At 34.1% G+C, this 63,355-nt stretch overlaps 1 protein-coding gene across 2 annotated transcripts; it reads left to right on the top strand.

Annotated features, from left to right (window-relative positions):
* The first annotated feature begins 15,462 nt into the window (after positions 1-15,462).
* LOC124367890 (heparan sulfate 2-O-sulfotransferase 1-like) lies at positions 15,463-62,964 on the top strand. 2 transcript variants are annotated; one of them, XM_046825080.1, is made up of 7 exons: positions 15,463-15,604; positions 40,294-40,582; positions 42,840-43,043; positions 47,971-48,128; positions 55,253-55,448; positions 57,834-58,000; positions 62,828-62,964. In XM_046825080.1, exons 2-6 carry the CDS (start codon positions 40,382-40,384, stop codon positions 57,918-57,920), a joined length of 846 nt encoding a protein of 281 aa, XP_046681036.1. In that variant the 5' UTR covers positions 15,463-15,604; positions 40,294-40,381; the 3' UTR covers positions 57,921-58,000; positions 62,828-62,964. The 2 variants fall into 2 exon arrangements, with proteins under 2 accessions (XP_046681036.1, XP_046681037.1); XM_046825081.1 differs by lacking the exon at positions 15,463-15,604 and adding an exon at positions 20,389-20,517.
* Positions 62,965-63,355: the final 391 nt, after the last annotated feature.

Here is a 63,355-nt window from a genome sequence, read left to right as displayed (position 1 = left end):
AGATACTATGTAGAAAATGTTTAAGCTTACTAATGTATGAAAAATAACAAACCGAATTCTAGTTTTTATATGATATGTAACAGCATACCACTCAATTAATATTCTTTGCTTATGTTGCATGCAAAATTTCAAAAACATGCATATATACCTTTCAAGTATTTGAATCAATGGTTTGTGGCGCAAACTCTCAGACAATTGAGCACATTGTAAACGACTGCCCTTTGCGATTGTTTTCTGGTGGTCTGGCTGGTCTGAGTGGTTTAGAGGATGGGTCTCTAAACTGGCTCAGTAATTTGGATTTAGCTTTGTGACGGGAGATTTTAATATTATTTTTAATTTATGACTCAAGAACTTTGTTCTTACGTACTTTTTAATAATTGTAATTTTTCATTTATTTATTTATGGATAGCTGCCTTTGTCCCCCATACGATATATATATATATATATATATATATATATATATATATTTGAATCAATTAGTGAAAATGGTAGGCTATACTTTATAACCATTGTAAGACAGGACTGAAAAGGAAATTCGGCCATAAATAACCTGGTATAAAATGTTGTTGATAATACAATGTAATGTACAATAATGTATTATGTATCCCCACAAAAAGTCTGCATGAAGTTAGAAAAGTAGTGACAAATTCTCAGTGTAAAATCATAACAATAACAACAAAATTGATAGAATACATCTTTTTTAGTTCTTCCATATAAATTAATGTATTATAAACTAGTTATTATCATTTTAGTTTTGAGAGTTGCAATAGGCACCTAACAAGTTCTACAGTTTGCCACGAGAATGCGCTGGCACTTCATGATTTGTAGTTATACGTTTTCCCGATAGGTAGCACTACTTATCTAGTTAAAAGTATGCTCATTCTAGATTAATCGCAAAATTTAGTATAAACTGAGTACAATCAAATATATTTATATCACTAAGTTTTGGACTAGTTAGAAAACTTTCGTTATGTACCATTTGGATAATTTACTCCGGAGTTTTTACTTAGTAAAAGGGCCATTAACATTTTGTTCTTGTTAGCAGTTGTGATTATTTTCGTTTAAATACAATACCTCAGAATCTATTGTTGACCACAGTATTTATCGACAGTACATACAGTAATATTATTTGAAGTTGTGCGGCTAACGCCATTACCTTGGTGTAGTCGGTGCAGCCATTATATTCTGTAATATTCACACAGATTAACTTTAAATTCAATTAAGTACATCAATAGACGCTATAATAAAACGCCACAGTAGTGTGAGACTGATAGTCATAAGCAATCGATGTCAGAATCTAGGTCGCTGTTATCGATTATTTTACTTGTTTCACAATCGTGTTTGTTATTTTTTCTCGATTGTTGCATTGCCGATGGCGAAATAATAACTGCATAATTATTCTTTAATTTAGCAAGGTTTTATTTTATAAATTTTATTTTAGTTATTATGAACCCATAATTTTATTTTTAGAGTATAATGACAATGAAAACAAAGTGATTGTTTCGGAAATAAGAGATTGTAGTGAAAATCATTCCGACCAAACTATAGAAACTGATATAAACGATAATAAATAATGTGTAGAAGTATTTATGGTTTTAATATTTAAAAGCCAGTGATCATTGTAATATTTATTGTTTATCTAGTATTATATAATTATTAATATGTAATGTAAAAAATATTTCAAAAATATGTATACAATTATATAACATAAAAAAGAGTATATAAATTAAAACAAAACTTTCAATGGAAAAACCCTTTACTTGTTTTTAAAGAATCAAAAGTTGTCAATTTTCTAAACGGTTTCATTTGAATATCCAATCTAATAGCGCCTTCATTTTGTTGTCAACATCATTTTTATAATACTGTTTGTATACTATCGTCCAATTCTTGCAGGCGTCATGAATGTTATCCCAATCAACTATACGTATTGTTGAAATTATAGCCTTTAATATTGTAATACCAAAATTAAAGTAAACTCAACTTTATAACATTCCCTAATTATTTAAACAGTTTTTAAAATGTATATTCGTTGTAAGAACCGCTGTAAATGTTGTGGTCTTATTCTATACCAGAGTTAAATAAACAATTTTGAACAGTAAATTCACAATTAAAAATGTATTGATTACACAGTTTGAAAATCACCAATAAAATTATATTATTCAAGCCTTCATTTCTTTGAATTGCCAAGGACGTAGCCAGCGAGGGGGTTCGTGGGGTCCGGCCCTTTATTTTTAATTTTCTCAATTACTGTTTTAGTAAACGATTATTATTATTTAAATAATTCAGTACTACTGACATATACTGCTGAACAATCGTTCTCAACAAAGAGACGGGTCAAAAACTGTTTAAGAAACAAAATGGGGCCTTACCCTCTGTCCACTACGGGAAAATATCAGTTGTCTGGACCTCCCTCCCCCCAAATGTTTTCCTGGCTGCGTTCTTGCTTTTTGCCTCAGATCTGTTTGTATGTTATCGAATTTTTGTGGAGCTAGGAATTTTACTTAAAAGTCGTAAATAATACATGTTTTGAACCCCGTAATGATCATAAAAGACCTATGCAGCTAAATAAATTATACACGAAACTGTGTTTAAAATTACGAAAGGGCTTGGATTATTTGTATGGTTCTGTTTTATAAAGAACCTCAAAATTTGTTGAAAGCATTTTGTTCAAACTCTCGGAATAAGAGTTTTTGGATCATAAATAAATGGAAATTTCCGGGATGTAGATAATAAGAGTATTTGAATCAGAAATAAATTTGAATTTCCGGGATGTGGATAAGTTCAAATGCATCAGAATACATCAGTAGACTTTTTCAGGATATAAATTTTTATCAATAAACACTCAGACCGATAGCAATAAAAATCAATAACACTATGTTGAAGACAAACGTTGCTATCAGCTATTATTTCATCATTCAACATCATTCATTCTCAGAATCTGAAATGTGTGGTAGAGGTGTTAGATAACCAACTGTATCCATCACGTTGACTCCAGTGGATAAGGAGGTTAGCTCGTGAACGAGATAAAAATATGTGTCACCAAAGAAAGTCAGTGTCATCAACATCAGAGTGGCTACACAAATGTTGCTACAAAAATATGTTGAGACAACTCACAACATTTACCGATTTTACTGTTCAAGCCGGAGATTTTTTATCTCTTCTAAAAACAGCAAAAGACATTTCGATCTTCAAAGGGCGATTCTTAACTCACCAGCAATTATCGACCAAATTCAGTTCTTGCAGTGTTCAGCAAAATTTTTTAAAATATTTCTTGACATTTTTTAGAATAGAACAATATGGATGAAGAAAAAATAAATTCTTAATTGACGCGTTTAACAATCTTTAGGTTGTCGTTGTTGTTGGGTTAGAAAGGCGAGAACATGTCAAGCATATTCCTCGGCCTGTCTGAAGCATTTGACTGTGTGCACCATGAGACACAAATGCACCAGTGGGAGACATGTGGTGTCAAGGATCTGCCACACTTTTGGTTCAATCATTAACTTCTTACTTAAAGTATCGAGAGCAGTGCGTGGAGATCTCAAAAATTGCCTCGATCTCAATAAGGATAGGACTCATGGTGTTCTCAAGGCTTTACTCTTTTGTTCGTGATTTGTGTCTGTGACTGAGGTTTGTTATCCAACATGGAGAAACCGATTCAAAGCTAACGACAAGCCACTCTGTTTTAAAAGCAAATCATTAAAGGATTTCAAAATTACTGTATTTGCATTTAGCATGTGATATGTGCACTGAAAACCGTGAACCTAGAAACACAGGGATTTAGTTTACGAGAAGCCCAAGTCACTTATCTTAGTTGCACGCAAAAATATATTGACTGATAAGTAACGAGTCGGGGAAACCCTACGTTCATCGTCCAGTCATGCCTAAGCTCTTTAAGAAGTACTGGTCTGTCAAAATTTACTCATGCTGCAGACCTTAGACAGAGTTTGCATTGACGTACGGGATAACAATATTAAATGTATTTACTAATTTTAGTTCTTAAACTTGCGCTTCAGCCCAGGTGTCATAAATAGCATTTAAGTTTTCAGTTCATACCACGTCGAAGAACAAAGGAAGATAGCATCAAATTATCATAAAGCTGGCAGTCTATGATAAGGAAGCCATATTGATCACAGTTTAGCATCAAATTATCATCAAGCTGGCAACCTATGATAAGGAGGCCACATTTTAATCACAGTTTAGCATCAAATTATCATAAAGCTGGCAGTTTATGATAAGGAAGCCGTATTGATCACCGTTCGTCTTATTGGTTGTTGGTTGGGCTCCATCCAACCGCCATATAACTCAACTGTAGAAGTGAATGATATTATTGGCAATTTCGGTCGTACATCACTGTTAACTGAATACAGAAATTCACAGTGAGGCAGAAATATTACATGAATTTAATTGTGTAACCTATTTCCCGACGTGGTGTGAACCGGAAAACTACGGTACTATTAATTACTAGCTACATTGTTACAAAAATTAAATATTGATTTAAATCTGTATATTTTAAAGTGGTTAGATAATCGAAAATTTATACACAGCGAAACAACTATGTAATCCACTTCAATTCGAATTAAAAATGGATTTAAATTACCAAATCATACAGCCACGTTGTTTCACATTTCTCCGAACAAGTCTGAAGGATCTGAGAGTTGAGCCAGTTGTTGGGTCTCGCCAATTCTGAAAGGGAACCTATCAAGACGGATCTGATCCTCGATCCTAGTTCCCACGGCGGCTTCTTGACTGTCGGTCGGTCCCTTGGCTAAACCAAGACGCCAATTTTCACTAAGCAGGTGGGTAAAGTCACACTGAAGTACTTTGGGATCACTATTGACATTTTTCGGAGGTGCAGTAGAAGGCCTTTGCCCAGTTGCTGCTCTATCATCCAAGATATTTTGTTGAGATCGTTCACTGCTTCCAAAAAGATATTCATGTCGGAAATGATTAACACCGAGGATTTCTTCATCACTTAATCCTCCAATTGGATCTAAACCCCTCCCCATTATCTTGAGAGTGTTCACCAGGTGGTCTCCGTGGGTAATGCTCTCCCTCTGCCCAATTTCCTGGTCCGCTACCGTAAATTGTTGAGATCTGAACGGGTGTACTGGACACGGAGGGGTGTATGCTGGACAATTAGGTAAGTGTAGCATGCTCAATTTCCCCACCAATCTCTCTTGTGTCTTCATCATCCTCTCGTTTTCAGCCCTCTCTTTTTGTAAAAGCTCCCTCTCTTCCGCCACCCTCCTCTTCAGCTCCTCGATGGTCTTCCACATCTCATTGATCTTTTCTTGGAGGTTTCCGCTCTGCTTTAGGTCAGTATCGGGTTGAATATCATTTGGCAGAAGTGTTTCTTCCATGGTACAGAAAAGAGAATTTTAAATTTCTACAACAATATTGTAACAATCTTACAAGTAAAATTTTAGTATTACTAAATATTCACGAGAAATTTTCAGTGACCAGTTTCGATTTTAACGTAGACGAAGTTATTTACTGCTACAGCTGATTAAATATTACTTTGAATAATGAAAACATCACTAATAATTATTTATGATCTCCATATGTGGTCAAGTTACTTTTGTTCTCAATATTACTGATTTTTATCAGCTATTATCGTGCATAGTGTAAACCCTTTCATATAAAGTAAAAAATAAAAATGATCTTTCATTATGTACCATTTTATGGAAAGTAAAAGGTACAATTTAGCCAAACTTCAAATAAGGATTTTGACTGAGTAAAGCTAACAAGATGTAACTGAGTGTATTGAAGACATCAATCATCGTGAATCCAATTTTAATTTTTTATTCAGGACTCTATATTTAAATACTGAAATATCATAAGAGGCCCTGGTATAATATTTTACGCCTAAAGCCATCAATATTTTTCTTGCCGTTAAAAATCACATCATTGACACATTAAAAAAGTGAGCAGGACTTTGTGCTAATTCATTCGTGTCAGTTAGCATCTTCACACTTCACAGCCTACAGGAAAATTATAATCAATGCAAAAGAGATTGATAAGGTTCATTATTGGCATGAATATGGAATACAACTTCCTGGGGTTTCTCGTTTCCAAATTGGTAGGACGATTTCGGCTGAACTCGCTAACTTTCCAGGTAGGCCTACTACTGAAGCTAACTGACATGTGGTTTTAAGAAAAGCTGTTGATGGAAGAGATAAAAATATCGGAGCTGAGAGTTTCTGTTAATGCCATTTCTCAGGACTTTCTTCAGGAAAGCGTGCGGTATAAGCTACTTGCATTATTTATATATGTAAACTTCCCACGCATTTCTAAACTGGGGAATGAAATTGCTCATGTAAATAATCAATCATTAGCATCAGGTCTTTCAAAAGGCAATTTAGTTCGATAATCTTTTACAATTTTCACCAGTAGTGGCAAACTTATTTATGAAAATCCTTAAAAAGATCCCACTAGAAGGAAGACGATTATGGGTTTGTCACATAGAAAACACATGGGCATGGTAAAGAAAGCTTAGATGTACTTCAAAACTTGTAAATGTAAGTAAAAAAGTTATGACAGAAGATGAAAACAACAGTCGTTTGCTATTTCAGTAGTTTTGACAGCGAGGAAGTATAGGACATTTGGCATACCAACACACACTACAGGCTACTGGCAAATACTTCTGAAGCTGGTTGAAAAGTTGTTTTGGATCAACACAGCATGCCAGTACATTTTCGTCACGAAAACTTACGGTGTAAGCTACTTACAATATTACCATTCCCAGGAATTTCCAGCCTGTTGAATGAAATTGCCCGTCTGTTAATCATCAGCATCAGGTCTTTAAAGAGACAACTTTGATCGCTGCTTTGTACCATTGTCACAGTAGTATAGAAATTATATATGGTGTATACAAATAGGGTATAAAAACGTATATATGGTAAAACCGACCAATAAATGTCTTAACGCCCAATCTAAACCCACAATACAGATCATTAAAACACCTGATACAAATTAAAAAAGTTGGGAGTTGGAGAGTGACATATTATAATATAAATCAAAGTTAAGTACATTTTGAAAATGATGCATCAGTTCTCTGTCTAACTCTCTTTTTGATATACGTAAGCAATCTGAACAGATATATCAAGGTGAATATTTTGTTCAGTATGTAGACGACACGACTCTCTGGTTAAGAGGAAAAATAAAAAAAACTGCTAAGAAACTGAAACCTTCAACACATGCATTCTATTCTTTGGTGAAAAATCTTTCGACCAACAAGCAGAAGTTTAGATCCATGAAGTTCAGTTTGAGACAGGAAGAGAGTCGGAATCTTCGCGCAGTGACGGTGGACAACTCTCTACTGGAGGAAGTAGATTCTACCACATTCCTGGAAATGCACGAGACTGACGGAATCTAATCCATATCGAGGATAGAGGCGGCTGATGTGGAGTGACTTGTCGATTCAGTTTTTTACAGAGTCACCAACAACGTCTTTACCTTCCGGAATTTGGCTAAGTTATGCTCATTAAACGTCTTGAAAATGGCCTATTTTAGTGTTGTACACACGTACTTTTCTTATGGAATAAGGTTGTGAGGCGGATGTACCATATACAAATTTGAAAGAGACTAGGTTCCAAAAAGAGATAGTATCATTGCCAAACTAAATTTCAGAGAGTCGTGTAGGTACACCTTCAGGAATTTGGGATTACTGACTACACTCTACATCTACATTCTGGAAGTAGCCCTGTGTTGATACAAATGGGTATTGCCACAGGGCAGTGGTTTCCACAGATACAATACTAGGGACAGAGACAACATGAAACCCCAAACTTACAGAACCGCTTTGAAACGACTTCCGTCTTACGTTGATGTCAAGTTAATCAAAAATTTGGCAAGTGTAGATCAAATTAAGTGATCTTCAAGTGTCAAAAGTTTTTTTTGCTAATGATGTCCTACCAAACCTTTGGGATCAGAAAGTTGAACTTAGGTTGTTACATAACTGTAAATTATTGTAAGATTTTGACCGAGTGCGTGATAAACCTATGGAATGAATGGAAGACCGAATGAAAATATTATAGTGTGAGTTTTATTTTGTTATTCATAGTATATATCTTTGTGGCGTCTGCCACTTTTATTTTGTTGGCCGGTGGTCGGGCCAGTAGCTGTGTCGACCTTTTTTCTGTTCTCGGCCACAGCTGGTCTTGTCTTCTGCGATGGCTAGGTTGTTAACCTCGTTGCTAGATCAGCTGTTTGTTTTACTGGTGATTACTTTTTGCTTCTGGAGTGATTAGCAAGAGGATTTTTAGCCCTCTCTTCTCGATCATCGGTCTCCGGGTGAATCCTTCCGTGGACAGAGATTTTGTTTGGTTCTTCAAAGCTGGCTGCCCCACTCCATATAGCTCCCAGCAGTGTGACTTTAAGTCCTTGCCTTGCAGAAAAGGTCCACGTACCTCGTAGTTTAGTATTAGGCCCAGTATACGCTTCCAAATTCTGTGAAACCAACGCTTAAAGCAACCCTTAATATTACATCTTTACCTGATTAATGCATGCAATACAATTGGGAAAATTGGTAAACTGCAATAAAGAACATTTTAATTTGAACACACAAATAGACTGAAACCCAACATGTTCAACCAAATTGTTAATCTTTATCGCTGGCTTCTAAAAACATAACCTGTGAACAGTTTATTGTATTAAACTTTTAAAACTTTCAATACACTCTCATTTCGACACTACTAAAACTAGCACAACTGAAGAGATTGTGTGCTTATAAAATGGAAATTAACACACTCGGATCTGGACTAAAGTTGGCTGAGCGTGAGCGAAGCCTGTCACTCGTGAGGCTGGAAGTATTTTATTTCTGTCTGTCTGTCTTTCCGCACGATATCTCGAAAACGAACGGGCATATATACTTGCAATTTTGCATGAAGCTTAAGAAGGCAAAACATGATAGTCCAATGTCACTCCATGTGATTTGGCTGAGCGTTAGCAAATACTTTTACATCACTTTTATGGGTATCCACGATGACTATGAGAAAATATTAGAATGAATAAATTTGTGAAGAAGCTGAAGACAATCCTATGATATTTGAAACATGTAGCATATTAACAGATGTAGCTTATTCATTGAGTAGAAAGAACAAAAATGATAATTGGAAAGTCAGTTGTTAGTCGAAGACAAGATATGCCTCTAGCGTAGGCCTACTATTGCATTGTAGTAACCTCCTTGCCTTGCCGAGACGTTTACTTTAAACACCGCCTTGTTTGTCATCCTCCGTTGACTAGTGGATATAGCCACTGCTCTCTAATTGAGAGATCACGGGTTCAAATCCCGGGGAGATCCCATCAGACAGAAATAACAGCCAAAGTGGCCTAGACAAGCCAGCATAGCCAAGAGCTGAGGCTTAAAAAAGATAAAGAATAAAACACTGCCGTGAAATATATCTCAACTAGCTTGTAATCGCGGCTTCGCGAATTAATATGATAACTATATTTTATTGCTTAGCTAGGATTATCAGTTCTCAAAAATTACTACACACAATGAAGTTTAAAAAACTTAAAATATGCTTTCTTAAAATTACAACAACATATGTTAAAATATATTTTCACTGCAACAAAAATAAATAATTTTGAATTCTAACAATTTAAAAAGAGTATCAATGTAGAATATTTTTGTAGACTATGGATTGGATTGGATTAGATGTTTACATGACCTTCGATAATACAGTGTTACGGTATTACAGTATTCAGCAGGGTTGGAACTTCAATACTGGAATGCTAGATGGCGTTGAAGTAGCTATATTTTGAGACGTTTTTGACAATAAATTCTGTATATTAATAAAAAGTATCCTATGGTACCTCTAATACCTAAGAATACGTGTACAAAGTTTCATGATGATCGGTTAAGTAGTTTTCACTTGGAAGCGTAACAAACAAACTTTTATTCGCATTTATAATACTATTAGGATTAGGATATCTCAATGAAGAAACATGTAATATGCTTGAAGGTTATTTTTGACGATGGAAGGATTGTGAAGGAAACAGGATTTTTCCGAACATTTGCCATCGTTCAGTGAAACAAGAAATCAGTAACACTACGTTTCGAGATCTGCATTTCCCTCTGGTCAGTCGCAGGTGGTTAGTAGAGGAATGAAGTGGTGGTTAGTAGAGGAATGAAGTGTGACCTGTATTCCGTAGTTCAGTTTTAATGATTAGTGTTTTGTATAGTTTGTTATTAAGTGCATGTTTATAGAGTTAGTGAAGTTGACAAACAACATGTATGTTGTGATTCCTGACTTAGGCGTGCCACAACGCTTTGGTAAGATTTGTTTATTTTAACCTAGTTTGTAATAAATTATGTATTGGGTTAGTTCTTTACCTGAAGAAGAGATCAGATTGCAGATCTCGAAACGTAGTGTTACTGATTTCTTGTTTCACTGAACGATGGCAAATGTCCGGAAAAATCCTGTTTCCTTCATGTAAATATGTTTTGTGGCAAGACTTATCGAGAGAGATCATCTGTAGATTTTAAATTGAGTGAAGAACATAGACAAAAATGAGTGAATGTCCAAGTATAGAATTTGGCTAAGCGTCATTACCCAGTAGGTTGACACAGTCTCTTTTTTGTCTGTCAAAGGGACGTAAAAATTTCTTTTCTGCATGACCGTCTAACTAACTGTATGCAGGACATCGAGAATAGAATTGAATTATACATTTGGAATTTTGCATGAAACATAAACGAAGCCTGTTAAGCGACACGGTATAGTGTACTTTGTAATACACAAGATGGAAGTCGGTGTGGTGTGATGCTGATGGTCTTAGGAAGGACGTTGTGTTGCAGCCGTTCACTGCGACCTTTGCGGTGTTGTACCCAACTCTGACATTCACGAGGTCCTTGTGTTGGGCAACTGACTCGCCCATCGACCACAGATTACTATTGAGGAATAATAATGGTATTCCGTGGTCGCCGGTCTCGTCCTGCTCCTTGTCCTGAGCGGTGGGGGCGGAGATTGAGAGGCAACCGTCGTCCTCGACCTTGGGGTCTTCGTCAGGAATGCGGCAGCAGCTGGTCTGTAGGAGCGTCTTCAGCGCTTGTACCGATTGTGGTTTTTGCTGCACATGGTAATTTTACGAGTAAAGAGCGGACAATGTTTCAACACTTCCTTAAAAACACCACAAGTACCTCTTAACACCGTGTCGTCTGTATGTCTGTCTGATAAAATTTGATGAAAGGTCCTAAAAACTTGAAATTCGGCACGTACAGTAGAGTCCTCGTAGCTTGAAGAAGAATTGTATAGATTTTGGAATCAAAAGTTTAAATGAAAGTCCGTCCGTCCGTCTGTCCATATGCGCGATAGCTGTTGATAAAAAAGTCCTAAAACTTGAAAATTGGCACATAGTTTCCTCTTTATCCATGGAAGATCACTAAAAAGATGGATGGATGGAAATATGTCCGTCTGTCTGTACGTTTGTATGATCACCCTTACGATAAAAATCCTTCTGTGAGGTCCTTCCACAATCCTTTGTGTCGGTTTATTCCTTGCACAAAAAAAACAAAAAAAAAAAAACAATAAAAAAACAATAATGATTCGTTATAATAATCTGTTGTAAGTATTTCATCTTAAAGATGTAATGGAAGAGTTCAGCTTGTAAAGTAGTAAGTTTGAATTAATATTAGGGATTGTTCACTTCGCTTACCATTCCAATCATTCGCTTTTCCCTCCTAACCCAGTGATGGGCAGGGAAGATGCCCCTGTAGAAGCACAAATAAAAATAACTAAATGGCAATAGAGATTACGGAACAATATTAGGTAGTTGGACAGCGAATATCTAGTTGTTTACCATACTGAAATGGTGTCAAATCTAAAAGTATCTAGAACCACTACAGACGAATAGAGGAATCTGTTTCAACCTGAACTACCATGATTTGCCTTCTCCCCCTTCTAGTTTTGATTTTGAGTATATACTTTGGTATGACGGCGTCTCAGTATGGTAGTGGTATGCTAGTCATTGTTAGTCGAGGAATCATCACAATTGAATGATAGACGAGGTGATGCTTGCCCCACCCCTGGAGGGGGTTTTATTTAAACCGTTTGCTTACAATTTCAATGTGCATTTAAAACCATCTTACAAGTCAGCTACAATGTTTTGTCTGGCTAATCTCTGCGCAAACAATAATAAATTACGGAAATGAAGTGCAAAACACATGGGTGTAATAAAATATTTCTCCATTTCCAAAATATTCACACATTTAAATAGTAAAACAATTAAAAGCCAAAGGAGTGGGACCCTATTTTGATTTATTACTCTAAATCGGCCTAACTGCTATTAACACAATTTAATAACAAAATTAAACTTGTCTCACCTTAACTGAAAAAGACTCCAAGCGAGGTTCAAATATTTAAAGAATTTATTGTGTCAACATTGTTCTGGCATCTGATAAATTGGAAAGCCTAGATGTTACCATGTATAATTATTCGTTTTATGCCAAAACGCGCTTTCTGTTGGCGATTCCCTTTTAATTGAGTTAATACTGTTATTTAAGGTGACTACTAAATTTAAATGCCCTTCCCGTGAATTGAACTCGTGACCTCTCATCTAGCGAGCCGTAGCGGTAACCACTAGGCCACGGAGACGGTGCTAAATGTAAGGTTATCTTCCCATGTATTGTAACTGTTGCCGCTGCTATGCGGCTATTATATCTACCATTGACCTACAGCCGGCAGGCTAGGCGGGATCGGCCAGTCCGGGTCGGACATTGTCGCATATATCGTAACATTGTACCTATAACAGTAGATTAACAATCCTTCCACCAAGAATGAGGACGCTCCTTGGATACGTTATATGTTATACAAATTGTTGTTAGAACTAAACCGAAATTACAAAATTGATGGTTGAATATAACAAAAATTACACATACTTCTCTCTTTTCTAAAACATAAATTCATATCTAGTATTTTCAACTTTATTTTATTTCCGTTACCTCTTATTTTATTAATATAATTTGTTGCTACCTATTTACTTATATACACTTGTATGAGATTGTGAAATAAACTTGTAAGTCAATAATTCCTCTTTATTATTGTTGTTACTTATTTATTCATACGCCCACGTATTTAAAAATATTTTCATTTGCACTGTCTGTAATTTTTGAATAACAAATGAAATCGGAGGAAAAATTCAAATTCGGAAATTATAAAAGCAGTTCATTTTGGTAGCGCTTAGTATTTTAGCAACCTATCGGTCTAGTAACTTGTGACCCCCCCCCTCCCAATGTGTCAAGCTATGACTTATTTCAGAACCATCGCAGACTGGAAATGCAGTTTAGAATAAATGGAAATTTCAGAAACTGTTTTAAACGGGAAAAAAGAGGTTCTATTTAAAACTAATAGAATGTAAAATACAAATTTATCAGCCAGATGTGTATTATTACGTCATAACACCATTACATCTATTATTTATTATAAGGGCTCACTTTTTTCGTTATTGTTAATTAAAAATTTTTTTTTTGTTCTATAACTTAGTTGCGTTTAAACTTCTTTATCATACTAAAATAATTATTAATGATAAGTAAAAATCTTTAGACATACAAACAAATTCTAAAAATAAATGTTTTTGAGATAAGCAAGCGAACAGATATTCCGAAATTGTTTGGTTTCTACTCAAATGAATTTTTGTGGACAAGCTTTAGAATGAGGTGGCGTAAGATATAGGATATTTCAAAATTTCCAGATGAAGGTTGAAGGGGAGCTCCAGAATAATAATTTACTTTTCCGGTGAGCTAAGATCGTCCAGAAAAAAAGTAAGTATCTGCACGAATACCAGATATTAAGAAAACTAGTCCAAGTATTGATCCATGTGGTATACCGTATCACAATCCAACACCTTTAATACATTTTCTACCAGTATGGTTAAGTCTGTCCGACAAGACGCGACGCAATCCCCGATGGAAATTCTGCGGTTTACCAGCGTACCTTACCATAATAACTCGACAAGAAGAATGTGGTAAACAAAATCAAATTAGTCTTCTAGGTTTGGAAATCGGCGATCAGATGGGATGTTGATACTACCTCCGAGTTAATCCTCAATAAGGAACAAATCGTTCTTCTTTCACTTTCCCACAGTCCGTGACTAGCATGGAGGGACAGTGCACCGGATCAGCTGTTCCGTACTTCTCACGATGCACCAGGCTAATGACGTATTCAGAGGAGGGCGCAGGTTGGACCTCCAAAAACTTTGGAGAAAAACAAATAAATTCCCTAATGCGTAACCTGATTTATGAACGGTACATTTGCATTGCTTACTTCTACCCAACCTGTGCAAATCTTCATTGCATTTTCAGAATCGTCTTATTTAAACCGCAAATTTAGCAATTTTGAAGTGTTTATGATTTCATCGGGCAAATGCTAGTTGTAATAATTCGCTAACGCTCAGCCTGCCAATGGAGAGGCTGAAATAAATTTATTTATGTTTGTCCACACGATCACGCGAAAACGAGCTGGCCTATAGGAGCGATATTGGAGTTAGTCATTCAGGAGGTTGTCACGGTTTCTCCTTTGTTTGCTGGGGGAAGGGAATGTACAAATTTCTTTTTTGTATGAACGTATGTAGGTCTGTCAGCAGGGGAATCCTAGGAATAAAATGAGATATAGGTTTGCAATTTTGCAAGCAACTCTATCAGGGCCTGTTACGCGAGACACATGGTGTGACGTTCTCCTACCTTGTCATTTAATAGAATATATGATATGATACACAATAACGTTAAGTGAAATCTTGTAAAGTTACTGCCCGATTGGATAAAATATCTCTTGGTTGTGGATAGTCACAAGAATTGTACAATACCGAGGTACAAATCCAAAAACATCATGATAACATCTCACTGCTGTTTTTGGATTTGACAGGGGTAATAGTACCGAAATAATCGTTAATTTAATCCATAAAGTGCAATAATAATGGAAGCATTTCTATAAGAATAATTAAAGTCAATATGTTAGTTCGATTTTAGCTAATACTGCTATGTGTATATAGAGGCATAGGGATGTCAGCACTATTCTAACATTTTAGGATGCATGTTCGTATAAATGACCCCCGCTCCCCCCCCCCCAAGAAGAATTCCTAACGTATATTTTTGCATAAGCCATACACGATTGAAAACATGATAAAATACTCCGTTATGTTATTTAAAATTTAATTTGTCAACCACTATAGAAAAATTCGATGATGATGGGGGGCCCTCTCCCCCAAAATTTAAATCCTAGATACGTCACTGCATCGGGCGACTGATCGCCCACACTAATCGCGGAACGAAAGAACAGAACCAGCAGAAGGAGCGGCGCGGCGGCTGTGGAGGAAGAAAGCAAAACGACCGCCGTTGGTTTTCACTTTCGTTGGGCGTTCTGTGTAGCTACAGTGTGATGTATCGTGGGCTGGGAGGGGGAGGGGGAGGGGGAGGAGTGAAAGTGACTTGACCCACGCTGACTGGAGTCAAGTCATAGTCACAGTCACGGTAGTAGTCGCGTCCGCGTCTCTGATACAGTGGGGTGGTACAGCCTGCTGCTGTGCTGTGGACAATCAACCGTTCCGGTAGCTTTACTAGGTGAAGGTGAACCACTCTTGAGGTCTATATTTGGGGACTACCTATTCATAGGTAAGTTCAGTTCGGTTTCTTATTGGTGATGGACTAATTTTTGACGTTGTTGATTATTTTGATTCAGTACGAAATATCCATTATCATATTCAACCAAGACGCGTTTTCTAGCATTCCGCCTGAGACAGGGTTTAACTCATTGTGCTCTCGAAGGAAGTGTCTTGGGATCTGAATACCATCTTTCATATTGTTATGGTCCTTGATTCAATCAATGCAGACCAGGGTAGAGACGTAAGCTAATTGGTGTTGTTCCCCAATGTGATATTGGCCTGAAAGAATTCTAAACCATTGGTGAAAATCAAGAGTTTAAACCGAAATCAGTATAATTTTGTCAAATAAAGAATGTGCTAATTAGCTTATATATGTTAGTTAGGGATGTTAGTAAGATAAATGTACAATACGTTTTCCAAACTGAAAAAAAACAGTCTTCCATAATTTGACAAATTACGAAAACAAGCACATTGTTGAAATTGGTCTATAATCTATCGGCTGTTTTGTCGCACCTTAGTCATAAGAAAGATCAGAATGGATGAAGAGCATTCTTATTTTTAAAGCAGATATTGTATGTTCAAAGAAAGAATAAATGGCACAATCAAATGCCTTTTTTGGCCATATGAGTTATTCTATGTAATTGGGTGTATTATATATATATTTTTCATCGATCTGTAATTGTTTGTTATATTTACAGGTAAATAGAAAGTCTTATTCTCAAGTTTAAAAAGTCATAAACTCAAAACAATTAACTGTAGGCTTTTTGAGACAAATAATACGATTTATAAAACGTCTTTTACCGATAAAAACACGAACTAAATAGTCCATCATATTGAGAATTAGTTGCGTCATATAACCTTATTTAATTTCATGTTACAAGGTCCCGCTTAAGCCCCAACACAGCGCCGCTGTTTTCTTAAATACAGTATTGTAAAAACAAATGCAAGAATTACTATTGACTATTTAAATACAGTAGCTTTTAAATGCTTTACATAGACTACATTAAGAATTTAATCAAATACAAAACCTTAAGTTTAAAAATATTGGCAATAAACAGCGAAACGGTAGGTAACCTTTGACTGTGTTAGTTACATAGAAGATAAATCATTCATACGAAAAATGTTCACTTCGCTTGATGAAACAGCTTCACGGTACTGGTTTCTACATTGTTCTCTTCTCGGACCGAATCCTTAGTATGAATGTATTCTGTTTTATTATTCTTTTTAAGTTGCGGGAGGGATGGAGTTAAATTTTTTGGATTTAAATTCGCACTTACATATATTCTTCAGTGTCACTATAATTGTGTCACTTACATTTAAACTAACTAAACACACACCCAAACACATACATTATGTACATACATGTTCACATGGACAGGCAAATAAGTGAATGATTGGGTAAAGGTTAGTTATATCAGCGGTCAACCAGATTTTGTTAAAAACTTGGAATGGATATAGTGTTGCATATTTATTATTATTGTTGTTTTTGTTTAATAGTTCATTGTTATTTAATATTGTTGTTAAATGTTCAGATATTTATTGCTTATATTTAACTATTTACAGAATGCTTTTTGTTGATGGGCGATATTTTATTCATTGTTATCCAGTTATATAATTTACTATTTATATAAAGTAAAGATGTCTTATTTTTACCAGCGACGTTATCTACTTATAATCGGGATAATGTGTGTATTATCCCCATAATGTTATATAAAATGCCAATATTTAAAAATCTGGATTTATAGAAGCACCACAGCCACACAAAGAGCAACATAATTTTTTTTGTAAAAGTATAGACTAAACTTAGCAAAGCAAACCAATTTATAAAACTGTAATGGAATTTTGTATCTTGCTTTTTTTAAGTTTCATTATGGACCTCACAGATAAGTCATGTTGACTTGGTGGGGCCATGATTCTGTAATATTACGTGTATAATAAATAAATAAAATTACAAGTAATTTTCCTAACCTTTTTAAGAGACAAACATAATTTTAGTTAATTAAAATTAAGTTCAGTGGAGGTGTTGACCAAAATGCGAGTACCATAGTATTAATTGATTTAAATTTTACAGTTAGCATTCAAAACTCAGTCACTGTGTAACTAATAACATGTAAAGAAATTGTAGATTTAATCTAGTAAGGACTATATAGTGCACTCTTGTAGTTGCGAAGCTCTTAGAGATTAAAAAGAGGTGCCAGACAGGAAGAGAGGCTCAGCCTCACTTCTGTTATCTAAACTAGGCACGTGATTATCTAATTATAGTCTGTCTGGAGAAAACTGGCCCCTAGTTCTTCTGGCACTACCACTCACTATACAGACCAACACTGTGGACCAGGCGAACTACTATATTAACCTGCTGTGTGCTTTATAATGGCATACGGACACTACCTTTATTACTTTTTATGTAGTAATAATTTACAGAAGTATGAAACCTGCACGAAAATAAGTCTAAAGACGACAGAAGTGTGATACGTTGCAGTAGTGGAATGATAATTTTAATTTAGCCCTATAAATTTAATTGTTAGCTTTACTACTATTTCATAAGTAGGCTACAGTTATTTTGCACATTTTATTTCTTTTGATTTTATATGTGTACGATATGTCTGAGTAGGTACTGAAATGAATGGAATTTAATGAAAATTAATAATATTTAGAGTCAATGATTGACAGGACAGTACGATCATTAGGGCTGTGTGTTCGCGTGCGTGAAAGCTTAGACCGGCGAAGGTCCTTAATCCTTCAGAGGCCATCGCTCTTCGGACAGAGTATAGTGCTCAATGAGACATTGAATTAGAGTTTTTAATATTGCTTTATTTCTTTGTAGCAGTGGCGTAACTAAGCGGAGGATGAGGGGGGTAGAACCCCCCTCAAAGCCGTAATTATTTTTCAAATATATGTATAGCAGCAAGCCAAATTTTTTGAAATGCAATAGTTAAATGTTTTACTTTGAATTAGGCAAACATAACGTATTTTAAGTCGGATTAAGTCCAAGTTACTTACAGTATAGAACAGATTTACCCCCAAAAGCCAAGTCCTAGTATGTCAATGCTCTTTGGTGGTAGTAAATATGTGTATCGCAGCATTATGCAACTTTTTACATGTCGTGCGAGGACTGGAACAAAAGTCCGTCAAAAAGGGGGGGGGGGATGAACCGATACAACAAAGTTTCACAGACAGAACGTAACAATAGATGTTGTGCATAAGAAAGATGAACTGTCCTGTTATTTTCTTACTCTAAATCAATAAAGCTTTTTCCTTGGACTAAGAGGAAACTATGTATCAAGTTACAAATCTCTAGGACTTTTCTATCTTAATAGGAACGACTCCATCCATAGTAGTATAAAATTACTCTTAAGTTGTTGCACAGACGTCACAATCATAGCGGTATTGTTTGCAATTTTATTGTTTTATTTCGTAATACATTGAAAGAATCTTATGATCTTTATCAATTAACTTATGACTCTCAATGGCAATACTATTATTGAATAAACATTGCAAAAATGTACAATAATAGCATTTACCAGCGGCTTTGCGCGCAATTTTATAGGCTTTGCAGCACTTCTGGTTGACGTGAATTATATTTCCGACGCCAATATTGAGTTTGCTTTGTTGCCACGATCAAGAAGTATATATAGGGCCTGCATACACGGATCTGAGAAGCCTACTTCTGTAAAAAGATAACTTAGATGGGTTTTATAAAAGTCTTTAAATTAATTTTAAAAGTTAGATGGTAAATTTGTCTTTCATATCTGCATCACAGTACTGACAAAGCACTGCATACTTAATATTTGCTAAAATGTACAGTTAAAAGTTATTTGTACAAAACCGTTTTACTTTCTTCCCTGGGTATTTTTTTACTATGTGATCAACACCGGTTGCAGAAAAGGTTGAAATAAGAAGTTTTGTTACTTTGAAGCTTACTCTATGCTTTCGAGGCTATAACCTGTAAACAAACTGAAAATAGTGGTTAATTAATTGCACATATTATGATTTTGCTCTGTCATTTACACAGAACAGTGTATTACCTTTAACAGACTCTTTCAATTAATAAAATTTGTTAGCTGTAATGCAAAAATGAAATTTTTTGCAGCCGTAGTGACCAGTGGGGCGTAGTCCGGAGGGTTTTAGAGATAAGAATAGTCATATAAATGTTAACCAAAGACCCAAGAATGTCCATGTGAAATTTCAATATAGTCGGTCGGTCTAGTAGTTTTTACATGATTGAATAACATATAAATATACACCATTAGGTGTTTATATAATAGAATAAATTATATATACTAAAATACAATAGGCTACTAAGAATAATTACACCAAAATTATAAATGACCCCTCTCCCCCCCAAGAAGAATTCCTAACGTATAGTTTTGCATAAGCCATACACGATTGAAAACATGATAAAAATACTCCCTTATGTTATTTAAAATTTTTTAATTTGTCAACCACTATAGAAAAAATTCGATGATGATGGGGGGCCCTCTCCCCCAAAATTTAAATCCTAGATACGTCACTGAATCGGGCGACTGATCGCCCACACTAATCGCGGAACGAAGAGAACAGAGCCAGCAGAAGGGAGCGGCGCGGCGGCTGTGAAGGAAGAAAGCAAAACGACCGCCGTTGGTTTTCACTTTCGTTGGGCGTTTCTGTGTAGCTACAGTGTGATGTATCGTGGGCAGGGAGGGGTGAGGGGGAGGGGAGGGGGGCGGAGGGGGCTGAGGGGGGCGAGTGAAAGTGACTTGACCCACGCTGACTGGAGTCAAGTCATAGTCACAGTCACGGTAGTAGTCGCGGTTCCCGCGTCTCTGATACAGTGGGGTGGTACAGCCTGCTGCTGTGCTGTGGACAATCAACCGTTCCGGTAGCTTTACTAGGTGAAGGTGAACCACTCTTGAGGTCTATAATTTGGGGACTACCTATTCATAGGTAAGTTCAGTTCGGCTTCTTATTGGTCATGGACTAATTTTTGACGTTGTTGATTATTTTGATTCAGTACGAAATATCCCATTATCATATTCAACCAAGACGCGTTTTCTAGCATTCCGCCTGAGACAGTGAGACAGGGTTTAACTCATTGTGCTCTCGAAGGAAGTGTCTTGGGATCTGGAATACCATCTTTCATATTGTTATGGTCCTTGATTCAATCAATGCAGACGAGGGTAGGAGGACGTAAAGCTAATTGGTGTTGTTCCCCAATGGGATATGGCCTGAAAGAATTCTAAACCATTGGTGAAAAATCAAGAGTTTAATAACCGAAATCAGTACAATTTTGTCAAATAAAGAATGTGCTAATTAGCTTATATGGTATGTTAGTAAGATAAATGTACAATACGTTTTCCAAACTGAAAAAAAAAAACAGTCTTCCATAATTTGACAAAATTTGAAAACAAGCACATTGTTGAAATTGGTCTATATTCTATCGGCTGTTTTGTCGCACCTTAGTCATAAGAAAGATCAGAATGGATGAAGAGCATTCTTATTTTAAAGCAGATATTGTATGTTCAAAATAGAAAAAATAAATGGCACAATCAAAATGATTTTTTTTTGGCCATATGAGTTATTCTATGTAATTAGGTGTATTATATATTTTTCATCGGTCTGTAATTGGTTTGTTATATTTACAGGTAAATAGAAAGTCTTATTCTCAAGTTTAAAAAGCCATAAACTCAAAAACAATTAACTGTAGGCTTTTTGAGACAAATAATTCGATTTATAAAAACGTTCTTTTTACCGATAAAAACACGAACTAAATAGTCCAATCATATTGAGAATTAGTAGTTGCGTCGTATAACCTTATTTTAAATTTCATGTTACAAGGTCCCGCTTAAGCCCCAACACAGCGCCGCTGTTTTCTTAAATACGTATTGTTAAAAACAAAGCGAGAAATACTATTGACTATTTAAATACAGTAGCTTTTAAATGCTTTACATAGACTACATTAAGAATTTAATAATCAAATACAAAACCTTAAGTTTAAAAATATTGGCAATAAACAATGAAAACGGGAGGTAACCTTTCACTGTGTTGGTTAAAGGAGATAAACCATTCATACGAAAAATATTCATTTAACGGTACTGGTTTCTACATTGTTCTCTGTTCGGACCGAATCCTTGTATCAAATGTATTCTGTTTTATTGTTCTTTTTATCTGTTCAAGTTGCGAGAGGGTTAGAGTTAAATTCGCATTGATTTTCTTCAGTGTCACTATAATTGTGTTACTTACATTTAAAACTAAACTAAACACACACCCAAACATATGCATTATGTACATACATGTACACATGGACAGGCAAAATAAGTGAATGATTGGGTAAAGGCTAGTCATATCAGCGGTCAACCAGATTTTGTTAAAAACTAGAGTGGATATAGTGTTACATATTTATTATTATTGTTGTTTTTTGTTTAATAGTTCATTGTTATTTAATATTGTTGTTAAATAATCATAAAAATGTTCAGATATTTATTGCTTATATTTAACTATTTACAGAATGCTATTTGTTTAATGGGCGATATTTTATTCATTGTTATCTAGTTATGTAATGTTATCTTATCTTACTTACAATCTGGATAAAGTGTGTATTATCCCCATAATTATATATAAAATGCCAATAATATTTAAAAATCTGGATTTATAGAAGCACCACAGCCACATAAAGAGCAACATAAAGATTTTTGTAAAAGTATAAACTAAACTAACCAAAGCAAACAATTTATAAAAGTGTAATGGAATTTTTGTATCTTGCTTTTTTAAGTTTCATTATGGACTTTACCGATAAGTCATGTTAACTTGGTGGGGCCCATGATTCTGTAATTATTACGTGTATAATAAATAAATAAAATTACAAGTAATTTTCCTAACCTTTTTTTAAGAGACAAACATAATTTTAGTTAATTAAAATTTAAGTTCAGTGGAGGTTGTTGACCAAAAATGCCGAGTACCATAGTATTAATTGATTTAAATGTAACAGTTTAGTATTCAAACTCAGTCACTGTGTAACTAAATAACATGTAAAGAAGAAATTGTAGATTTAATCTAGTAAGGACTATATAGTGCACTCTTGTAGTTCCGAAGCTCTTAGAGATTAAAAAGAGGTGCCAGACAGGGGAAAGAGAGGCTCAGCCCTCACTTCTGTTATCTAAACCTAGGCACGTGATTATCTAATTTATAGTCTGTCTGGAGAAAAAACTGGGCCCCTGGTTCTTCTGGCACTACACTATACAGACCAACACTGTGGACCAGGCAAACTACTTTATTTTAAACCTGTTGTGTGCTTTATAATTGGCATACGGACACTACTTTTATTAATTTTTTTTATGTAGTAATAATTTAAAGAAGTATGAAACCTGCCTGCACGAAAAAAATAAGTCTAAAGACGACAGAAGTTGTGATACGTTTGCAGTAGTGGAATGATAATTTTTAATTTAGCCCTATAAATTTAATAGTTAGCTTTACTACTATTTCATAAGTACAGTTATTTTGCACATTTTATTTATCTTTGGCTTTATATGTGTACTGAAATTAATCGAATTGAATGAAAATTAATAATATTTAGAGTCAATGATTTCACAGGACAGTAATGATCATTAGGGCTTGTGTGTTCGCGTGCGTGAACGCTTAGACCGGCGAGGGTCCATCCTTCAGAGGCCATCGCTCTTCGGACAGAGTATAGTGCTCAATGAGACATTGAATTAGAGTTTTTAATATTGCTTTATTTCTTTGTAGCAGTGGCGTAACTAAGCGGAGGATGAGGGGGTAGAACACCCTCAAAGCCGTAATTATTTTTTCAAATATATGTATAGCAGCAAAACCGAATTTTTTGAAATGCAATAGTTAAATGTTTTACTTTGAAATTTAGGCATACATAACGTATTTAAAGTCGGATTAAGTCCAAGCCAGATTTAAGAAAAGACAGTATATGAACAGATTTACCCCCCAAAAGCCAAGTCTAGTATGTCAATGCTCTTTGGTGGTAGTAAATATGTGTATCGCAGCATTATGCAACTTTTTACATGTCGTGCGATGGACTGGAACAAAAGTCCGTCAAAAAAGGGGGGGGCGGTGAAGGGATGACCGATACAACAAAGTTTCACCAGACAGAACGTAACAATAGATGTTGTGCATAAGAAAGATGAACTCCTGTTATTTTCTTACTCTAAATCAATAAAGCTTTTTCTTGGACTAAGAGGGAATATGTATCAAGTTACAAATGTTTAGGACTTTTCTATCTTAATAGGAACGGCTCCATAGTAGTATAAAATTACTCTTAAGTTGTTGCACAGACGTCACAATCCTAGCGGTATTGTTTGCAATTTTATTGTTTTCTTTCGTAATACATTGAAAGAATCTTATGATCTTTATCAATTAAACTTATGACTCTCAAGGCAAAAAAAAAGTTAACAATAATAGTATTTACCAGCGGCTTTGCACGCAATTTTATAGGCTTTGCAGCACTTCTGGTTGACGTGAATTATATTTCCGACGCCAACATTGGGTTTGCCTTGTTGCCAACGATCAAGAAGTATATAGAGCCTGCATACACACGTATGAGAAGTCCAGTTCAGGGAAAAATACATCTAAGATGGGTTTGTTATAACAGTCTTTAAATTTATTGTAAAAGTCGGATAGTAAATTTTCCTTCCATATCTGCATTACAATAATGATCAAGCACTGCATACTTAATATTTGCTAAAATGTACCGTTTATTTTACAAAAACTTTAATTTTTCTTATCTGCAATTTTTTATTGCTCTGTGTTCATCATCCAGAAAAGGTTGAAATAAAAAGTGTTCTTATTATCAAGCTTCATAATATATACTAAAAAATACGGCGCAAAAGTCACTGGACAGTTGGTTAAAAGAAGAAAAAAATAACAGTAAGTACGTAGTTATAATAGTTTTCGTCCGTGATGTTGGTATTACTAAATGTTGGTAATTATGCCTTTTTAAGTTGGCAATACAATGCAATGAAACACACAACAATCGAAACTAGTGAGTTCATCTGTGACACGTGTTTAAAGCTGTAGTCCCCGAATTATTATTTTTCTAATAGAATTTTTGTTAAATAATGTGGACGAAAGAAGAAAGGGACTTTCGCGTTAAAAACATTTTATAAAAGTGGTTGCTACTGCACCTTCCTATGGGGAGTTGTCAAGGACTCTTGTTTATTCTCGAAAAAGCCTCTTACTATTGACGAACCTGAAAGACTACATACATGACGCATTTTATGATTTGGACAATGATCCCACACTATGCCGTAGAGTATTGTAACAGTATTCCAGAAAGACTTCAAAGATGTATTAAATGAAGACGGAAAACAATTGAATATAAAAAAAATAATTTTGTAAGTATTGTTTGTAATAAAAATAATTTCAAATAAATTCTAGTCTTGTTTTAACCAACTGTCCAGTGACTTTTGTGCCACACTGTATTGTATCAATGCTAAGAATAATTATACTAAAATAAGTGTAATAAAAATAAATCACGTATCTAATTTATCAATGTTTAAAAATAAACAGAACAAAAACAATACAGTAATAACAGCCCATCAATGGATGTGAAATAATAAGCGATCCTACATTATCTGAGGATCAATAACAACAAATAAACTACAAAAAAGAGCCTATTTTAATAATCAGATAATAAGAAGCGCCGAAATAACTATTAATGAATGCCAAGATACGTGATAATCATAGAGAAACTAAATTTTGTTATGTATAAAAATACTTTTAATATCGATTTCGGGATACTAGAATTGATAAAATCGCTACAGAATTTTACTTCCTAATATATGACACTATACAAATATTGTGAAAATTGGCAAATTTATCTCTGATAAATCCATTTAAACAATAATGTAATTTAATTATATAACACGAGATCTCAAGAGATATGCAGATTGAAACTGACATTTCATTAATTCAGTTCATATTCTTAAAATAATAACAAATGTTATATTATTGGCCTCTTATTGCCTAGGCGTTAGCGAAACTCGGGGACGAAAAAATTTATTTTTGTTTATTTTTCTATCCGCTCGATATCTAGACAGCTAATTGCAGGGTTACAGACTTGAAAAGTTTCGTGAAGTTTCAAAATGCAAGATCGATTTGGATATTAGTGAATGTCCCCGGTGAGATTTGGCTGAGCTTTAGCGAAGTTGAACTTTCCGCAAGAAATTTTGTTATCACTCAGTTTAGATTCACATTTCCTGTCAAACTTCTTGTTCCCTCTGTTTCTTTGTCTGTCTGTATGTATTCTGCAGGACAACTTTAGAACGAATCGAGCTATGGACTTGAAATTTTGCATAAAGCTTCATTTCTATACAGGCAACATCGACTTTGATAGTGATAAATGTCAGTCCATGGGATTAGGCTGAGCGTTAGCTAAGCACGATTATCTGCAGGACACTCGAGATCAGATTAAGCTATAGATTTGAAATTTTGAATGAATTTCCAGTGAAGTCTCTCCCTGAACACTTGGTCTGGCGTACTCCTGAGTTTTTTTATCACCCAATAAAAACTAGTAAAATCTGTTAGTTTCAAAACTTCTACAGTTTCCCATTTAATTTGCATACATTCCTAGCAATGATGTAATGTGAACTAACCAGTCTAATCTATAAGATGACAGCTTTCCAGTCAAGCAATGAACCAAACTTTGCGTGAAATTAGTCCTATAACTGGTTTCAAACTTTACATAACGTGCCGTGTGAAATTTATCCAAATGATCTAAACAGGCCAGGCGTTCATTAAAACCAGTTTGGAAGATAACTCTGGTAGAAAGTTAAGTGCTGGTGAGACATTTCCCTGCACAATTTCTGGACTGACATACCCGAAACCGGTTTGATGATCTTAACTAATAGTCTTGACTTATTTAGTTTGTTTTATTGAGACGCTAAAAATCCAAGTATTTTACTTGTAACACATTGCATGTACTGGTAACATGATAAGAGTAGATCTACTAATGAGTAAATTTTATAAGACCTGTAGCCTTCTTTTTGTAACATAATACTAAAATTTGGTAACTTGATATCGGACTTAGAGAATGGTTTCGGAAAGTAGCTCCAAACTTAGACCCACGGCCCCGAGAATGCACACAGATATTTTCTGAAACGGCGACCTTAATACAATCCAATATGAAAATTATCCCAGACAACGATGTTTTTTAACAAAGGTTAACATATATATATATATATATATATATATATATATATATATATATATATATATATATATATAAGGTTATAGGAAGAAAAATTAAAGTGCGCCGAAAAAAGACAAAAGTAAAAGAGTTAATACGAGTATAAAACTAAAGCTAAATTTTAAATTAAACTAAAAAAATATTGAGTTAAGCTCCATTTAGAATTCAGTTGCGTGGAGCGTCTGAAATTTCACACTGGAACTGAGTGACTCCTAGAATCAGGAGTCCACGTCTGTCTGTACAGATCCATAACAAAATCGGCGACGAAGATGTTGAAAACGAACTCCTTGCATCGTTTCGACATCAGAAGCACCTAGGCTACAAAGAAGCTCAGTCTGGTTTCCAATATAGCCTAGATAAATATGTATTCTCATTGTCTCATCAGGTGTACAATTAAGTGAACGACGATGTTTTAGACTCTATCCCATAGCATGGTGGGGCAGTTGAGTTTTCTACACATAACGTAGCTATGGTGGGAAAAGTTGACTGAATTATGCACCTGATGACACAATGAGAAAATACCTCTTCGTCTAGACTACATTGGATAGCGGCTGGATAACCAGACTAAGTTCCTTTTTAGTCTGGGTGTCTCTGATGTCGAAACGATGCAAGAGTTCGTTTTCAACATCTTCGTCGCCGGTTTTGTTATAAGGTAACCTTTTTCGATGATAACGTTACCTTCCATACTTAGATTTTAACGTCAAATGCAGAAAACCAATACTTACAACAAAAACTAGCAAGGGTTATCAAATCTCGAAATGCCTTCTTGGTTTCATCTAGATTACCTGTATGCAAGACCCAAATTCCAGTGAATAAGATTTTATGCAAAAATGTATGATTTCCATTGGTCACTAATGTCGTTAACCAATGATGACAACTTGATTGATAACATGATACTAAGAAAGTCGATCTTATCGTATAGCATGATTTATGGGTTATAACGTCATTCTAAATCGATATTAATCAATTAGTAATGTACATGTTGATTATCAGTAGGAAAGGTGGGCTCTGAATCGACATCGATGTGATCACCCACCGGTCGACAATGAAGTCGAGCACTGGCTAATTCCTGTCAAAAGTCAATTCTTTTGTTCGACAATCAATTAGGCAACCTTCGGCTCAATATCAATCTCTCATAAGTGAATTATTATTTGTAATGTCGAAATACCTAACGAAAAGGACCACAATTCTTAATTAATTTTTATTTATTATAATTCAATAAATATACTATTTAACCACATAGTTAGAATTGTGGGATGTTATAAAGCCCCAATGCTTCGTGAATGTTCTAATACCTGATCAGAACATTTGATCAAGATTGGTCGGCTGACATCAGGTATGTTTTGATTGAAGATTTTTATTTTGGAAATCGCCTTCTAGCAACAACAAAATCGATTCCGGTGCAATTGGGTCGGCGATGGGAAGAGCATGAAGATGAGCGAGGAAGTGTTGGCGGCAAGGGATGTTGTATGGTGAAGTGCATGATGGGAAATTTGCTCAGCGCAAGCGCAATCTAGAGCCAGTTATAAACACTACAGTAGGCTGATAACGTGTCGACTCAGTACGCATATACCAGTAATAAAGTCTAGTTGTATTATTGGTTTCCACAGCTAGTCTGACTGGTCCAGTGGTAATTGTTCAATGACAGGATGAATATTACAAAAGTTGATGATAAATATGTATTTTACTTAGCTTTATTTTTAAAAAGTCGAAGGAGAAATTCTTTTACGTAAATAGGTTTTACGAGAATGCTTCATGATTTTTAGGACTTACTTCTTCGAATGGATCTGATATAATGCTTGTACCTATATGTCTAAATAAGTTACCTAAAACTGGAGCTCTATACACGTAAATGAATCCACCACATACCTGCGAGAAGAGTGCTTTTCTGTTGACAGTGGATAAATGCAACTAAATGTAAAAAATTGAACTATTTCTGTTTTGTCTAAGGTTTAACCTTTGGTGCAATACTATTACCCCAATCATTAAAAGCGCATCCTTTAGTTATTTTCACTAACTAATTTTTTGGATCAAATACGAGCATGCGACTGAAAACCTAACCTTATTTTGGATTAATTTTGGGTAGATTAGCATAGAATTATACTAGGCTTACGCAGCCGGTATCAGAACAAATACCTCAGTTTTCCGGTCACACACCGTCGAAACATCGTTAACTCAATTCAATTCTTGAAAATATTGACCTGACTGTCAAAAGTCACCTTGAGCCTAAATGTCAATCTGCAACTGACAATAATACATGTCTGCCTGTATAGGTGAATTGGAGGGAACGGACCTGTACCATGATTGGCTGAAACTTAACTAAACAACGGGCTATGACCAACAGTGATCAATATTGGTTTGTTTATCACTGGCTGCCAGGCTTTCGATAATCTGATGCTTTGTTGGAATTATTTTCATTTTTTTATTATTTGAAGATTTTATTTATTATCCTTCGATAATAACATGATATTTTTGCAAGATCTTCAGTTTTATTGTTTTGTTTCCCCAATGTACGTTGAGAGGGAAACTCTGATGATGGTCCAAATGCATCAGTATGATGATCTGAGCTTATCGAACATATAGTAAGTTCATTAATACATTCAAACATCAAATATGATGTCAGTCCACGTTTAACGGTCATTTCGCCTTCAACATAATTTTTTTAATCTTACGTAGATCTTTACAAAAAAATGATGAATGATTTGATCTTTGTTGCTTTTTCATCTAAAAAATGAAACTAAATTATAATAAATAAAACAGATATTACTAAATTCGACGATATCAGGTCGCTTTATATGTTGATCTCAATGATACGGCAACAAAACTCAGATAATTGTTTCCAAAAACCTTATTTCTGTACATGTTGCACTTTTTATATAGTTATACTAAATGTTATTGAGGAAAAAGTTCAAAACCATCTGCAAATTTTTCTTGACCTCGCGGGGAATCGAACTCGTAACCTCTCGGTTAAAGGAAAACACCGCAGCCTTACCTCTACGCTACGATGAAGGACGATATCGAACGTACGTGTCTGGATGATGACGTCACCCATACCACAACAATGGCTCTATAGCCTTGACTTCCGGGAAGGCCGACCGGTTGAGATGCCTTTCTCTCCAGAAACTTCACAAGTAATCCTGTCATTATACTCATCATCCATGTACTATACGACTTTTATAGTTGTTTGTCTAAAGGCCTTGCTAGTCCAAGGTAATCAACCGACACTTAATTTTATGCGATGTTTTAAAATCTAATTTACACTTTCTCCGTTTATTTGTAAACGTTTTGTTTTATTGCTTCTGCTCTATGGAAGATTTCTAAAAGGTCTGGGTTGACTAAGGTGTTATTTTGCACTATCAGATTCATAAAATATTTATGCAAAATCGAAATCCAAACTAAATTAGGTAAGAGTTGTGTAGGTCATGTGTTGTGTAATAGCTTTTGTTGATGCTGTATACAAAGGTTTCAAATCTGTAACTCATTTAATTCTTAAGCTACGTTAACACTCAACCAAATCTCATAGGGCCATGCATCATATGAAACACGATGTTGCCTATGTAGAAACAGAATTTCAAGTCAATAGCTCAATTTGTCCTTGATATATTCTGGGGAAAAATGACAGACATACGGAAAAATGTTTCCAACCACCTGAGTGTTAGCAAAAAATACAGTATGCAAGTCTATAACTTAATTTGTCTTAGGTATCATGCGGATGGTTGGCAAGAACGTACTCAGGAAAACGATTTTGGGGGTCAAGACAACTGATTGATATTTTCCCAAAGTGGACACAAAGTAAGGCCTCATTTTGTTCGTTAAAAAGTTCTTGACCTGTATCTATGTTGAGCACGATCTTCCAGCAGTACATTTCAGTAATAATGAATTATTTAAATAATAATAATCGTTTACTAAAACGTAATTGAAATAATTGAAAATTTGCGGTGGGGGGGTCCCGACCCCAAGGGGCCCCAAGGGGGCCTTGGGGCGAGGGGTTTCCAAGGGCCCTCGCTGGCTACGTCCTTGATGGTTAAGGGACATTCAACATCATCAAACTTGATGTTGCCCAAATAAAATCAAGTTACATGCAAAATTTCAAGACAATAGCTCAATTCGTTCTCGGAATCTCCTGCGGATATATATGCTTTGCTAACGCATGAGGGATAACTTGCTTTCTTCAGCCAAATCCCACCAAAAGACATGCGCCATAATCGAACTCGGTGTTGTTTATATAGAAATGTAGCTTTATGCCAAGTTTCAAATCTATTGGTCCATAAATTCGCGAAATATTGTGTGGACAGACTTACAGAAGTAAAAGTTTTGCCTGCACCCTGAGTGGTATAACTCCAATGAGATAAATACGCTGAATATATAATATTGCTTAAACTTTCTAAAGTTATTGGTCAGTCACCCAAAATTTAAATTTTGACTATAAAAATCTAATAAAACTTGTGAAATAATAAATAATAGAAAATATTAATACTAAAACGTAAAAATGAAACTTTGGAACTTTTTGAACAAAACATATTATTCTGGGAAATACACAGATACGTCATGTGAAGGAACGTTAGCAATCTTCTGCTGGATTGTAGGACTGTAGGTCCACGCCCAGTTTGACGAGGGTGTTTGACGTCACTTTTTTCTGCAAGGGTAGGACAGTTAGTCCACGCCAACACCTGTGGACTAACTGTCCTACTTTGCAAAACTGACCTGGCCGTGTATTAGTTTTTTACCTGCACTTATTCTTTATTCTGGTCAGTGATGCTTCCACTACATTCGCACAGCGTACTGCTAAAGCAGTAAATATTTAACAACAGTTTACTCAAGCTATTACATATGAAGTGGATTACTAATAGGGATTTATATCTTAACGAATTCCATATAGCATTATATTACTGTCTGATTAATTTGGCATTGTTCCTAATGAATCATAAACATCTAAAGTTAAATGTGTATTAGTTATTCCTTACATTGGACCATCGTTAGTATAATACTGTATATGCCAGTAGACACGTTACTCGTTGTACACGTTAATTGAAATGGATGGTTTATTGTTTTATTTAACATTGTTAATAGTTACAATAACCATTTAATAAAGTTGTACCAAATTAAGTTAAATAAAATACCTATACGAAGACAAAAATATTTTATTACCTTAAATAGTAACTTTTGGCATATAATCCAAACAGTAACGAAACATCTGCCTACAGAGACATACTAACTTACATAATAGTGATCTCATGTTCCCTAACGATAGGTTGTAATAATCACTCAAAATAGGAATTCGATAAAGAACGGCTAAAAAATTTCTCTAGTTTCATTTCAAACTTCCAATTGCTATTAATCGCTATATCCCGCTGCGACGAAAGTTTAGCGTTACTTCAAATAGTGATCCCGAACGACAGGAGATTAGTGTGTTTAATTACTAGCAGTTATAAGTGACTTCGAACCCTCCAAATTCTTAAATGTATTTTTAAAACCCTATTAGGCTTATTCTCCTTTAAAAAAAACCGTTAACCGTTAAACGTTTTTCCAATTTGGAGTTTAGTTAATAAAATAGCACAAATTGCTGTAAGGGTTTTGAAAGATACACGATTACAATGCATGGTAAAAATAGTAGTTCCCCGCGGTTTTGCATGCAATTTCGTAGGGTTTCAAATGAGTTCTTCTGATTCGAAGTGAATTAATATATCCGACGCCAATGTTGAGATTTCCTTATTTTTACGACCAAGTAAATATGTCTTAACGGCAATCGTAAATTATTCCAGACTTAATACATTTTTGTGCCCTTTGTTTCCTCGAACTAAGGTACATAGAAACTTCTAAGAAGCCTATTTCTTTCAAAAGTCAAATTAAACTATGCGTAATATATTTTATAACAGTCTTTAAATAAAAGTTATATAGTACATTCCTTTGATGTCTGCACACAGTACTCACCATGCATACTCTATATTTACTAAAGTGTACACTTAAAAGTAGACTTTTAATAAAACTTGTAGTTTTCTTATCTAAAATATTTGTCTTACTTGTGCTCAACAGTGGTTGCAAAACGTTTGAAATAAGAAGTGTTGTTATTATCAAGCTTACTCTATGCTTTCACGACTAAATGTAAGGAAATTTAAAAAATAGTGATCAAATTAATGTCATATATGATTGTGCTTACTATAAAACAGTTGTTTACACAGAAAAATTGACTAAAATTAACAGGCTCTTTTACTATTATATAAATATCTTGTTCTCTTTACCTGATTTTTTCTGTGCATTCTTACGATATTTTAATCGTTGTTCTCCTAGTCGAAGCGAAAACGTATCCAATAAAACAAAGACCATTATAATCGTCACAGACATTCTTAAGTTAGAAATGGCGTAACTAACCTGACTTTATTTTTGTGTATATCATTTTGTTTTAATTCTTTCTGCGGCTGTCTTATGTTATGTACTGAAAAACATTTAGCGCAGATATAGAGTTTAGATCTCGAAACATCCATTCAAGTGCTGCAGTGTGAGTACGACGATCCCTTGTCAACCCCTCGTCAAAAGAAACCCGCGAGTCGGACAGTAGGTCCCAGGCCGGGACCGTGGACCCACTGTCCACGCCTTAACACCTTCAGCCCGACGGGATAAATGAATCAAATATTTTCCCCACTCAAAAACCCCGACGTGCGCCACCGGTGGCACATGCCGATCCCCCAAAACCCCGACGTGCGCCACCCGTGGCACACTCTTATACGGCATTTTAGTTTGTTTTAAACCAAGCCGTAGTTTTACAACTTGTTTTAGATGACTTTGTCGATACATATGGAACCTTTTACAATGTGCTCCCAACCGGTGGCGCACGTCGGGTTTTGATAAAGACCTTTTTTAGTGGAAAAAAATACAAAGCAATAAATTTGAAACTCAAGATATTTTAATTAAACATTAGCTTTCCTATTACAAATGGTGTTCAGTTTAGTGCTTGGAGTTAAAACACTCTAAGCACATTGTAGGAGTCTCATCGCACCCTTTGCAGTAAGTTGAAACACGTTTTGCGTACGTCCTTGCTGCTTTGGCCCCCCTTTCTTCCTTCATTTTGCTGTAGCAGCTGACACACCGTTTTTTCTGTAAGGAATAAATCTAATTGGATGTTTGTACTTTCATAAAACGTATTTAATTATATTTTTATCAAATATATGGGAAACCATGTTGAAATAAACTTTACAAATTCATAGCAAAAATGCAGATCACTAATTTATTGAACTAAATTGATGAACATGCAGGTAAATTGACGAAAACTAAGATCCATTAGTTTGGATCTAAAACTAGTATGTAGTGTTATTGTTGTTATAAGACGTAGTGTAGATATATTGTAATTTTATATAAAATTAAAATGAAATATTTTACCTGGTTTCTCTTGCAGTCCCTTCACGCTTTGAGAGCACATGTTTTAGTTTCTTGGTACCTTGCCTGCCATCTTGGGGTGTTTGAACAAGGGCTCCAACATTTTCTCCTTCAAGGAGATTTCGAAGTATTTTTTCTCTGAAAGTGAGCATACAACAATTTTTTTGGTTTAATGAGTACTTGTTATGTAGTACTAGTGCATTCACTACACAAGTACCTAGGAGAAGATCCAGTGCAACTTTTTTGTACCAAATGAGAGTCTTTCTGATAGGAGTGTAATAAGAGGACATCTGATCTGAAAAGTCCACTCCTTTTTTTTGCTGCATTGTACGCCATGACACATTGATGGTTTCATGACAACCTCGCCTTTCTTTGTTGTTTTTTTTGCTTGCCACAAGAGTAGAAAACGTCTTCAGGGCGAGTGGTTATCATCAGTACAGGCCTTTTGTCATGCCATTTAAGTACTTTTACTCCTGTACTGCTTTCTTGACAAATTACTTCACCTTTGGCTAATTTTTTGCTAGTGACTTCTTTTGGATTGCCTTTTCGGTCACTTCGAAGGGTGCCACAAACATAAGTTTTCTTCTCAAGCAGAGTGTTGGCCAACCTTGTGGAGTTGTAAAAGTTATCTGCAAACAGTGTTCTACCCTCATTTAGAAATGATTCCATCAAATGCATGACAATTTTATCTGCATGTGCCTCTCTTGCAGTTACGTCTGACTTACCAGCGTAAATTTTTGCTTTTAAAGTATACCCATCAGTGGTACAAATCTTGTAAATTTTGACTCCATATTTATGAGCCTTTTTTGGCAAATATTGTTTAAAAATCAAACGCCCTCTCCATGGAACCATAGACTCGTCAATAACTAGTGACTCTTCAGGTGTTACCAGACTTTCAAATTTTGCATTTAAATGATTGAGCAGTTTCTTTATTTTCCACAACGAGGCTCTTCAGTTGCTGGTTCCTCATTATTTTGGAAATGTAGGCATTTTAGGAGACAGTCAAATCTGTCTCTGCTCATAGTTTTCTTGATGACACTATTTTGGTACATGGGATGTTTGACCAAGTACATTTGTCTTTGAGGCAATGGGGCATATGCCCATGATCATCAGTACACCAAAAAATTTGTGTATCTCTTCAGTTGTACAATCAACCCATCTAGCCATTGCTGAACGCTTTTTTTACAGGCTTTGAAGCAAGGTACTGATGTGCATACCTGTTAGTTTCCAAAACAATCAAATTCAATAATGTATCATCTAGGAACTGTTATAAATTTCAAATGGATCATTTAAATTAAATTGGCCAACAGTTTTTAAGCCTGCATTTCCTGTGAAAAGGATATGATCTGCATGTCAATTTTGGTTCTGTCCACTCTAACTTATTTTCTACATATTCACAATGAACCTTACAAACTACATCTTGTACAGGGTCACTTACATTTTCAATATTATTGCCTTCTTCGTCTCCACTCTCCTCTCTAACCCTTTGATATTCCTCATCTACTTCCATCAATTCCAATTCATCTAAATCACTAACAACGCCATCTTCTTCATTCAACTCCTCTGCACTTGTTACATCACTTTCCTCATCTGATGGCATATATTCACTGCCACTAACTGAAAAATCGGTCAAAGAACCGATCACTAAAGTCATCATCAAGGGCGTCATCGATGTCTGATTCATCCATTTTTCTAAAATAAAAATGAACTCACTGAACTTACAGCAACACAGAACAATCTCTACGACAAGAAGACAGGTAATGGCGGCTTATAAAGAAGGTCTGATTCGTATTGTTGCTAATAGAGCGCTATAAGTAGCTCCGGCAAGTGTCGCACTCTTAAGGCTGCCAATAGAAGCTTCTACGCGCACTATTTTTTTGTCACTAATAGAGTGCGCCACCGGTGTAGCACGTCGTCTGAGAAAGTACCTTTCTTCACCAGGGGATGACGTTGCGCCACCGGTGGCACATACTTTAATGTGAATTAAATATGATAAATATTGATTCATACGTATTATATAACATTATAGAATAATAATATGCGAATAAAACCGTTCCTCATGAACAATACTAACGTCGGGGTTTAGAGTAGTCTATGTTATTAAAAACATCGAGAATTATTGATGTTGGAATTTTTTGAGCGTGCGCCACCGGTGGCGCATTTCGGGGTGAACGTGTTAAGAAGTAGGTAAGAAATGCTTCCGGCAGTTTTATGACGTGGACCTACAGTCCGTTTACCCTTCTGCTGCATTTTGAGGCTCTCCTTTTAGCATGGGTAATAAAGTTTAAAACTGAGTTACAAGTAGAAAATCCATAAATCCACAAATATATTACTTCAGAAACTTAAATTTCTGGATGACAATGCTAATGAATTATTAAAAATACGATTACCTTCCGTTTATAACGAATACTATTAGTTTATAACTTATAGGTATTCAATGTATATTTTTTTATTTATTCACGATACTCTGTCTTGAATAAATTATACACCAATAGTACTTAACTTCACGTTTCTGAAATGAAGCATTTTTGGATTTGAGAAGAGTTCCTATTTACCATACAATTTTCAACTTTATTCTCATGTTAAAATCGAGCCTGTGATGCGCGACGACAGCAAAGCAAACTAGTGTGTCCTTATATAAAAACCCTGATTTAGTAGAGCAAAGCCTACAGTTTAACGCAATACAACAAGCATTGCTTTGTACACAAAAGTTCTTTACTTTTCCCTGAATAAAATGAAATAAAATTTATTTCCACCAAAATTACAAAAATTTCTGGACCATGGTATGTATTGTAAAATATAGTAAAAATAATAAACTAAAGAAAAATATGCACCATTTGAGTGATGGCGATTCCATATCAGTTACAAAAAGATAAAACATTCTTGTAACAAAAAATAAGTTTCTAAAAGAAACCATTAAGATAATTTGCTTCCTAAAAACTGTACAATAAAATGCAAGAGCAAAGAGACTCGTACATGGGTTCTGATGGGCTGTGCGTAGACCCGAGTTGTAGATTTGTATGTTTTGTATGTGAAGTTTGTGTTTAGTTTATAGAAATTTAGCTATAACAATAATCAAGCAGAAGTTTCCAAAAAAGGGTAGTAAATAAATATTATTAAAAACGTCATGAGAGTGAGAAAACTAATAATAATAAAATGATATGTGGAACGGATCCTCCCTTCATCCGTTTATTAGTAGACGGAATGGAACGATCTTACTACTAATCTTTTCTATGCCCTTTATTTTGTACAGGGAGAAAGTATTTCAGAGATGTTCAGTACTTTGAAGAGGGTTTGTCTAGCTAGTACAGACCTCTCTGGTGTAAGCTACAGTACTTCATAAGCAAATTGTGTACGTTTTACATAACCTAGCAATCTTAAGTTAATTACAGCAGGGAATGTGTGTCAAACTGTAGAAGTGAATGCTGTAACATAAGCTGCCTGCTGTTTAGAGAGTATGTATGTGCTGGGACAATTAAAGTTGCTCAAATTTGTCTTAACTATCCTGAAGTTGTAGTATCAAAGTTTTTTTAATCTCTTTTAAGCCTCAGCGTCAGCTATGCCGGCTTCGAAGTGCACTGGTATTTTTATTAAAGTACAAAGTACATGATTGGACCTCCCCGGGATTTGAACTCGTGATCTTTCGGTTAGAGGGTCGTGACTATAATAACCATTAGTCTACGGAGGAGGACAGTTTCAAAGTTACAAACAACATTAAAAACATTATTTAATAGTGTCACATCTGTATAATATGTTTATTGGTGTACATATTAAATCTGTTAACAACTCTTGCAACAGTTGTTGAGGTCTGTTCTTGTGTTACAAACACCAGAATTAAATTTCCACGAAGATTTTGAACACGATATTTATCAAACTAAATCAGCAATACAATTTGTACAATTGAATAATAACATATACAGGGTGTAAATTAAGTCCTGATACGCCTAGATATATTCCAAACGGATTGATATATCGATGTAAAAACTTCAACATACGTATTAAAATGCTTTTATGAACTTGTTGAAGGAAAACAATATTTCCCAAAGGGGGGGGGAGGTCATTTGACATTTTCAAATTGCAACCCTTATCTTGTGACATATTATTTGGAAGGTAAATTCAAAAGAAACAATTACATGATCAAAACATCTCTACGATGATCCTAGCAAAAGTTATGGGCAAACAACCCCTTACATCTAAGGGTGTTAATTAAGTGCTGATACGCAAAGATATAGTATAAACGGATTGAGATATCAACGTACAACCTTTACCAGACTTATTACATTATTTCTTTGGATTTTTTGAGGGTAACAAAATTTTCACCCTCCTTTTCAAAGGAGTGTAGAAGGGGGTAACTATAAAATTTCAAATTGCAACCCCCACCTTGTGACAAATCGTATTAAAGGTCTATTCAACAGAAACACAATGACACTAAGAAACCACCTGTACGCCGTTTCTAGCAAAAGTTATGGGTAAATAATCCCAAAAAATCTTTAGGGACAATGCCAATGTATGTTCATGCCATTGTGTTTCCATGCCGTTGAATAGACCTATAAAATGACATGTCACAAGATAGGGGTTGCAATTTAAAATTTTAAAGTTACCCCCTTCTAGCCCCCTTTGAAAAGGAGGGAGAAATTTTTATTACCCTAAAAAAATTCCAAAACAATAATTTAATAAGTCTGGTGAAGGTTGTACATTGATATTTCAATCCGTTTGGAATATATCCAGGTGTATCAGGACTTAATTTACACCCTGTATATACGAGTAGTTTTCATGTATCCGTTTTGCTTTACATAGTTATTACGTTACAATGATTCATAAACGTTTGGTTTTCAATGGAAATCACGATTTCGGGATCTTAAAAAAAAGATGAAAAGATGATCTTATTGAAATGCTTGTCCTTCCAGTGTACATATTTCTACACGGGGTTTGAACCAGTGTATGTATTTAGGCATTGTTAGATTCTAATCTAAACCAACACACAACAATGATGTGTCAAAAATAATTCAAGCAAGTAAATTCGTGAAGACAGGCGTTTTCCATATTTGAAATGTTTTGATTATTAGCAAATGTTTGCCTAAAAATAAGTTTTTGTAAAACAATCTGAATTTTCTCAAACACTGTTTTAACAAATTCCACAAGGAAGATCGAAATCTACCCTCTTGCACAAGTGTCAAAAACCGTAATACCCGAGAAAATATGATACGTGAGGAAGAGAGTGGATTTTAATCCTTGAAACGCAGTGTTCTATTTTTATAACATATAATAATAGAGAGTGTTGATATCCTATCTTTTCAACTACATTCATCGTCAGTAGGAAACCTTAAACAAGGAATTCACAAGTAATGTTATAAAATTGCAAATACTTTACAAGAAATCAACACAAAATAAGAAGAAAAATTATTCTAAGACAATTAAAACCATAAAAAACGAACCTTTACAGTTATTTAACAAATCCGTTGTAAATTTAATGGGCTCATTTTTGTAAATTTACCATTGTTTACTTGGTGTTTTTTGGTTTTAACGTAAAGCAAGTATTAAAGGATTAAAGTATTATTATTATTATCTATTTTGCACTGTTGTTTTACCTTTACCTCTATATACTCTCAGATCTCAGAGGCAATTAAACCAATGCAAGTAACATGAAGCATTTCAGCATCTTTATAAGCACTCTATGGGCAGTTAATTCTACAGTTTCTATGATTTAGATTATCTTGAACTCTTTTATTTTAAACCTCTTTAATTCAGCATCAAAAACAGCAAAAAAAGTTGTCAAGGATACAATTCTGGGAAGAATCTCTCCACTACAACTGTGCTGAATGGTATATAAAAATGAAAATATTATATATATATGTGTGTGTGTGTGTGTGTGTGTGTGTGTGTGTGTGTGTGTGTGTTATGGTTCATATAATTTTGAAAATTGTTGTATACATAACTACTATAAATGTAACATGCTGAAAGCTCAGTTGAAATTTGGATTGGCGTTTATTTACATCTAAAATTTATAATATTGAATTTTAGCGTTTTTTTTAGTTTATTTCAAAGCTAGATTTCTTTTAAAACTACTTAAAGTGAAAATAAAAAACATAATTTCTATATTTGTCACTGTTATTTTACTGTTACATTATTGCTTGTTTCAGATGACGAAAGGTTAACGTCAATTTAGGAAAAAAACGAATAATGGTAACATAAACAAGTGATTGCAGAAATGTATTTCGAGACAGAGCCATGGCAAAATTAATTCACACCAACTTAGAGAAATTCATCAAATACACGTTCACCAAGAGAAGAACTTACAAAACATGTATTTACATATTGCTGATGGTGGCAACACTGATTGGGACGACAGTGTTGCGAACTAAGAAGTCTCTCTACGTGCTAATACCAGAAGATGAGGAAATCAGACTCAATGAGGTCACCCCTTCTCAGGTGAGACTTAGGTTATGTTGGTTAGAAGTTGCATTAAAATATACACCTTTATTATATTTTTGTTGGTACCAGTGGTGCAGAAAAAAGTACAGTGTTTACACTTTCTTTTTCTTTATTCTCATGCAGCATACTTCGTTACAAAGGCAGCAAAGAGTAAAGAAGACACACTTTTGAAAAACATAGAGAAATAATATCATTGTTAAACACTTCTTTTTAGGTTATGTGATAACTGAATAGCGCTTATCGAAACTTTATCTTCTTGGACATTCTTTTTTTAAGAACTGTAATACCTTATCTATATCCTTTAAGTACAAAGTAACCAATCAAAACAGCCTCTTTTACTCCCTTAATATTGCTTTTTGGCCTGGAAGTGTACTGTGTGCCGAAGTATAAAAATGCAGCTGTATATATGTGTGTTGTCTGAGATTATGTATGTATATATGTATGTTAGTAACCTATATATTTTTCTTTTCTTTTATTACTGTAGCACACCTTTGGCCATAATATTTTATTTTTTTGTAATGCTAATATAAATAGTTCTATTTAGAATTTAATAATAGGGAGTCCATCAAGAAAGTACTGTACAATAGTAAAATCGATCTAAAATATTCATTTTAAATTCAAGGATGGGACCTCATTACAAGCTCTGCTTTGTTGGAGGCCCTGTATTTCTCTAAAAGAAAGTAAAAATTTATGTTAATAGTATAATGTTATTGTTGTTTATATTTTGTTACAATATAATATGTTATATTTTTAATGTTATTATGTGTGTTTTGTCTTAAGGTCAGACTGAGCACGAGAGAGGCATTGTTATATTCTATTTTGTTTTCAACATATTTTGTTTTGTACTTTGTTCAAATTTGAAAAGAACATTTTCAAGAGGATTATTTTTGGTTTGACTGTCAAACAAGGAAAAACATCAGATGTATTACTTTCTTTAAGAAATAATTTTTTTTCTTTCTTTGGTTGTAGAGATATACTTACAACGTAGATTTAGAAGCAATATTGAAGAGATACAGTCTATTTAAAATCTGCGATAACATCAGTCAAAATGTTGGAGTCGTTATCTACACTGATAACACGATATCAGTATCCCGCCTTTAGCTGTGCCTGGGCAGGATATCCATGAGCCAACCTGTCACTGGACTTCGGACTTACCAGGGCCTCTTATTCAACTGTGACTGTGTGGCACTTTCTGTTCTATCAGCTCCTCTCCACATGTAGACATGCAGTCTTTGTGGAGAGTATTCTTTAAAATGAGATAAATGTAATTATTGTGCATCTGTTTCAAATTTGAATAAAATTTTTGAAATAGAATTTGATATAAAATATCTCATTTTATAAGTTGGAATCATATGAGTCAAACTTTCATAAATGCTTTTGTAAAATGTGTCAATTTACTTCGTATGAGTGTTTTAAGTAATAAATTTGACTTATTTTGTAGAATACCCAATGATAATAGGTGATAAACTAAAATAAAAAGCTGATCAATAATAGTATTGTTTTAAATGAGTTTTATCTGATGATCCTCCCTCATGTCTTAGAGCAGTTACTATCACAAAATAACAAATAAAGAAATGGTGAGCTTGCTAATCCATAGATGGGTAACTGGTGCTGAATTCTGCAGCTCATCTGATCAGCCATTGGTGGTGTTTCAGGAGCCATCCTTAATCCGCTGGTCCTTAGTAGATGTGTTACAGAGGGCTTTTTAGCCCTAAGTTAGCTGGAAAATTTAGACCTTCAACTTGTTATTACTGTATTATATTCAACACTGTCCAGGTGTTACAGTCTGATAAAAGTGATCCTCCTGCTGAAATGCCATATCTTTTTGGAGGGTTAAATGATGTTACAGAAGAGTAAAAGATTGCTTTTTTATGTTCTCTTAGGATAAGAATCTTATAAATTGCACTTAGTCCTATAAGAACCTTAGCGCTGCTTCCGGAGTGACAGGATATTCAGGATGGGTAAGGTTAGGGGGTAGGGGCCGCCTCCTATTGAGATCCATGAGGAAGAATTAGGGCACTAATCTCATGTTCTCCCAGAAAAAGGTGAGGCCAACTATGAACCAGCCTCTCTCCTGTGCTCTCCATGTGCTCCTCCTGGATATCCATAAGGTTGCCCAGATTGAAGTGACACATTGGTTTTTGCTGTGCCCAGTAGTAGGTTCAACTGGAAGGTATAAACCAGCCAGAAGTCATGCCTGATGGGTATTAAGAAAAAAAATTGCTTTGCACTTAACATTATTTCTTGCGTGCAGAGTACGCGGAAGGTGACTAAATCTCTGAGTGAGATGCTCGCCACGGTGCCAGAGCTGAGCGACCATGTGCTCTTCTTCAACCGCGTACCTAAGGCTGGCAGTGAAATGCTGGTGCTGCTGCTACAGTGGATGCAGGGTCTCAACGGGTACAAACATGTCCGGCTGGGAGGCGGCAACACCAGGCGGCTATCTCGTCACCAGCAGGTGTGCCACCTAGAGAATCTTGGTTTCTTGATTATGCTTTGATTTTTCAGAGCTTTTCCAAATAAAAGACATGATAAGGCCCCAGAAGATCCAATCTAAAAGGTTTAACATATAAAAGTAAATCAATAGGAAAATTCCAAGCTGTATAGGACTAATATATTTTACAAGTAAAGTTACAAAAACCTATTACTAAAGAAAATGTATATAGTAAAACCATGTTTCCATCGTACATCAACTACTGTTGGCGAGCTAGGAGAAACTTTGTGGTGACACAGGAACTATTGCTCTTGCTCATGAACAACTTCAGATTTATAAAAGTAGAGGGTCTATATTATGTCTGGAAACACCCAAATATATCCTTTAATAATTTAAATATAAATTTGAAACCTCTTACAATCGTGATAGAGATTGGGCATCTACTTTTTGGAACAATGTTTTGTTATGTCACACCAACGGGGGACGTCCTGCCGAGGGTATCGTGAATATTCTTAATGGAAGCCTATACCTTGTGATACATAATTTTAAAGGTAATAGCTTACTGAATTGAATGCCACAAACCGCATCTCAAAGGAATTATTCTATCAGAAAATAGAGCATTTTTAGTATTGAAAATTTACTGATGTTCAACAATGTAATTTTAACATGGTTCTTGCCACAAAATGTGTTACACTAATTTTTTAGCATTTTTTAAATGTTCACTTAAAATAAAATAAACAATTTATTTTTAAGCTGGTTTCATTAGTACAAATTTACCAGTTTTTATTACAATGAATAAAACTTATGAGTCACTTTCTCTGATTACTTATGAATCTGTACTTGGTGTTTTCCAGTCAGCAGGAAGGTTTAAAGAGACAAAGGTCACTAGCCTATGAGAAAACATTATTGTGTTATTAATCATCTGGTCTACAGGTTTCAGTTTGTTGAGCATGGAGCTTTCACTAGACAGGTCTAAGCTTGGGAATTACAAATGGACAAAGGTCATATCATTCCTGTCGAGTTAATCAGTGTCTCTGAAGCATTGCTGTCAACAAGTTATCTAATTACAGTAGTTCAGTTTTTATTTGGCATTTTAATGGAATTGTCTGAAAGAGAACGAATTACTCTGTTGATGATGCGAGGATATGGCGATCGTCAAAGATCTTATCGGGAAGTTTGTAATTTGTTTAATGACACTTTCCCAGAAAGGAATCCCATAAGTGTTTCAACAATATCAAAAACTATTGAGCGTTTTGAAATGACAGGGAGTGTACGTAATCGGCCAAAGTCGGGTAGGATACAATCTGCAACAGATGAAGAACATGCACTAGATGTTTTGCAAACATTTATTGAAGACCCACATACATCGCTCAGAAAAGCTGCACAGCAACATGATATGCACCCTATGTCTGTGAGTAAGATTTTGAAAATTAATAAATACAAACCATTTAAAGTTCATTTAGTCCAACAGTTAAGTGAGGATGATTACGACAGAAGAGTTGAGTTTTGTGAACTTGTGATGCGCAAATGTGATGACAATAGAGATTTTCTGACCAACATACTATTTTCTGATGAGGCAACGTTTTTCCTAAATGGCAATGTTAACAGGCACAATTGCCATTACTGGGCTAGTGAAAACCCACATTGGATTACTGAGTCCCATCCACAGCAACCACAAAAACTGAACGTATGGTGTGGAATTTTAGGTAACAAAATTGTTGGACCCTTTTTCATCAATGGAAATTTAAATGCCGAACTTTACTACAATATGCTCCAAAATGAAATAATCCCAGCTATTCAAATTGCATCAGGAGAATACTTTGATAATGTATGGTTTCAGCAGGATGGTGCTCCACCCCATTATGGGAGACAGGTAAGAGAGTATTTGGATTTAAGGTTTCCTCATAAATGGATTGGCCGAAGAGGAGAAATCGAATGGCCTCCAAGATCTCCGGATTTGTCACCAATCGATTATTTCCTATGGGGGTCATTTAAAATCCAATGTTTATAGAAGAAAGCCTCATAATTTGGAAGACCTAAGAAACAGGATTATAGAGGAGATTGCTTTGATAACTGAAGAAATGTTAGGCAACTCTGTCGAATCATTTTACACAAGATTGGCTCATTGTCAAACCGTAGAAGGAACACAGTTCGAACAATTGCTTTGACACCAAATGCAGGTAAAACGTTTGTTGTAAGACTTTTCTAACAGCATACATTATTTTTTATTTGTAATAAGAAATCAATAACATAAGGATTTCCATAATTGTACTGTAATAAAAACTGGCAAATTTGTGCTAATAGAACCAGCTTAAAATGAAATTTTTGTTTTATTTAATTGAACATTTAAAAAAATGCTAAAAAATTAGTGTAACACATTTTGTGGCAAGAACCATGTTAAAATTACATTGTTGAACATCAGTAAATTTTCAATACTAAAAATGCTCTATTTTTCTGATAGAATAATTCCTTTGAGATGCGGTTTGTGGCATTCAATTCAGTAAGCTATTACCTTTAAAATTATGTATCACAAGGTATAGGCTTCCATTAAGAATATTCACGATACCCTCGGCAGGACGTCCCCCGTTGGTGTGACATAACAAAACATTGTTCCAAAAAGTAGATGCCCAATCTCTATCACGATTGTAAGAGGTTTCAAATTTATATTTAAATTATTAAAGGATATATTTGGGTGTTTCCAGACATAATATACACCCTGTATATATATATATATATATATATATATATATATATATATATATATATGTATAAATTTGTATAAATGGCAATAGCCTTATTTAATTTCAATAAACATTGAATCATAAAAAGTACTTGCTCCGCCAGGACTCGAACCCGGATCTCTCACTTGCCGGGTGAATGTGCTACCATTACACCACAGAGCCCTCACTTGATACAATTCAATTATTTTGTATTTGGCCGTATCTGTCACATATGCGTTTAAATAAGCATATGTGACAGATACATATATACATATACTATGTGTCTTAAAAGCCCCCCCATTAGTATTTTTATAAATAGAGATGGAGTGATGTACTTTAGGGGTTGTTTATATGACCAGCTGAAGAGTTTTTTATGCATGAAAATTTCGACTTCCAATGAAAAATGACTGAATGGGGTATTTCAAAATAGGAACCCCTAGCAAATGACACCTTACATGAAAGAAATTATAAAAAGAAAAATAATGGTGTAAACTACAGGTCTCTCATGTCACTCTATCAAATGTGTTGGCCAATTAAGGCTTGAATTCTTTATAAAACCCCCACAGTTTAAATTATATTTAAAGTTATTATAAGGTAAATAAAACATTCGCTTACTAGTTATTTTGAGAACTTAATCATAAAACAAGTTATTACAAGAATCAACCAATAACAATAATAATACAGTATAGCATTTATTAGGTTCTGTTTTGTCTGACAGAAACCCATTAGGAAGTTCTGGGAATACTAATGGCTGGTTTGGCCAAGTTATTTCCTATTGTTTACCAGTTAGTATGTGAGACACATTAAGACCATTTTGACACAGTAACTGGTCTATAAACAACCCCTAAAGTAAATCACTTCCATCTCTATGTATAAAAAGGTTTATAGGGAGGGGCTGGGACTTTTAAGACACCTGGTATATATATAAATATATGAACTAACATTGACATATGAACAGACTGAACTAAATTAACTACATATTATGGTACATCCAAATAACGACTCTTATACTAATTGTACCTATTGTTGACCAATTTACTGATATAGAAGGGGAAAACCAGTTTAGAAATGATAAACATAAACATGTCTGGTAGAGATTCTCTTTGTAATGAGAAATTACAATTAATACTGAGTTTGTAATTTCAACAACCTTGAGTTTAGTCCAATAAGTGACTTAGTGTGTAGACTTTCATTGTTGATTTCAAATTTAATGAACAAAAATGTGAATGAATGTATCATGTGTCAAGATGTCTTGAGAAAGATTTCATCTGTAAATTTGAAATCATCCATGAATCTTCATGTCTTCATAGAGAAGAATGAGTTCTATGATGCTGAATAACCAACGATGAAATTTGGCTGAGCATTGTTGAAGCCTATCACTCAGTATGCTGACAGAATTGATCTTTTGTCTGCCAGGGCAAATTACTTTTTTGTATGATTGTCTGTGGTTCTATCTGTCAATAATTTAAATAATGTATGAAATTGAAATTTTACATTGAACCCCAGCGAAGCCTTTTACTAGACACATGGTGTGCCATATGGTTGCCTTGTTCTATTCATGAGTAACATACACAACACTGTGTTTAGTTGCATTTTATAACTTATAAAACATTTTTTACATTTTATTTAATCAACATTGACATATTCCCTCAAATCAGTTGACAATAACCAAGCTTAATTTTTGCCATTTCAACAAAAGTCTTATAAATTCATATACACCTCGTTTGAACTTTAATCCAAATCATGGTCTTGAATTCCAAAATGAGGGCGCTCAATAAAAGCAATTTTAAAGCCTGTAACTAAGGATATTTATGATTAGTAAAATTGGATTTCTCAACAATTTCAATTTCATAAACGTTTGAGTTTCAGTAAAATTTGTTAAGCACTAAGTTAGATCGTGATAAAGCAAAATTATAACTCTAGCCATGTAAAATTATAATTTTGTTAAACTGTTTAACCCTACTTGGTGATAGATATTTCTGAGATTAGCCACATTCAGGGTGATGTATCTAAGTGAATATGTGGAATGTAACGGGTTCGTTGGTATGTTACGAGAAAAAGAGATGCAAATATTCTGATAGTAAACAAAGTGAGATAGGACTAGGTATAATAATTATGTTATAAAAAAATTATAATTGTTATAAAATTAGGTTATGTTATGTTGTTTTTATAATTTTGATTTGTAACATTAAAATGTTTTCGGAATGTATAAAAGTGTATATGTTTTCTAGGAACAACTTGTAGAAAAAATCACTGAATCCCTTCACGATGCCACCATACCGCTATCATTTGACAGACATGTGTATTTCATCAACTTCACCTCTTTCGGCCGACAGTCGCCTACGTACATCAACCTGGTGAGGGACCCTGTGGATAAAGCTGTCTCAAGGTAAGCCTCAGAACATTTGCAACATTATGTAATGAAGTTGTATTTCACCAAAACGTAAAACGAATGGTATTTTCACTAATGATCAGCTATAATGTACCCAAAAGGGGAAAAATAATGCCCCTTATGTTTTACAACTTCAATTATACTACCATCTAAGATTTTTGATTCACACCATGTTAGGCACTAATACAATTTAATTCTTGAAATATGTTGCTTTCCCTATGAAGAACCATTTTCAGTCTACAGATGTTAACTGAAACTGCCAATAATACGTATTCACTTCTATGAGAATTGAAGCTGTATGGTGATTGGGTGAATATTATCCAACTATAACATATATGACCAGTATGATTATTTTTATCTCAGGCTGCAAAGTTCTTGATAATTTGATGCCACCTTCTTGCTAAAGAGACAACACCAACAAAGAAGAAAGCATCAAATTATCAAAAAGCTGACAGCCAGTGTTAAAGAAGTTATTCTGATCGGTTTGGCCAAATTGATTTTTTAATTATAACTACTATGGTAAATCTTTTTACTAACTGTAATAGTTGGGTGAACATTATCCAATTATAACAAATATGACCAGTATGATCATTTTTATCTCAGGCTGCCAAGTTTTTGATAATTTGATGCTGTCTTCTTTGCTGAAGAAGATAGCAACAACAAAGAAGAAAGCGTCAAATTATCAAAAAGCTAACAGCCAGTGGTAAAGAAGTTATTCTGATCGGTTTGATCAAATTGTTGTTTTAATTCTAACTACTATGGGAAATTTTGTACTAACTGTAATAATTGAAGCTGCCAAACCAAGATGAGCAGGCGTCTTTAATAAAACGGATATTGATAACCAATGTTTTATGAGCTTCATAAAAAAATTGTCATATTGATTATTGGCCATAATACAGTCAGATTACATACTCGTTATTGCAATGAATGCAGTAGAAGTAAGAAATAAAATATTTCATGTTAGTATTAGAATTAAAGTAGAAGTGTATAGAAAGAGTGTGTTATTAAGATGTAATTAAGAACAAATTTAATAATTTATTGACTAAAAACAGCCATTTTAAAGTTTTTCCATTTTAATGAGTTATCAGCTAATCACGCTTAAAGCAAGTTTATTGAAATGGAAAAGCACTGCCTCAAGTGTCACGATTTCAACTGCTCATACTTTCCCACCTCATCAGAATAGAACCTAGTTCGAGCAAGATTAGTATTCTGATCCATCATTATTGGCTTAGACAATTGAATACTGTTACCATTGTTCTATGAGAACCAGTCCACTGGGAACACCTTGGTAGCTTGGTTTCCCATAGTGGAAACTGTGATAACGATAACGCGTTAGATAACTAAATGCTATGGGAACAGAGCTTACTGCAGTGTTTACAAACAAAATCTTAATTGATTGACAAAGAGGTTAATGAAATGCCAGACAGGTGGTGAAGGGTATTGCGTAATCTAAATAGCCACTTGTATAATGGGATGTTTTATTATTGGAGCAATTAACAACACATTCATTAATGGTTTGGTTATGTCAGTTTTATTATCTAAGTAATTTATTAGTTCAAACCGCTTCTTTCGTTTTGGAATAAGATTAAAGTCAAACCTAGCAGTGGGTATACCCATTTTTAATGACCTATATTAGATTTCTATACATACCTCTCAAATTAAAAGGAAAATAAATAATGCCAAAACAAAGAATGTATTTTTTCTATACACACTAGACATTAAATTTGGCCATCCCCACATTGCCAAAGAGCAAGGCTGTACCCAGAAGGAGATATGGGAGATCAATCCCCCTGAAAATTATTTTGATATAAGGTAAAAAATATTGCTTTTTTACCTTGTGAGGGTGTTTTCATCAAATATTTATCAGATGCAGCTAAAACCATCCAAAATTTTAATAATACGTCAACACACGCATTATTTTGAATATTTTGTTACTTTTTAAGTTTTAATAGTACATATAAACTCTCTTAATCCTGGATTTATCACTATATCGAAATAAATTCCTGGGTACGCCCCTGCAAAGAACCATGGAGGTCAATGTTTAGGTTATGTTTTGGAGCTCATAATTATAAATCTACTTTAAACGCAAACCAAAGCACAATTGTGTCTGGAGATAGTTATGCACACAAGTTATAGTAATTTTTACATAATGTACCATATTTCATGGGCTATAAATAGAGAAAATTATTGTGTTTAAATTGTATACCCTCATAATGATGGCCATTTCCAATAACTAAATTGTTTGCTTGTGAAGGATCGCAAAAGAATATTTTCACCAAAATGAAAAATGTAACTACAGTATAATGAATAGTGGAGGAACTAATAGTTTTATGACATATACTACTAAAGGTCTTAAAATCCAGTAATACTTGAATAAAAACTCAAGAATGCATGCTAGTTAGCTGCATTCATAATTATGCATTTGTAGATCTGTTTTTAACATGAGCATATAGTTATAAACAGTGTTATAAATAGAGGAATTCCATAAGTGTTTCACTTCAACAACTTGGATTTTAATGTCTGAATGCTAATAAATTGTTAAAAACATGATTATTTGTTGGTAGTAGTGGTTTACAATTTATGATAAATAGAGTTTATTGGAAAATGTATTCTTAATATAAATTATAAACAATCAGTACTTACTGATAATTTTCATACAGCTCATTCACATTAGTAACATTAAATTCAAGTTTTTGAAGACACAAACGTTTATGAAATTCCTATTTATAACACAGTTTTAAACTTTATCCTGATGTTAAAAATGGAGCCCCAGATGGAGGAATGGAGGACTGGCAGTTAACTAGCGTGTCCTCTTAAATCTGTAGAAACAAGCACTTACCAAATTATGTAAATATATTTCTTAAATAAAAAATGGAATTGCAATAGCATTTTTCTTTAGGGTAGGCCTAAACATTTATTTCTGCTCCACAATGTTATTGAATGAAATAAAAGTTCCTGCTGTTTTTGAAAGAATTGAATATAAACATTTCTCTAGTTGCCTAACACTTTATGTTTACAATGGTTTTTGACGATAAAGTAAAACTAAACATTGTAATAATTACATTACACTTCCAACATGAAATGCTTCATCATTGAGGAAAAGCACGTTTATAATTAATTGTGATTGTCATAGACTGGAAATATCTGGTACGATCCAGAATTAACAAAAACTTCTTATCTTATACCAGTGAGCCTTATCTCCACACCAGGTTTTATAGAAATTGATATTGAATCATACCTGGAATACACAGAGCTTATCTAAGTATCTGGATCAAGTTGGCTTTGATGTTTCAAATACCCAACCCTAATGTTTTGAATAAACTGTTGAACTGTGACATAACCTCAAATAACTTCCGGACCCGTAATGCCGTATCACACATGACAAAAGAGAAAACCGAGGAGACAAATGCCACATTTCACGGTTGGTAGTCGCGGTTGCGGTGGTTTCTCCAGCCAAAAACTCTAAGTGGTATGATGACTGGAATTGCTATGATGATGCACATTATGTCATTATGTGTCACAGTCCTTTCTGCAACTGTAATCAAACACAATGTTGTAATCCTCTAAACATCTCTATTTTCACTTTCACTGTTTCGAGATCAAACCATTTAAAATAAACTTCGCAGTATTCATTTTATCATTTTAAATTGTCTACATGGTTGCTCTACATAATTTTAAAAATATTCTAAACGTTTTTTAAAGATTTGTCAAAAAGTATTTTATGGCATATAATGATATTCTTTTTTGTATTATTAGTGTTGGAAGGTTTACAACAGTTAAAAAAATTAGTGCTTTATTATCAATCAATTATTTTACATCTCTGCTAAAATATTATAATAATCACATGTACAATTCGATAAATTATAATCACATTTTACTTAGGCTTGATTTATTTATTTACCAACATTTTCAAGTAAAATAATTTCCTAGTTAAGAATGCTAAACAATTGATACTGGATGTTTTTAAACAATTGTAACTTATTTTGTAAAAAAACTTTTGTACTAATCAAATTAAACCAAACTGGTTATTAAAATAATATGTATTCTCATAAGGCTAAAGTATAGAAGCATTAACTTATTCACATCAATTCTTTGGTTTTGTCATAATACAGTAATTAGTTCTTCTGTTGATGAATTGAATAAAATAATGTAAGTAGTAATATTAATTATTTTTGTATTTTATATGCGTAATTTAGTGAATCATTAAAAAATCTATATTTAAGACTGATGAAATTGAATACATTGTACTGCAACAGGGAAAAGTGGCATAATAAATACTCATATATAATTTATTTAAAAATAATACATAACATTTCTAACAAATTCTAAAATACTCAGCTTTGAATCATAAAACACTTATTCAAGGAGCGAAAAGGTTTTTGAAAACATTTGAAAAATAGGGAATTCAATGCTATTTAGATCTTGAGAGATCTCTAGATGGAGTTTATATTATTACTGTAACCACTTTGATTTCATTTATGTGGATCTGGTGATGTATTCATTGAAAATGAAAAATCTGACACAATTAAAATTGACTTATTATTGTAGTGTTTGTTTTTAAATTGATTAATAATTCCAATACGAATGAAGCTTCTACAATGTCTTCTTCGTGTGTCTAAAAAGATTCATTCACATGGAAGCAAGGACGTATCCAGCAAGGGGGTCCTTCCCCGGACCTTCCCAAATTTTTAATTTTTTCAATTACTTTTTTAGTAAACTATTATTATTATTTAAATAATTCAGTATAACTGAGATGTACTGCTGAAAGATCGTTCTCAACAAAGAAACGGGTCAAGAACTTTTAAGAAACAAAATGGGGCCTTATTCTCTGTCCACTACGGGAAAATATCATTTGTCTGCCCCCCCACCCAACATTTTTTTCCTGGCTGCGTTCTTGCATGGAAGCATAGACAATACAGATTCCAATCCTCTAATGGTAGTGTTTTATTTTTATAAAATAATGGCAATGTCCGTGGGTACTTTCAGATTAACCATTGTTAACAATACATTTTAAACAAATGCTTTAATTATGGTTATAAGAAAGTGATATTACTTACCTACACCTTATGTACACTAATAATCCTACAAAATGGATCTCAAAATCCAACAAATAGATTTTCCTACATATTTCTTACAACAAATTTAATAAGAAAATAATAATTCTGAAATGTTGACATTAGCATTGGCACGAATAACAGTGGCAATGAGAAAAACACAATAAATACATTTTGTTTTTCATTGTCAGTAAGCTACAATGTTATATCTGATGAAGTTTTTTGTGGAATTAGTTGATTGGTATGATTAAATTTCATCTGTAGAATTTTATATTGTAACCTGTTATCCTAAGATTTCAAATTGTTGTGCTAGTATTATAGTAATTCACGTGCAATCAGTTAAAATTTTTTAAATTTAATATCTGTTAAACTTTTATAAATTCTTTTGTTGTTCAATTATTTTAAAATCTCCTTTTGTTAAACTATTGTCTTTCATTATGATATTGATATTCAAAGAATAATTTTAAACTGTAATGATATTTTAAAAACTGAATAGTTTGGTTTTATTGCTTGTGTCTGACCATGTCATCTAGACAATATTACTGACTTTGTCAATGCATGTCATATGTAAAAAGGCAAATAAAGATTGATTGATTGATAAAACCTGGCAGTTTAGTGAAGTCATCCAAAGTGTATAGATGCTCTATAAACCCTAATGTTACCCTCTGAGAAGGTTACCCCAGAGCGTAGCTCAACCACTGGTATTGTGTATATTTTACTTTAACCCTTAAAATAAGGTATTTTTTTACCCCTGAAATTGAATGGTATAGTTCTTTGCCCCAAGAAAACTCTCTGAGCATAGGTTAGATAACCTACATTATAATACAAGGTAATTAATTATGCAAAATCAATTCCACAATCCGTTAAATTATGTTGTATAAACTTTTACAATACAGGGTTATTTCGAGAACAGTTTGGTTAAGCTTGTACTAAAGCAGAGGTTTTCAACCTTTCAGACTTTGTAGCTCCCTTAGTACAATAACATTTGGTCACACTTCCTCTTTACCATCATCACCTTATGTGGTTAAGACAAGTAGTAAAATTTCAGTTAGTAGTTAGGGTATAGGTTAGACTTGCAAGTTTTGAAGTAAAATATTTGATACATTTTTTACAAAACGTTTAATATTACCTCAAATACCTTATTGAACATACTGTTTTCACCATGCATGTTTTGAAATTTCACCAATGCTTGAGAATAACATTTTATGTCAATTGTCTCTTCCTGGATGTGGTTAGGAAGTACCGTATACATCCCACATCAGTTTGAAATAAATCTCTTGTATAGTTGAAACAGATAAACTTAAATTTCCAACTCTCTGACCTAACATCTGGAAAATACTGTTCCATTTAATTTTCAAGTTACACGAAATGCCTTAATACAAGTTATTTAAATTCATCGATTGATTGCAGTGGTAGATGTATCTTCAACAGCTTTCTCGTTTTCCATTTCAAAACTTCCGGTAGAGTAGGGTTTCATATGTCTAGACCACATGGCAACATTACTCAAAACAACATTGCAAATAATGCACTGACGTAACAAACAGTGAAAATGAATCCATACTTAACATAATCATCAGTATACTCTTTTCTTTTGTAGTTATTTGGCCATTTTTAAGCGTACTACAACTTGCCTGTCCCACTTATTATATTTGCTGGTCCAACAAACTACAGTACAATACTGAAAAAATATGTATGTTGAAATCACATAATAAACAAACTAACACGTAAGCATTAAGAGAATAGCTTGCAAGCATGTTCCCCAACACTTTTCTATTATTCTAATACACTGACTCCCTTGAAAATCTTCTACGCCTCCCCATGGAGGCAGCCACTGATGGCGAGCACCTCTGTACTTGAGTATGAAAAGATAGCGTTATTACAAATTAATTGTAATATTTAAATTTTACTGTGGCATGTTGAGTATTTGGAAAACAAGATTTATACACAACTATTGTTATTTATTCATAAATGTATTTTTTAAACCCTACATTTGAATTAAAAACTATGATTTTACTCATAAAAGACTATTTTTTATCCCAATGAAACACAAATTGATAATTTGTCCAGGTTCTACTACAGCCGTGTGACTCCCAACCCCAAAAAATCCCGATCTGCCCCATGTGACACCGCCGCGTCCCCGGCTCTCCACGGTTGCCAACTTCGAAGAGTGTGTGCTTACTGCAGACCCAGAGTGCAGCTTCCAGACTGGCCACCTCTACGATCTTGCCATCCCCTACTTCTGTGGCCACGACCGTTCCTGCATGTCAGTATAAGTTTGTGCAAGAAATGCTAATTTTATGATAGTGGGGTATATTAAGTTAGAAGTCTGATTACTTAGCAACATTGTATTTCTAGGAAAATGTTGTAAAAGAACTTTTACTAGAGAAATGTGAAGTACAAAAAAGTTTAAATGTTTTTTCTGTATAACTATTAAACATTTGAAAAACTAAGTGTTTAGATTTTTACTAAACATATCTTTATAATTACATGTCTTGCGTTCTAAGATTGCTAGTGTTTGAAGCAACATTGTTCTTATCAGGCTAGAATCAAGATGGCAACGAGTTCAGTACATCTCTTAATTTTTACATTTGGAACCAATCAATTTGTACCAATTAAAAGAAAATCAGAGACTAACTTTTGAACAACAAAGGCATTAAATTTGGGATAGTAATTGATATTAAAGTTCATTCATACTGCTCAAATGTCCATAATATTAATGATTTATAAATTTAATAGTAAAAGATGATTTTACTATTAAAACGCATTTCGTCAACACTGTAATATCTTCATGTATCCAAGCATAATCATTTCATTGTAGATTAAAATAAAAAACAATCAGTTCACAACTAAATCACACATAAATAAATAAAAGAAATATTTACAGAACACAAATTTCTACGACGTGGTGGCTACTACATGTTTGCGCGTGCTAAAGAGTTTGCAACTACAGGAGGAAGGAATTTGACTCCATATACAATAGCAGTAAAAAGTGACCCTGACAATGTACTTAATGATAAGATAAACACAAAACCAATTCATTGTATGATTCGACAATGCACCTGGAGGTGATGGATCAGTTACAAAGTCAATCTTGACAAGTGCCTTCCTACAGTAGTAGTTGTCGAAGGGACCATCCGTCCTGCACATGTGAACATGTGGCCACTGCGTCAGCCAATTTGTGTTCTGTAAATATTTGTATTTATTTACGTATGATTGTGTTGTTTACTATATGTTTTAAATTTTAACGTACAATGAACATAAAATGTAACGTAGCAACAGTAAGGAATGTCATAGGTATAAATCATTAATAATTGATATGTCCTTCTCCGTAGACTAGTGGATACAGTGACGGCTCTCTAACTGAGAGATCACGGGTTCAAATCCCAGGGAGGACCAATCATGATAGGAAAATAGCCAAAGTGACCATAGAGCTGATGCTTAAAACAGAATTTTTAAAAAATTGATAAATGAGAATGAAAACCAATGCATGTTCATACTTCTGTATTAAGCTGTGTCCCCTTCAAACAATTTTAACTTTAAAACATGATTCATTTAGAGCTCAAAAAAAAAAACAATAACAAACAATAGAAAAAATATATTTGAGTGTCTTCTACAGATTTAACACAGTCTAATCTAAAAACGGCTAAACCAAGTGTTTTTGGTTTGTATTCATTGAAAATTGGAAAAGGTCTAAGTACTGTACCATTAAATTGTTAAAAAAATTCTTAACAGTAAAATTACTAATCTAATACACAAATAGAACCAAAACTTTCTCTAAAATCACAAAAAGTAACAACTACGAAGAGTTAAGAAGTTTTTTCTCCGATTAAAGTGCTTTGTTGTAGTGACAAAAATGTTATAATGATCTATTCTGGATGATAGTACAACATCATCCAGAAATGGATGTGGGTGATGGTAGTAGTGTGTTCTGGTGTTCTGTTTTTGGGTCAATGAATTTTTTTTAATTTCAGTCAGCCCTTTAAATAATTTTCCATTCCTAGAATTACTTCCCCTTTAAAAAGACAAGAAAACCATTTTTTATCACTCACCAAGAAATTATCAGCATTTATGAAGGAAAAAGGTTGTAAACAGGCTTAAATAAAAACAGCTGAAGATAAAAATATAAATGTTGACAGTACATACACGAACCATACCTTCAGGAAGTGACATGTTTCGCATGATTTATAACTTAAGAAATTGCCATTTTTCAATTAAATATAATTTAAGAAAATTACATGTTTTTAATAAAATATTGTTTAAAGAAATTAACATTTTTATATTGTTTTATATAGTTTTCCTGTTTAACTTTCTGCGTCACCCTTATACTGCGGGGTGCGTAACAATATGAACACGGTAAATATTTGTATTCTTATCTTCAACCATGCTTTTTTGAGTGATTCAAAGATGCTCGTAATACTGCTTTAAATGCCTTTAACTCCATTTGAAGTGTCCAAACAATTTTTCTTGTCTTCAGAAAGGGTAGTGATTAAAATTCTTGTTTTATAAAGAAATAATCCCCCCACCAAACACCAATTGCATTACAATGATGAATAAAAATTATATGGTTTTGGCATTTTACCGTGCATTATTTTATGGTGTTGGCATATATATATATATATACTAAGATACAGACTGATTTGTTGAGAAGGGTCCTGAACGATCGCTGGGCCTTAGAGCGAGCCAAAGACAACGTGGAACGCTACTTTCCTGTGGTGGGGGTCCTGGAGGAACTTAACTCCACTCTCTCTGTCCTGGAGAAACGGCTGCCGTATTTCTTCAAGGGCGTGCAAGAGATTTACTTCAAACAGCTACTTGGTAAAGTTATAATCTTAAGGAATGTTGGAACTTTGATTTTTAAGTCGAATGTGCTAAACAACCCTTTGCTGCAAAGCAATAGTACATTGGCAAGGGTAAGAAATAGTGTTTATTGCGTTCAGAAATACCGATTATACATTCTGCACTTCTTGAATCAAAGTGTTCATCAATATTGTATTCTGTTTTTTGAGAAGGCTGGAAAGGGATGAGACCCTTTTTTCTTCGTATTCAGTCATGGGTTCTGATATAGCATTACACCAAAGGAAATGCTAGTCAAGGATCCTCGTTCCTGATTGGCTGAAGGTCTTTTACTTTTATTGTCAAAGTATCTACAATAAATAAATATGATCAATAATTTTTTAGGTTCCTCACAGTTCTCAATATTAAACTGCTGTTGGTGTTATATATTTATGTTAACTGCTAAAATTATTCACATTTTATTTAGTACGTCTGAAGTTGACACTGCAATATTTGCATTGAACCATCCTTTAGCTACGTCACCGAAATTTAAGTTTTTTGTGGAAAAAATATTGAAGAATTTTAAGTTGGTGCCTTTTGAAGTGATGGTATTAGAATTGCCCACCACAATACAAGAGTGAACATTAATAAAAGTTTTGATATAAAATTTCCACTCTTTTTTTGTTCTATAATATTTATTATAATTATGTTTGGATGTTAATAATGTTCAGTTCTTATTTAGTATAACTAACATGAATATCCAGACTAGTTGCTGTGTTCACTGTTTATATCCTAGAGCTTAACCCCTTCTAATCATAATAGATTGAATCAAGTCTTAATCTCAAGATTAACACGTTTGCTACCAGGCGGCGCATATTTGCGCCGCCCGGGTCACCGTAACAGACCAACGTTACAAAGTGTGGTTGTTATACACAGACCGAGAATAATTGGTGTGAGACTAACCACAGACCAAGGATAAAATATTGTTGAATTGAGCTATAATTCAACAAAATAACCTAAAATGTATGTCTGTACTGTTCTTATTTGATATATTGCTGATTTGCGTAATTTTTACGGCGGCCCATATGTGGGACGCTCGGTCTATAGCATCAAAATCTTAACATAGACCAAGCGTCCCATATATGAGCCACTATTTATTTGCTCAGTTACTGTAGTTTTTAGGGTAAGTTTCAATCAAACATGCATATCTTATTATGAGAGTATTTTATTTCATGGTGCAAAAGCTCAAACAACAGAGTCATATAAATATAGATTCATTTAATTTATTATTATACATATCTTATTCGGCTATAGGCCTACAAGAATTTTAATTTTAGAAATTAAAAGTATAATATAAGAAAATAAAGTAGAAATAAAGTTTATTTTATTTCGTGGTACCAAAACACAAATGGGATTCTTTTTACTCTACAAGACATAATACACGACTGTTAATCCATATCTTATAACTATCTTACAAAATAAGTGAACATTATATAAATTATTAAATTTACACAAATATTCAGAATGTACCACGTTACGTTATATTTAAGTGCTCACACATTCATATTCTAATTATTGTGCTACTGGTTATAACAAGTTGGTATGAATAGGCCAAACGGTTTGTTATTTGAGTAGCTGCAGACGGAGCAGGTATAAAATGTTTGCTTCCTCTTCTGGTTTCTCTCTCTGCAAACATGGCATCTCAGACGCTTTTACAGCTTCACGGGAGTATGGGCAGACTGTGAAGAGTGGCTGGAGCGAGGATTCCTTGGCATGGGCTCTATCTGAATGTAATTTTTTATTACGATGTCCTTGAACTTCAGGTAGGTTGTTTTGGTGGCAAGCCTTGAGAAAATGTAGACACCATTCGACAGGAAGACGTCTAGCAGGTGGAAAAAATTTTAACAAAACTTAACCTCAACCCTAGTTCAGAAGAAAGAAGCCCATGGTGTGAGGTTTACAACAAGAACAGTGTAGGCTGCAATGAACAAGTTTATCAACTGTGCGGGACGTAATTTTTAAGATATCCAGAGACCAAGCGTCCCATATGTGAGCCAGACATCCCCATAGACCAATACAAAAGTATCAAGTCTCTAAAATAGACCAGTGAATTTTCAAGGCAATAATAGTGGCATGCAAACAGCGGCGCAAATATGGGACATCAGTCTATTTGAGGTGCCCCGAGCGGCGCATATTTGGGACGCCGGTGCACGGGTAGAAACCGTGCGGCTCATATTTGAGCCGGCTGGTCTATGGGTATACGACTTTTCTTCACATGGTGGTAGCGAACGTGTTAACCCTTTGAGTGCCAAGTATTTATTGAGTGGGTATAATGAAAAGTGCCAGGTATTTTTCTAGTGGGTGTACCTAAAAGTGCCAGCCCTTTTGAAAACATTTTGCAAGGTTTTAGTAAAAAATTCACAGTTCGATTATTTAATAAGCTATCAACATGATTCTTTTTTAATTTTTCTTTGAAAACTCTGTTTAATTAACATAAAATAACAAAGTTACCATAACACTAAATGTAGGAATACCAAAAATAGACTTACCTAAAAAAAATTCAAAACTTTTTTAAATTTCATTTTTCAACCACATTATTCATATCCAAAAAAATGCATATCCTTTTCTTAGTCCATATCACTGGAAAGTGTATGCAATTGTCTGTAAATCTTGAAAAATTTATATTATTATCTTCAATATAATGAGTGAGTTATACAACTTTTAAGAAACTATTGTCACATTGTTTCCGGTAGCTATGGCAACCAAAAATGTTTATATATGAGTTTCATAATTTAAAGTTTGTAAAATAAACACAAAAACTATACAAACACACTTAAGCTTGATGAAAACTCCTTTGAAAGTACATATATACACAGAAAAATATTAAAGGTTACAATTTTTAGTGACTTTTTCCCGAACGTCCGGTAAAATCGGATGTTGGCACTCAAAGGTTTAATCTATACAAATCTCTGACGAGATTTACAAAAGTATTCATTTACAGTATATCAAATAATATCTTAGTATAATGAAAAGTAATCTAAAACCCTTTTAAAATGTTTTTATTGCCATACACGTGTTTCGGTATTCAACCATCAACAGTGTACATTAACCTCTAAATTAATAATAAACAATTAAGTATACACATGTGGATCATTTAAACAAATGTTAAATTTAAATGAAATAGTTGTAATTTTGATTAGTAATCTGTATTTCATATATTATTTTTTTCAAAAATTGGGTTTGCCTTATTTTTCAGATTACTATTAAAATGTTACGAGGATCTTTATTATAATTTAGATAGATATGTAATTCTTCCTTTGAGTTTAATTTCTCTCCTTGCCTTTCTTAAATTTTCATTTTTTTTCAATATTTGTGTAGTTATAGTCAATTACTAATAAGTGTTCAGCAAAATTTGATTTTATTTTAGACATGTTATTTGTTTTCAAAGCTTGTATATTATATTCTGTAAACCTTTTATTAAAATTTCTACCAGTTTGCCCAATATAATAGCTTTCACAGTCGCTAACAGTTAATTTTAAAAGGGTTTTAGTTGCCTTTTCGTTATACTAATATAAAGATAACCTTATAATGTGGAGTTAATATATAATATCTATTTATTTCAATCATTTCACGATTACAGTCACGGCCACCAAATACGGCGGGTGGGTGGATTTGCGCTGTTGCCACGTATGGGACCGGTGAAGCGGAGGAAGGTCGAGAATCGGTCGCACTCAGGCACAAATTGGCAACGCTGTGTGCACATTGTTGCCTAGTCCAAGCGTCGGGGCGCGCCGACGCTGCAGCTTTCACTCGCCACCCTGCCAGTGCCAGTGCCAGTCGTATTGTACTGTCTGACTAGTTAGTGAGTGTAGTTACATACTAAAAACGGAGGAAGCTGGTAGTTCACGAGAAAATGAAAAAAAACACCTGTGAAAAGGAGACGATTAGAGGGTATTAAAAAAAGTGATTTAAATAGTCAAACTAAATGTGTTGTAGTAAACGTTCTGAATTTTGTTTAATAATAATTACTTAAAAATGTTTCTTTATTATTTCTATTATTACACGTGTTTAAAATGTTTATATTTAAAATAATTTTGCTAAAGAAGGCAAAACAGATTGTTTTAAACATGGTTATTTTTACTAAACTTAAAATATTTATTTAATTTTCGCTACGGTTACAATACATAGTACTATAGTTGAGTAATGATAAAAATAATAGAAAGTAAAGTATTGCTATTAAAAAAAGTTGAGTAGAAATTGTGTGTATACGCACGGCGCACACATCGCTCTGCGTGTTTGGTTTCAATAATTTAGGTTTGCACGCATTTCCCAGCGAAGTTAGTAAACTGAGAAAAATTTGTTTGGGACAAAAAATAAAGTTTATACCTTTGTCTAAAACTTTGCCACAAGAAAAATGTTCCTAACTAAAAAATAAAAAACTTCCTCGCTTACTGAAATGTTTAATACACCATGTTAATGAATTAAAACTGGTTTGTAGGTATTTAGGATTTAAAAATTACATTTTTGTATTTACATACAAAAATTATACACCGTTATCATCAGCAGTCTCTCCTGAAGCCAATAATACGATTTTCATCTTTGTAACTTGTAAGATGTCATCAGAATCTCAGGAGAAGGCAAACAACATCAAGCTCTAAAATGGATACAATTCAGGGATTCTTCTATTTCACGATGTTTGCACAATCTGGCAACGGCGCAATTCCACCCACCCGCCTAATTTGGTGGCCCCGACTGTAGTGTTGAACAAACAGTCCAGTCAATAAAAAAGTTACGGTTTAAGAAAAATATTATTTATTTAACGTTGGTTTACTGAGAACAGTGAATCGAGAATGTTTACGAACGTTTCAGAGCCGCACAGGAACAGGAACAAGCACCGCCCCAGACATGTGAGCGAGGATGTCAGACGGAAGTTACAGACTAGCCTCAAGCTGGAGTACGAGTTTTACAATTGGCTACGGCGGCGACTTCTCAATCAGGCCTCTTGGATGTGAAATGCAATTAAAATCAGACAACACAATAGTCCAGGAGTCAATTTGCAATTTTTAAGCACACACCTCGTTAAAAAAAAAAAAAAATTAATAGAGAAATCTCCCCAAGAAAAATGTATCATTGGCCACGCCAGTTTTGGTTGAAAAGTATTAATAGAAATGAAGGGTTAAAAATAATAAATGGTAATTTTATTCTCTGATTATATTTTTGATACAATTTTAAAACCAACCATCAGGTACATAAATACATGTTGAATCAGGGTTGGCTAACCATTTAAAGACCCTTAAAGTGGTGATTCAGTCTCTTTATTTAGGTGTCCAACGGCCATATAATATTTACAGTATGACAGTACTTCTGCGATCCTAATACAGTCCTGATGTTTAAGAT

The sequence above is a fragment of the Homalodisca vitripennis genome, chromosome 8, assembly GCF_021130785.1.
Source record: "Homalodisca vitripennis isolate AUS2020 chromosome 8, UT_GWSS_2.1, whole genome shotgun sequence".
Classification (NCBI taxonomy): domain Eukaryota; kingdom Metazoa; phylum Arthropoda; class Insecta; order Hemiptera; family Cicadellidae; genus Homalodisca; species Homalodisca vitripennis.
Note: the sequence above shows the minus strand (reverse complement) of the source record. Positions and strands in the feature narration are given on the sequence as shown.

Coding starts and splice junctions, on each gene's coding strand:
- LOC124367890 (XM_046825080.1), top strand. CDS start 40,382: ATGGCAAAATTAATTCACACCAACTTAGAGAAATTCATCAAATACACG. Junction 43,044..47,970: donor GGCTATCTCGTCACCAGCAG/GTGTGCCACCTA, acceptor TATGTTTTCTAG/GAACAACTTGTAGAAAAAAT. Junction 55,449..57,833: donor GGCCACGACCGTTCCTGCAT/GTCAGTATAAGT, acceptor TTTGTTGAGAAG/GGTCCTGAACGATCGCTGGG.